At 37.3% G+C, this 71,242-nt stretch overlaps 4 protein-coding genes and 2 long non-coding RNA genes across 12 annotated transcripts in view; 4 read left to right on the top strand and 2 right to left on the bottom strand.

The window, feature by feature from the left end:
- The first annotated feature begins 11,109 nt into the window (after positions 1-11,109).
- On the top strand, positions 11,110-17,073 carry LOC112174139. Of its 2 annotated transcripts, XR_002925858.2 has the most exons (9): positions 11,110-11,404; positions 11,455-11,510; positions 11,761-11,850; positions 12,658-12,724; positions 15,652-15,793; positions 15,977-16,094; positions 16,289-16,361; positions 16,462-16,564; positions 16,974-17,073. It is a non-coding gene; the product is annotated as an uncharacterized LOC112174139 (long non-coding RNA). The 2 variants fall into 2 exon arrangements; XR_005801934.1 differs by lacking the exon at positions 15,977-16,094.
- LOC112174138 lies at positions 17,072-18,547 on the top strand. The gene is made up of 3 exons (XR_002925857.2): positions 17,072-17,135; positions 18,094-18,245; positions 18,337-18,547. It is a non-coding gene; the product is annotated as an uncharacterized LOC112174138 (long non-coding RNA).
- A 9,342-nt stretch (positions 18,548-27,889) lies between these two features.
- Positions 27,890-30,909, top strand: LOC112174623 (pentatricopeptide repeat-containing protein At3g21470). 2 transcript variants are annotated; one of them, XM_040509510.1, is made up of 2 exons: positions 27,890-28,117; positions 29,097-30,909. In XM_040509510.1, exon 2 carries the CDS (start codon positions 29,334-29,336, stop codon positions 30,642-30,644), a length of 1,311 nt encoding a protein of 436 aa, XP_040365444.1. In that variant the 5' UTR covers positions 27,890-28,117; positions 29,097-29,333; the 3' UTR covers positions 30,645-30,909. The 2 variants fall into 2 exon arrangements, with proteins under 2 accessions (XP_040365444.1, XP_024168194.1); XM_024312426.2 differs by lacking the exon at positions 27,890-28,117 and adding an exon at positions 28,789-28,872.
- Positions 30,910-30,932: 23 nt separating this feature from the next.
- On the bottom strand, positions 30,933-32,557 carry LOC112174624 (psbP domain-containing protein 4, chloroplastic). Of its 2 annotated transcripts, none has more exons than XM_024312427.2 (5): positions 32,068-32,557; positions 31,838-31,941; positions 31,556-31,667; positions 31,238-31,465; positions 30,933-31,137 (listed from the first exon to the last, which is right to left on the bottom strand). In XM_024312427.2, exons 1-5 carry the CDS (start codon positions 32,387-32,389, stop codon positions 31,073-31,075), a joined length of 831 nt encoding a protein of 276 aa, XP_024168195.1. In that variant the 5' UTR covers positions 32,390-32,557; the 3' UTR covers positions 30,933-31,072. The 2 variants fall into 2 exon arrangements, with proteins under 2 accessions (XP_024168195.1, XP_024168196.1); XM_024312428.2 differs by having other exon boundaries at positions 31,838-31,945; positions 32,068-32,209.
- Positions 32,558-32,908: 351 nt separating this feature from the next.
- Positions 32,909-37,246, bottom strand: LOC112172715 (probable beta-1,4-xylosyltransferase IRX10L). Of its 3 annotated transcripts, none has more exons than XM_024310175.2 (9): positions 36,891-37,246; positions 36,415-36,776; positions 36,003-36,149; positions 35,811-35,875; positions 35,652-35,721; positions 34,533-34,751; positions 33,773-33,916; positions 33,554-33,689; positions 32,909-33,417 (listed from the first exon to the last, which is right to left on the bottom strand). In XM_024310175.2, exons 2-9 carry the CDS (start codon positions 36,772-36,774, stop codon positions 33,188-33,190), a joined length of 1,371 nt encoding a protein of 456 aa, XP_024165943.1. In that variant the 5' UTR covers positions 36,775-36,776; positions 36,891-37,246; the 3' UTR covers positions 32,909-33,187. The 3 variants fall into 3 exon arrangements, with proteins under 3 accessions (XP_024165943.1, XP_024165944.1, XP_024165945.1); XM_024310176.2 differs by having other exon boundaries at positions 36,923-37,246; XM_024310177.2 differs by lacking the exon at positions 36,891-37,246 and having other exon boundaries at positions 36,415-36,836.
- Positions 37,247-66,071: 28,825 nt separating this feature from the next.
- LOC112174502 (putative transcription elongation factor SPT5 homolog 1) overlaps positions 66,072-71,242 on the top strand; it is an 8,295-nt gene continuing 3,124 nt past the window's right edge. Inside the window, exons 1-15 of one of the 2 annotated variants that reach the window (XR_005801645.1) lie at positions 66,072-66,622; positions 67,619-67,851; positions 67,931-68,074; positions 68,198-68,356; positions 68,423-68,506; positions 68,834-68,904; positions 69,230-69,587; positions 69,692-69,847; positions 69,949-70,046; positions 70,167-70,215; positions 70,286-70,438; positions 70,530-70,673; positions 70,778-70,871; positions 70,974-71,132; positions 71,208-71,242. The exon at positions 71,208-71,242 is cut by the window's right edge and continues 14 nt beyond it. Coding sequence is in view for 1 of the 2 variants with exons in the window: in XM_024312280.2 (XP_024168048.1) it covers positions 66,262-66,622; positions 67,619-67,851; positions 67,931-68,074; positions 68,198-68,356; positions 68,423-68,506; positions 68,834-68,904; positions 69,230-69,587; positions 69,692-69,847; positions 69,949-70,046; positions 70,167-70,215; positions 70,286-70,438; positions 70,530-70,673; positions 70,778-70,871; positions 70,974-71,132; positions 71,208-71,242 (2,298 nt within the window). In the remaining variant the exon portion in view is untranslated. The remainder of the gene's footprint in view (positions 66,623-67,618; positions 67,852-67,930; positions 68,075-68,197; positions 68,357-68,422; positions 68,507-68,833; positions 68,905-69,229; positions 69,588-69,691; positions 69,848-69,948; positions 70,047-70,166; positions 70,216-70,285; positions 70,439-70,529; positions 70,674-70,777; positions 70,872-70,973; positions 71,133-71,207) is intronic. The other variant, XM_024312280.2, reaches the window with a different exon arrangement.

Below are 71,242 nucleotides of genomic sequence, written 5' to 3'. Positions count from 1 at the left end.
CTGCCGGTGACCCAAACTGCAAGGGCCCCTCAACCTACGCCACCACAGAGAAACCCACCCTGATCCAGGACCACACGCCTCACTCAGCCATCGAGCCAGAATCGTAGCGCCTCCCATAAAGGTTCGATCACCTGACCAATTAGCACGACCACCGCTTTTCACCATCCCAGCCAGAACCATCCGACAAGCCCTGAGCAACACCCATTCAATGGCACCCTATGAGCAATAGTTATCCAATACCCGTCCGGCAGCCGACCTCATGACGACGGCGAGGCCCAGAGGCCAGCCCGTGCGTCTGGGAACCGCCGGACGAGGATGATTTCGTAGAGCAGAGGACCGGCCTTTAGGGTTTTCTCAATGAGAGAGATTTAGATACAATAGTCCGTATATTGGAGGGTAAGTCTAGTGACAGCAGACACCAATAGGGCTGTTATTTACATAGAATAGTGTTTAACTGTTATAATCTCAATCCTCAAAATTAAATGTGTAATTTTAAATACACATACATATTTTATCAATACACACCCCTTAATTTTTTTTTGTCAAATTTTTCCCAAATTTCTCCATGTTTACCCTTCCTCTCTCATCCTTCTCCTCCTCTCTCTTCCCACGTCAAATCACTAGAGATGCTACTCTTTCTATAAATTCTTAAGGTCCTGCTATACTTAGAAAATTCTGCCATATTGGACCAAGATTACATAAGCACAACAAATGATGAAAAAAAATGAAAAAATAAAAAATCGATTTTAGCAGCTATAATTGAAACAGAGAAGAGAAGAAGATCATGAAGGAATGCATTACTTACATTAAAAGCAATTCAAGGGAGCAAAGACCGGTGTGTGTTCGAACAAAAAAAACAGAAAGAAAGTGCGTGGAACATATAATTTGGGAATTGAAAGTGCGGTATTTATGCTTTTTCCTTTGTCTCATGTTGATTTTGGGGTTTGAAGCGATATATATATATATATATATATATATATATATTTTTTTTTTTTTTTTTTTTTTTTTTTTTTTTTGAGGGGAAAGGAAGATATATTCCTGTGATCGAAAAGATCATACGACCGTACAAGGTCATTCAAGGGGATCCAAAGATCACCCATTACATTCACTGCTCCACTGACCGTAGTCAGGCACACTTCCCAAAGGAAGATGCAAAAACTAAAATCCTAAAAAAGGAAAATGCGAAACACTAAAATCTAAAAGGAAAATGCAAAAAACAAATAACAACTAAATTTATTCATACACAGCCCTAATTCCCCGCATCTGCCTTGACTGGCTTGGGGCCTAAGACCTCTTGGTGTACCCTTCCACCAGACCCTGCAGTGAATAACTTCAAAATAGGATTGTGTTGAGTCCATCCCCAAACAGGCTCGCCAAGGCCCAACAGCGAAATCAGCCCTCGCGCCGGAACCCTAGCAAGACCGCCAGAGCTATTGCCGCCCCTAGTTCAGTCCGGTGGCCTCCCCAGATCCGGATCTATGGCAGCCATCCCGTCCACCCAAAGCTGGCCTCTGTCGACGCTACAACCGCCTGATGCACTCACGATCCAATCGTCTCCGTAGGTTACCCAAAACAGCCGGCGTCGAACCCCACTGCTCAATCAGCAGAGGATTGGAGATCTTCACCCCCTTGCAACTCGAAGCCCAAATCTACAACCAGTGCCGCAAATCCAGACCCGACTCACCTTGCCTTCAAAACCGACACCGAAAGAACCCCTGCCGCTGTACACACCCGACGCACACCAGACGAGATCGACACCGGATGACTTCCTCTAGCAAGCAGTGAACGAAACCGCCACCGCCGCACTGCTGCACGAAACCCTAGGTTTCGGTATGCAGAGCTCCGAGTTTTCGGGAGCTCTATAGTAATGACTGCTCAATCTACAAACTAGATTGGGGTTTGAAGCAATATTAATCTCTAAGTGAGCCAAGAAAATGAATTGATGCATCTAATCTCCTCATATGGTAGAAGTTGATTCCAACAGTGCTATTTTTAATTTCCAAACCATATCCCTGATAATTATTTATTTTTTGTTCTTCAATCTTCAACTTTTGTTTGAAACAACTAAATTTGTAGTGGTCTTCAATTCTTATTAATTTAAATTTATTTTCTCTTAGTCCAATCCATCTCTCTCTCTTTGCCTTCTCAATCTTCATTACACGCTTGCTGTAGAATAGATCATACTTGGATGTTGGAGATGATGATAGTTGGAAGGGTGAAATAGGGATTAAATATTTTACAACAAATTAGGGTGTGCATTGATATTACTCAAATTAAATTTAATAACGAGTAATACAAAATCTTTGGTGACCTGATAAACGTGTAAACGCTAGCTACTCCATTGTAAACAAAATATGAGACATTGCTTTTACGATTTTGCCTTCTCTATCTCCACAAAATAGCCTTTCCAGAGTTGAAGTACAAGCATTAAAGTAGTACTTCTTACTAGTCTAGAATCTAGACAAAGCACAGTACCAGGCAGAGAGGATATACACAGTACCTTTTATAGATGATCTGATTCCAATCGATTGGTTTCATTTATAGGGAATTTCTGGAATGCGCCCTACGTAGGGTGCGCCCCAAACGGAAGGTAACGGAGGGGCAAAATGGCCATTAAAGATTTCACAAACGACAAGGTAGTTTGAGTGAGTAAAAAATTCTTTACTGTGGCGCCATCCTCTAATCGAAGGGGTGAAATCGTCATTTAAAGGCAATTACCCAGAAACTATGTGGAAAAACGGTCTGATTCTTTGCCTCAATCACCTCCCACTTCCAAGGTCTCATGACTCATCTAATTCCTCCGAACCTTTGTAATTGGCTTCGTGGGTCTTCACCCTTTGCTCTCCTTTTCCAAACATAACGAATTCTGTGTCTTTTCCAAACATAACGAATTCTGTGTTTATGAATTCAACCAAATATCAATATGCAACTCACAGCACAAATCATCAACTCAGCTTGGCCAACGATCTGGGTTTTACCTATCATTCCTTCCGAGTTCAGGGACCAGGATACCTACCGGAGAGGAGTCAGGAGTCCGGAATTTCTGCCGGGAACCGAAATCACAGTAAAAAATCCGAGGCACCCAAAATACAATTTCTCCAAAACTTAATCGAATCGAAGAACTACTTACATAAACGTGTAGAGGACAAGGAGTAGACCAACTTTCGTATACCATGCAAGCTGAACCGCCGCCAGAGTCGCCGAAAATTGCTAAAAAACTAGCCGGAGCTGCAGCGGCTTGTCGACATCGTACCGTCGCCTATTGGATGATTTGAGGTCATGGCTCGCACCACACCGCCGAGAGGGTTCAGTCGCCACTGGTCCATCGACCTGAGGTGGCCGGAATCGAGAGATGAGGTCGGGTTTCAACGTCGCCAGGTCGTGAGATCGAGTTCGATCGAGACGCTTGAAGGTTCTGGCCTCTGGGTTGTACTGGATCGTACGATCCCATCTCTTTAATACCCCTTCCTAAAATGAATTTCAACGGTTAAGATCAAGCGATGAGTAATTTTTATGGCTCAGATTGCACCACAATATTTTCTAGTTTTCTTAAATGATTTTTCACTTCGAAAAATCACTATAAATAGCTTGGGTATCCGAAAAATTTCTCGAAAATTTTCACCAACTCATCGTGTCGTGTATTTTATTATCAAACTTTTAAATCGAGGATTTCACCTTGTTAAAATTTATGAAAATATTCTTGAGTACCTTTTATAATTACCATGATTGTAAACTCAATCTGGAGTAATTGCATTTCCACTTCTTAAATATTTTTCGGGGCTCACAGTATACTATCTGATACAACTAATAAATAAGTTAGACCACATAAGTAGACATATAAGGATCTTGTGGGATCCATTAATCAATTTTTTGTAGAGTGCCTATTAATAGATATTCTACAAAAAATTTATGACGTATAACGTATAACCAAATAATCAAAATTGAAAATTAATAAATTTGACATTAACGTATAACCTATTATTAAGGATTTTGTCGTTACATTACCGTATAACGTATTAATAGGTATCATATAAAAAATTAACTCGTTCCGTCGTCATTCAACATCGAATAAAACGGTCAACCCTTTATACACTTATACTTATCTAAGGGGAGCCAAACCACGAGAAGATAAAATTTTAAAATTTTTTGCATTGGTTGATATAGCTTAGATCCACGAGAGTGTGAGATCTGACACCTCGAAAAGAAGAAGAAAAAGTGTATAAGTAGTCATGAGCATTTTAGTTTTAGATGTCTTTAAGGTTTGTGGTTGACCACGTAAATCGGGATCCAAACTACGACGAAAAAAATTGAAATTTTGATCATAACCAATTCTTTATGTCATGATAATATCTAACAGCCGAATTATATAAATTCTATTTCGTCCACCTTGTTTTTCATGGAAAGTATACTTCTACATGTAACTAATAAGTTAAATTACATTAGTAGGCATGTAAGCATTTTGTGCGATCTAAATAATCAAAATTGAAAATCGATCAGTTTGACATTATCCATCTATTTATAGTGTATTATTAGGTACTGTGTAAAAAAATTAACTCGATCTGTCGTCATTTCAACATTAAATAAAGCGGTCAACCCTTTATATGCTTATACTTCCCTAAGGGGAGCTTAATCACGAAGAGATAAATTTTTCAAATTTTAACATTAGGTTATATAGCTCATACCCACGAGAGTGTAAGAGCTAACAGATCGAAAAAATAAGTTACGAGTGAGCGGTAATAAGCATTTTAGTTTTATGTGTATTTAGGGTCTAAGGTTGACCACGTAGATCGAGACCCAACCTACGACGAAAAAAATTGAAATTTTGACCATAACCATTTCTTCATGTGATGATCATATCTAACGGTTGAATTTGATAAATTATATTTCATCCACCATATTTGTCATGGAAGGTATACTTCTAACTAAGTAAACTACATTAGTAGGCATGTAGGTATTTTGTGCGATCTAAATAATTGAAATTGAAAATCGATCAATTTGACATTATCCATCTATTTATAGGGTATTATTAGGTACTGTGTAAAAAAATGAACCCGATCTGTCGTCATTTCGACATTAAATCAAGCGGTCAACCCTTTATATGCTTCTACTTCCCTAAGGGAAGCTTAATCACGAAGAGATAAATTTTCCAAAATTTTAACATTAGGTTATATAGCTCACACCCACGAGAGTGTAAGAGCTGACTGATCGAAAAAATAAGTTGCGAGTGAGCGGTAATGAGCATTTTAGTTTTATGTGTATTTAGGGTTTAAGGTTGACCACGTAGATAGACACCCAAACTACGACGAAAAAAATTGAAATTTTGACCATAACCATTTCTTCATGTGATGATCATATCTAACGGTCGAATTTGATAAATTATATTTCATCCACCTTGTTTGTCATGGAAGGTATACTTCTACATGTAACAAATTTAGTTAAACTACATTAGTGGGCATGTAAGCATTTTGTGTGATATAAACAATCAAAATTTGAAATTGATCAGTTTGATATTATCCATCTATTTATAGTGTATTATTAGGTACTGTGTATAAAAATTAACCCGATATGTCGTCATTTGGACATTAAACAAAGCAGTCAACCCTTTATATGCTTTAACTTCCCTAAGGGGAGCTTAATCACGAAGAGATAAATTTTTCAAAATTTTATCATTAGGATATGTAGATCATACCCACGAGAGTGTAAGAACTGACAGATCGAAAAAATAAGTTACGACTGAGCGGTAATGAGCATTTTAGTTTTATGTGTATTTAGGGTTTAAGTTGACCACGTAGATCGAGACACAAACTACGACGAAAAAAATTGAAATTTTGACCATAACCATTTCTTTATGTCATGATAATATCTAACGGTCGAATTTAATAAATTATATTTCATCCACCTTATTTTTCATGGAAGGTATACTTCTACATGTAACTAATAAGCAAGTTAAACTACATTAGCAGGCATATAAGTATTTGTACGATCTAAATAATTGAAATTGAAAATCGATCAATTTGACATTATCCATCTATTTATAGTGTATTATTAGGTATTGTGCAAAAAAATTAACCCGATCTGTCGTCATCTGGACATTAAATCAAGCGGTCAACCCTTTATATGCTTCTACTTCCCTAAGGGTAGCTTAATCACGAAGAGGTAAATTTTTCAAAATTTTAACATTAGGTTATATAGCTCACACCCACGAGAGTGTAAGAGCTGACTGATTGAAAAAATAAATTGCGAGTGAGCGGTAATGAGCATTTTAGTTTTATGTGTATTTAGGGTTTAAGGTTGACCACGTAGATCGAGACCCAAACTACGACGAAAAAAATTGAAATTTTGACCATAACCATTTCTTCATGTGATGATCATATCTAACGGTCGAATTTGATAAATTATATTTTATCCACCTTGTTTGTCATGGAAGGTATACTTCTACATGCAACTAATAAATAAGTTAAAATACATTAGTAGGCATGTAAGCATTTTGTGCGATCTAAATAATCGAAATTGAAAATTGATCAATTAGATATTATCCATCCATTTCTAGTGTATTATTAGCTACTGTATAAAAAAATTAACCCGATGTGTCGTCATTTCGACATTAAATAAAGCGGTCAACCCTTTATACCCTTCTACTTCCCAAGGGGAGCTGAATCACTAAGATATAAATTTCCCAAAATTTTATTAGATTATATGTCTCATATCCACGAGAGCGTGAGAGTTGATAGATCGAAAAAATAAGTTGCGAGTGAGCGGTAATGAGCATTTTAGTTTTATGTGTATTTAGGGTTTGCGGTTGACCTCTTAGATCGAGACCCAAACTACAACGAAAAAAATTGAAATTTTGACCATAAACATTTCTTTATGTCATGATCATATCTAACGGTCGAATTTGATAAATTATATTTCATCCACCTTGTTTGTCATGGAAGGTATACTTCTACATGCAACTAATAAGTTAAACTACATTAGTAGGCATGTAAGCATTTTGTGAGATCTAAATAATCGAAATTGAAAATCGATCAGTTTGATATTATCCATCTATTTATAGTGTATTATTAGGTACTGTGTAAAAAAATTAACCCGATCTGTCGTCATTTCGACATTAAATAAAGCGGTCAACCCTTTATATGCTTCTACTTCCCTAAGGGGAGCTTAATCACAAAGAGATAAATTTTCCAAAATTTTAACATTAATACAGCTCATACCCACGAGAGTGTAAGAGCTGACAGATCGAAAAAATAAGTTGCGAGTGAGCGGTAATGAGCATTTTAGTTTTATGTGTATTTAGGGTTTGCAGTTGACCACGTAGATCGAGACCCAAACTACGACGAAAAAAATTGAAATTTTGCCCATAACCATTTCTTTATGCCATGATCATATCTAACGGTCGAATTTGATAAATTATATTTCATCCACCTTGTTTGTCATGGAAGGTATACTTCTACATGTAACTAATAAATAAAGTTAAACTACATTAGTAGGCATGTAAGCATTTTTTGCGATCTAAATAATCGAAATAGAAAATTGATCAGTTTGACATTATCCATCTATTTATAATATTTTATTTGGTACTGTGTAAAAAAATTAACCCAATCTGTCGTCATTTCGACAATAAATAAAGCGGTCAACTCTTTATATGCTTCTACTTCCCTAAGGGGAGCTTAATCACGAAGAGATAAATTTTCCAAACTTTTAACATTAGGTTATATAGCTCATACCCACGAGAGTGTAAGAACTGACAGATCGAAAAAATAAGTTGCGAGTGAGCGGTAATGAGCATTTTAGTTTTTTTGTGTATTTAGGGTTTAAGGTTGACCACGTAGATCGAGACGCAAACTAGTACAAACAAAATTGAAATTTTGACCATAACCATTTATTTATGCCATGATCATATCTAACGGTCAAATTTGATAAATTATATTTCATCCACCTTGTTTGTCATGGAAGGTATACTTCTACATGTAACTAATAAGTTAAACTACATTTGTAGGCATGTAAGCATTTTGTGCGATCTAAATAATCGAAATAGAAAATCGATCAGTTTAGCCATCTATTTATAATATTTTATTAGGTACTGTGTAAAAAAATTAACCCGATCTGTCGTCATTTCGACAATAAATAAAGTGGTCAACCCTTTATATGCTTCCACTTCCCTAAGGGGAGCTTAATCACATTGAGATAAATTTTCCAAAATTTTTCCATTAGGTTATATAGCTCATACCCACGAGAGTGTATGAGCTGACAGATCGAAAAAATAAGTTGCGAGTGAGCGGTATTGAGCATTTTAGTTTTATGTGTATTTAGGGTTTAAGGTTGACCACATAGATCGAGACCCAAATTACGACGAAAAGAATTGAAATTTTGACCATAACCATTTCTTTATGTCGTGATCATATCTAACGGTCGAATTTGATAAATTATATTTCATCCACCTTGTTGCTCATGGAAGGTATACTTTTCATTACAACTAATAAGCTAGTTATACCACATTAGTAGACTTGTAAGAATTTTGTGCAATCCAAAAAATCGAAATTGAAAATCGATAAATTTGATATTACCCAAACGACGACGAAAATAGCTGAAATTTTGACCATAACCATTTCTTCTTGTTATGGTAACATCCTACGGTCGATTTTGATAAAGTCTATTTCGTACACATTGTTGCTCATGGAAGGTATACTTTTCATTACAACTAATAAGCTAGTTATACCACATTAGTAGACATGTAAGAATTTTGTGCAATCCAAAAAATCGAAATTGAAAATCGATAAATTTGATATGGAAGGTATACATTTACAAAGAACTAATAAATTGGACTACATTAGTAGGCATGCAAGCATTTTGTGCGATCTAAATAATCGAAATTGAAAATCGATCAGTTTGACATTACCCATCTATTTATAGTATATTATTAGGTACTGTATAAATAAATTAACCCGATCCGCTATCATTTCAACACTAAATAAAGCGGTCAACTCTTTGTATACTTCTATTTCTCTAAGGAGAGTTGAATCACGAAGAGATAAACTTCTTGAAATTTTTACATTAGGTTATACAACTCATACCCACGAGAGTGTGAGAGTTAACAGATCAAAAAAATAAGTTGCGAATGAGCAGTTATGAGCAAATTAGTTTTATGTGGCATTTTAGGTTTAGAGTTGACATAGTAGATTGAGACCCAAATAACTGCGAAAATAACTGAAATTTTGACCATAACCATTCCTTTATTCCATGATCATATATAACGGTCGAATTTGATAAATTATATTTCATCCACCTTGTTTGTCATGGAATGTATACTCTACATGTAACTAGTAAATAAGTTGACTACATTTGTGGGCATGTAAGCATTTTGTGCGATCTAAATAATCGAAATTGGAAATCGATCAGTTTGACATTATCCATCTATTTATAATACATTATTAGGTACTGTGTAAAAAAATTAACCCGATCTGTCATCATTTCGACATTAAATAAAGCGTTCAACCCTTTATATGCTTCTACTTCCCTAAGGGGAGCTTAATCACGAAGAGATAAATTTTCCAAAATTTTAACATTAGGTTATATAGCTCATATCCACGAGAGTGTAAGAGTTGACAAATCAAAAAAATAAGTTGCGAGTGAGCGGTAATGAGCATTTTAGTTTTATGTGTATTTATGGTTTAAGGGTGACCACATAGATCGAGACCCAAACTACGACGAAAAAAATTGAAATTTTGACCGTAACCATTTCTTTATATAATGATCATATCTAACGGTCAAATTTGATAAATTATATTTCATCCACCTTGTTTGTCATAGAAGGTATACTTCTACATGTAACTAATTTAGTTAAACTACATTAGTAGACATGTAAGCATTTTGTGCGATCTAAATAATCGAAATTGAAAATCAATCAGTTTGACATTATCCATCTATTTATAGTGTATTATTATGTGCTGTGTAAAAAAATTAATCCGATCTGTCGTCATTTCGACATTAAATAAAGCGGTCAACCATTTATATGCTTCTACTTCCCCAAGGGGAGCTTAATCACGAAGAGATAAATTTTCTAAAATTTTAACATTAGGTTATATAGCTCATACCCACAAGAGTGTAAGAGCTGACAGATCGAAAAAATAAATTGCGAGTGAGCGGTAATGAGCATTTACACTAATTTAGGGTTTAAGGTTGACTACGTAGATCGAGACCCAAACTACGACGAAAAAAATTGAAATTTTGACCATAACCATGTCTCTATGTTATGATAATATCTAACGGTTGAATTTTATAAATTCTATTTCCTCCATCTTGTTTTTCTTAGAAGGTATACTTCTACATGTAACTAATAAAATAAGTTAAACTACATTAGTGGGCATGTAAGTATTTTGTGCGATCCAAAATAAGATGCTAGTGAGCGGTTATGAACATTTTAGTATTATGTGTATTTAGGGTTTATGGTTGACCATGTAGATCGAGAATCAAACTATGACGAAAAAAATTAAAACTTTGATCATAACTATTTCTTTATGTCATGATAATATCTAACGATCGAATTTGATAAATTCTATTTCCTCCACCTTGTTCGTTTTGAAAGGTATATTTTTCACTATTATCAATAAACATGCTAGACAACTTGGATAAGCGTATAAGGATTTTGTGCGATTTACAAATTATTAAAAATTGAAACATTTAAAATTAAACAGTAAGTAACTTGGTACTATCAGAAAAAAAAAAACAGTAAGTAACTTATTAAAATTAAAATGCTTATTTTTTTGAATTAAAATAGAAATTTCTTTTATTTAAAAAGTCTATCTCCACTATTTTTTTGTTCGATGAAAGAAAGCCTTTCTCTACTATTAAAATCAAAATGATTACTTATTTTTTCTTAGTATAAAAATTAAACATTGATAAAAGTTAAACAAATTAAATTTCCCTTTACCCAAAAAAAAAAAGAATAAGCTATATTTGCAGCCCACGTGGCTCGAACCTTTGCAGCCAACACATTTGCTAGGTGTCTTCACCTCCATGTCAACCAACCTTGACATCAGTCATTCATCCAACCACATATAAGAAGCAGTAACTGATGCAACTAAACATAATTTACTATATACCAAAGATGAGTAACTGTTCCTAAGCACTGTTCTTAAGGGGCCCGATTTGAAGCGACGCTTTTGCCCCTGGTCTTTTTTGTCAAATACGCTGTGTCATTGGTGTAGTGCGTTGTTATTCGACAGTGGCTATTGTGAGGTTGGCTTTTTGCAATCGAAGGGAGTAGAGCAGAGGAAGGCGATAGAAGGCTAGAAGCTATTAAATTGTTGGGATCATCACGGGAAGAAGGGAAGAGATTGGTTTCTGTTCGGTTTGGATAAGTGGTCGGCTGTTGGTTGCGTGGATTGTGAAAGGTTTAACATCGAAGGTACTAAGGGTGTAGCTGCTTTTGAATTGATATGGGTTTTCATGTTTCAGGGATATTGTTTGTTGTGGAATTTGTGATTTGAGTAATTGGCTGGAAGAGCTTGGAGGTGAGATTTTGATGTTTCGGCGATTTGAAAATTTCTAGATGTTTGAGTTTTCATTGGGGTTTTTGCGGTCGTTGCTTTTGAATTGATATGGGTTTCATGTTTCAGGGATATTGTTTCATGTTTCAGGGATATGAGTTTCATGTTTCATGTCGATTTGAAAAATTTTGGTCTTCAATTAATATGGTTTTGATTTTTTTGGGTGATTTGTTTGTTTTGGGGTGCTGATGATTATTTTGTTTTGATTTTGTAGGTTCTATGCAAAGGAGAGTCTCAATTGTTTTTCTGCCATGGTTCCTGTATCTGTTATTTGCTATTGGTTTCGTGTTCTATTGTTATTCAGGTATGGAGTCAATTGTGTTGTTGTTGTTGTGGTATAACGAACATTGTGATCAATGATTATTAGTGTAGTTATCACAGATGAAAGGATATGTGGTATGAAAGTGAAATTTCTGTGTATAATTCCATTCTTCTTGCTGTTTTATCAATTTTCGTAGGTGAATTGAGTGTAATAGATTCTTCGTATGCATACACATGTGTTATCTATCATGATGCTTAGAAATTACTTCTCATTTCTCAAAATGCTAGAACCTCTTCTGGAAGAAGTTTTACGACTTAGATTAGTCAACAAACTATTTATAACACATTTCTGCTGCATAATAGATAATTATATACCAAACTTTGTATCAATCCAACTTATTTATAAATTTTTTATTAATTTAACTATCAATGGTAAATCAAAAACCAAAGGAATTTAAACATTGTAAAAGTGCATACTATAATTAAAAGAAGGCTACAATAAAATCATAAACTTTATTTCCTTCTCTGTTCTGTTTTCTCATTTATAAGAAATAGACAAATCTAGTTCTGTATAGCTGTAGGTTTTCCTACAATGTTTCAAAATAAATAGGTTCTGGAGTTTAACATTCTTATGTTAGCATCCTAATGTCAGATTCCTTAAAGCAGAAAAAGGTCAATACCAATAACGAAAAAAAAGAAAAAAAAAAAGGTAAATTGAAGAAAGTAAATCAAGCCAGCATTCAGTTACCCCTGTTTCACTTGCCAGGAATAGTGTACCTTCATTCTTACATTTCATATGTTACTGATTAAATTTGATTGTTTGCTGACATTCTCTGTCATCTGCTTTCAGATTGGAGAAGCTTTTCTGGATCCTAAATCACTATCATCATTCTGAACTGGAATGATATACTATATTGGTAAATACATGTATCCCTACTTTACATTATTGATCTTATAAATGTTGCAAATTTTTTGTCTTGGATTTTGTTTGAAACTGATTAGTTTTAGTTGAATTGGGTATGTTCTGTCATTCTCAAATACTTGGTTGTAATAATGGGTTTCTGATTCTTAAGTATCTTTTCAGTTTATTTTGGTAAAGAAAATTAGGAAAAAAAAGGGTTCTATTGGAGAACAAAATTTCCCTACTGCTTTTCCATTGGGGTTTGTCAATCAAGTAAATCAAGATGGTATGTTTCTATTGTTTAGATTCTCGATTTCCATTTAATGTTTAAGTGACCCTAGTGGGAACAATTACAATAGTTGATTTGAGTTCTATACATATATTCATACATGTTAACAAAACATGAGAAAGTATTCTGAATTCAAGTTCCATTATAGTGGCAAACAAAATACTTAGATCAGGTAATTCTTCTAATTCTTGCTCTGTATGCTTTTGAATCTGGGTATTGTTTGTGTTTTCTATCAGTAAGTAATTCACTCCCTGCTTCTTTAATTTCTTCATTTGGCATAAACTGTGCTCCTCTTTTTCAGCTGAAATCTGTTTTATGTATGAAATTTGATGAATTTGACTATGAAGGTTTTTTTTTTGGGTTAATTACATATAAGTGCATCTTTAAATGTTTTTTTTGTCATAAGGCCACCAACTAGTTTTTTCCCTCATAAGGCCACTAGATTTTAAAATGTGTTATATTTTGGATATAAAAATCTAACATATTTACATACATGCCACTAGAATAAAAAAAGTCAACAATCACTCTCTCTCTTCTCTCCGGCGAGGTCTCCGGTTAACTCCGGCGGGACTCCGGCCAACCTCCGACCAACTCCGGCGAGTCTCCGGCCAACTTCCGACCAACTCCGGCGAGTCTCCGGCAAACTCCGGCGACCAAAAAGATCTATCACTAGCAATAAAAGCTACTGTCACTAGCAACAAAAGCTACGCTGGTGAGATTTCCGGCGAGGTCACAAAAACTACTATCACCAACAACAAAAGCTACTGTCATAAACAAAAGCAACGATGGTGAAATTTCCAACGAGATCACAAAAGCTATGTCACCAGCAACAAAAGCTATTGTCACCGACACAAAAAGATACTCTCACCAACAACAAATGGCTACTGTCACCATCACCAGTAACAAAAGCTACTCTTACCATCACCAAAAGCTACTATCAAGCAAAACAGAAACTATACTAGCCAACATCAAAACCTACTCTCACAAAAACCAAAAGTACTACCAAGTAGAAAAAAAACTACTTTCACAGACTAAGAAAGCTATTCTCAAAGTCTAACAAAGCTATGAAAATGAAAAGCTACTTCTATAGTTTTAAAAATCTACTACCATAGTTGTGAAAATATATTACAATGGATGTAGAAAGCTACTGTTACTGTGCTAAAAATCCATTATAATAAAAGCTACTAACATCAGCTTAAAAAGACACTAACAGAGACATAAAAAGCTACTATCACTTCGTTGAAAAACTATTATAACAGTTATAAAAAGGTACTAACGTGAATTTTGATTAAACACGAAATTATTCATATTGACATATCTAGTCAATCCCACCAGCTTAATCACTTACTAATCAAAGAAACAAATATTCCAATATCAATCTTTCTCTTTCAAGGTCAGAACAAGTAGCTTATCTTCAAGGTCAAAACAAGTAACTTTATGTGCATAGAACATGGAGAAATCATTCAACATATGCATAGAACATGGAGAAATCATTCAACATATGCTCAACATATACTCAAATTCACACCAAAAAACGACGTCGTTCGAGAGAGGGGCTTACGAGACGGAGCGGATTCGAACCAGACCTCGCCATAATCTCTCAGATCACCTCGTTGTAATCGTCGTCGAACCAACAGTTCGATCTCATGAAACAAATGCCTCTGAACTCGCTCCTCCACACCTTGGAAAACGCTGTATCTGCCGGAGATCACAGTGCTGGGAACTGAGGGAGAGACCATTGGTCATCACCGTTAAACATCATTTTTCGTCGGTCCAAATCACCGGAGCCTAGCTCCAGATCCACGACCTCAACTCGCATACCAGATCCACGACCCTAGCTCGCATACTAGATCTTGTGGACGACAAGGATGACGATCTGGTCGATGCAGAAGATGGAGGAGACTCTGACCGTGGTCGATGAAGCCATTCCCTCCGGTGATGCACACCACCTCCGGGCAGCCCGACGACCAATTCGAACAGTGGAGAGGCTCGATCACTCTCTCCCCGCTTGTGGAGAACCAGATGCTTCGGGGAACTAGATGCTTCGAGCCAGGTTCTAAATCCACTCGCTGTTTGATGATCGGTGCTTCGCCGGCGAGATCGTGAGGTCCTCAACGTTGTCAGGTCAGTTTGTGAAGGGGAGGGAGGGAGGGGGAGAGAGAGATATGAGAACGCGATCTGTTTAGCTCTATCGTAGAAGAGAGAGAAAGGGGGTTGAGGGCAAAATAGGAACAACACAAAAAGAAGCTGATGGTTTTAGGCTCTAAAGTGGCCTTATGTGTACAAAAAAGTTTAAGTGGCTTTATGACTAATTAAAGTCTTAAAATGACACTTATATGTAATTTGTTATTTTTTTTTTTGGTGGCCGCTTCTATTATTCTGGAATTTAATCTTGATTTCCTCGAATGTTCTTCATCTTTTCAGTTTCTGGGTTTACTTCCTATACAATAATATCTATGTATTGTGTGAACTTCACAATTGAAATTTAGATAGAGTAATAGAGTCAAAGATGTAGATGCAAGTTTCTTTTCAACCTTGATGTTAGACCTCCCCCAACCCCCTTCACAAAAAAAAAAAAACAGAAAGAATGTAACTCATATTTTGCTTCAATAAGGTACAAAACATCACTCAATTGTTTCTTCGTTGTTTTATAGGATGAGTATTTCAAAGCATATTATGCTGCTTTAAGAAAAATATGAGAAGAAGAAGCAGCAAAGAGTCGTTAGGTTGGCATGAAGTCAAAATTTGAAGATGAAGAGCAAGATAATGTTGACTGTGAAGAGGCTCCAGTTGCAGGTTCATGTCATTATTTGACAAATTATGTTCAATTCCACTTGATGTTTGATTCGAATTGTCAACCTCCTTTTGTCGAAGAACAATGAAAAAGGCCAGTTGATATATACTTTCTTATATCAAATTAATGTGCTTGAATATTGCTGTGTTGCACAATGGTCTTATTGGCATCATTTTTTTTTCCAGTATTTTTCCCTACTCATTTGACAAGGTCTCCTTTGTAATACACACCCCAGAAACATTGGTATCTTGCTGGTCATTAGATGATTTGAATTGAGGGAATATTGTTGGGCTGGAAATGGAGGTAATCCTATAAAAGAGCGCAGCTGAACTTCATATCCTGTAACTAAGCATATAAACATGATATAGTATATCCCTAAATTAATTCACAATTAGCTAGATATACATGGATAGTGTATGTATGTATATAAATTTATGTCACACAAAAGTTCACATGGTTAGTTTCAACTAATTCTGTGTCAATATATGCAATCTCAGATGCATGAGAGCTTTCCAACTATTGACAAAAGGACATGCAATTCTCAAAAAGAGGCTCAAGGCTTATTTTCAGGTGATGATTGATGCCACTCAACTTTAGTTTTTTATTTTGGTGTATATATTGAAATTCAATTGTGCTACATGAATAACGTTTATACACGTCTCCCGAACAGAATAAGGACAAGTATGATGTTAGAGATTCGTATGAGAAGAAAGCTAAGGAGAGTTCAAAGTCGATCAGTAACTAGAGGCCGAGCTTGAACTTGAACTTCAGAGGTTAAATGTCACAACTTTTACAATTTCAATTGTTCTCTGCCTGTTTATGCTGCTCATTTTATCAAATTTCTAATTCGTACAGTTCACTATTTATGCAATATACTGAATGAGAATTAAAGTAAATTCCAGTACTTTCTATAGTTTTTTACATTCTGTATATCTGAGTTGCTTATAATTTGCTCGCAAGTTGATTTTTAGAAAATGCTTTAAAATTTATACAACACATATATACTGTTCAAATAATATATCATTGTTCAATTACAACATATATCCTCCTTTAAACATTTTAATCATACTTGAGTAAACAGTTCTTTCTTTCTTTCTTTCATTTTTTTCAATATTGTTTATAAATTTAGTTCAACACAGATTCTACATTTGACTATATTCTAACAAAATATATACATCACAGGAAGAGATTGTCTATTGCAGCACTTCAATCCGTAAATTTCCAACACATAATGGTTGGTGGTATAAAGGATGGGCAAGCTGTTTCCGACAACTAAAATTAAGTAAAGGAAAATAGCGGTGAACTCATTTGTGTACACCATGGCATACAGACACCTCATCCCTGGTCAAATAATTAAACTCTTTTATCTCTATCTCCCACTATTTTTTTTAATTTTGAAGTTCATTGAACTTTGCAGCAATCAACTCAGGAGTTCCTTGCTATGTTTTGTATATAAATTCAAATATAATTAGATTATGTTAATTCACCAGAATTCATTGCTATATTTTCTGATTCCTTCTGTTTTTTCCTCTGTATTTTTTCCTGTATGTAAACATTTCATATCTGAATCAACTAAAACTGTTCCTCAAGAAATTAATACCACAAGAAGGTAGCCAACTTAATTAGTTTTAAATTTTGTTTTTAGTTATGAAATTTAAGGAGTTACACTAATTTCACTAAAAATCTGAACACTGTATCTCTCTGTTGAATTATTGGATGTGATTTGGATTTACATTTTGGCTGTTCATTGGTTTTGCTAAGACTTTGTGATTGTGTTATATTAACCAAAAAATTTTCGCTCTTTTGTGTGAGCTGAGATTGAATAATGAGTTTGTATTCTTTGAAGGCATGAGGTAAACAATACACCTCTGATTTGAAGGGTTTAAGTGATTAAAAATCTGATCATTTTCAGGGATAGGTTTTCAAAATTGAAATGACATGTGACATTCTTGCTGAACTTTTTCAGTTCTGTTCATGCTTATGATATTGATGATACTCTTTATGAGTTTTATTTACAATGATTTCAAGAAACTTTTGTTCTTGGTGAGTTCATTGCTTCTATTAAGCTTTGTGACTTAATTTCTATGCAGTATTCCCTTTTGTGGTTTTCAACTAAATATTTTATACCTTACTGTTATACTATTAGTATTTCTTAATTTTGTAACAAGGAATGATATTAAAAATCTATTATACTATACATTGCAGTTAGTTTTTCTTTTCCACTCTAACTTATTCTCAAAACAATCATAACAAAATAAATAAATAAAAATAATAATAAATAACTTTTCTGCTTTACATGCAGTTACAGAGTCCACATGACCATTGAGGATGCTGATAATCAAGCAACAGTTATGCTGATCGGAAAACAAGCAGAACAATTCTTTGGAAGCAGTGCAGCTGCAACTACAGCAACTATTCTTTTTGTACAAGTGCAATCAACCAATTAGTTGGAGAGTATGTTGTACAGCTCCCAACTGGAGCAATGACTTTTTTTCAACAGACTTCAGTAACAACTTTTGCTAACCAACTCCAACATCTTCCGCAGCTGCAACCCAAACAATCACCTTTTCAACAATTGGAGCACTTACTATATTGAACAACCTCAAGCAGCAGCTTTTGTTAGATTAACTTATAACATTTTTGTATAGCTAGCAAGATTGTACCAGTTCCAATTCAATGCACTTGAACTAAAATGTAAAGTATGTAAAAACTGTTTCACAATTTCAGTAATATATAATAATTTCCTTTTTGTATTTCATCAGTCTAATTTGTTGATAAGAACAAATTCTGCAACAAATTTGCCGCAGCAAAGCGCGGGTAGCTTGTCTAGTGGTGTCTGTTCAATACTTCGATCTCTCTCTTCCCCTATATTCTACCCATCTCTCGACTGGAACTTGCAGCAGCTCCCAAAGCTTGTTGGATAGGAGAATACGCTGTAGGTCTCAAGTGTGGTTGTTGGGGTTATACTGGAGCTCAATGGAGGAGCCGATATAGGCTTCGGTGATTTCTTCTTGGCCTACAACTCCAGTGTAGCGGCAGCGTCCGATAATGGCCTCGAAATTGATCAAGAACTTGGGACATAGCAACTCGTCATCAGGTTTGATAAGGCCCTGAAAAGACGTACGGCATGAATTGTCGCCCAACAATTCAAAGTAGTCTCTGGACAAGGCCATATATGTGTTTATGAACAAGAAATGAAGAAAGATGAAGATGATAACACGAGCCTTAGCCCCTTTTACCTTGTTTCTTATATTACATTAATACCCTCAGCTTTCTACACTAACGGCAGCTACTTTACTGATAACGAAAGTTAGCTTTGCAATTACACTACTGTCCTTGTAATTCAAATCGTGTGGACGTGAGCAAGCCACGCTGGACGGGCCCACGAGGGCGCACCCTACGTAGGGCGTATTCCAGCCGCTCCCTCATTTATAAGGGATGAACTTTCCGCCAATAGCTTTGCCATTAGCCCACCTCTGAAATTCTCAAAGGAATCATCATCCAGTCCATGCTACAAATGCCAACGTGCAGCTTTCAATAAAAAATATCCAATGCAGAAACAATAATCATGAAATATTATTGTGACAATGCACAAGTAAGAAAACAAAACTACTTAAACATAGAAGTAGAACTCGACAAGATCAGATCCAAAATAATTGTCCCACAAACTATAAATGCCTTGCATATCTTGCATTATGGAACCTCAAATTGCAAGACCATAGGATTATCATCTTGGTTAAAAAAAATAATAATAATAATTAGTAGAGCATAAGAATTACAATTCTTATGAAATGTTGATTCAAAAAGATGGCTGTCATCGCTGATGAGGCAGGATGGGTGCATGTCCATATTAGTTGGGAGGCCCAATTCTAATTAGGTGCCCAAACTGACTCAGAAGCCCATATCAATTATGAGGCCCAAACCAATTATGACGGCCAATTGGGTGTCCACAGTTTTTGAGAATGTTGCTTGGATCTGGCCCCTTTCGTGGACCAGAAATGACAAGGTCCGCCCCGGATTCCACCCTGGAATCCGAAGTGGCCCTGCTGGACCCACCTTTAAAGAAGGTTTACCAAAGATTTCGGCATAACCTTCCTTAAAAATGGGTAACCCAAAACCTGTAGAATTTCAATTTCACTTCTAAACAACCCTCCCAAAACTCCTGGAGCCACCCTGCTCCCAAAACCGCACAACTTCACAATTTAGAGTACCAAATTATCCAATTAACTCAAAATTACAACCAAGTCAAAGGTTACAATAATAATACACAGAATCTCAAGGTTATCAGAGCAGTCTAGAACCAAAAGAATAACGATACACATAGTAGGTTAGCAAGTAACCTACGAGGGATAGGTGACAGCGGTGGTGCTAAGCCTCAACTCCTAAAGCCGAACAGCTACACTGCGAACTGGGCATTTGAAACCGAAGGGCCCAGGGAAAAGTATATAAAAACGTTAGCGTGAGTGGACAAAAATAAATAATTGAAAGAAAAAGGGTTTTATACTTTTCCACATTTATCTCAATAAAACTCCTGATGCATGCAATAATTAAGAAAAGACCGACTAGCCCCGCTAGTCAAGAACAACAACAAAAGAACATGGGGAAAATGGGTTCACCATACGGGAATGGAGCCCCTCAGGCTCAACCTACCCTCGACTGCCACTCACACATAGATTGTGCAAGGAGGAGAACTAATAACCTCAACTTCCATTCACACAAAGATTGTGTGAGGAGGAGAATATCACCTCTACTACCACCCACGTGAGGAGGAGAAAGCTACCTCACTGCCACTCACAAACACAAAGTAAGTGAGGAGGAGACCTATTCACATGACCCGCGTATGGTGAGGAAGAAGATCGTAGAAAGCCAATAAATCTGTATAGTTTCCCCACATATCTCACGAAATAAGAATCCAAGTGTATAAAGACGTGACCCCGCACGCCAAGATCATCTCAAATTCAAAGTAAATAGGCAGAAATAATATTATTCGTAAACCGGAACAAAATCCATTTCCAAAATCAACAACAAGGCATTCTCAATGCCAAAACCGAAGTCGATAAAAAAAAGAGGAAATACAACTCCATCGAAATCCCATTTTGAAACTCCTTTAAAAGTCTCAAATCGAAATAAAATATAATTAGAGAATAATTCCGGAAATCACCTCGGAAATAAGATAATTTCACCATTAAGATTATAACTCAAAAGCTCGGAAACGAATCAATAATCAAAGTATTAATATGAGATAATACGAAATCAATTTATAATCTCATACTCGAAATATAAATTGATGAATAAATAGAGCATATTTTTTTTTAAAATAATGCATGCATCAATTACTTAAAAACAAAAGTCCACTCACAGTGTACGGCTAATCCTGCCGTCGATCCGAACCCTCCTCGAGGGAATCCTCCTCACGTCCTCTAAGTGGCCGAATCGAGCCGGTGAAGGAAAGCCCCGGAGCTCCAAGAACCCTTCGATGGGAATATGGCGGCCGGAGGTGGCCGGAATGGCTGGAAATCGGCAAAATCCCAAAACTGCAACCGGGGAGGAATTCCCTTCGATCCGAGCTTTTCCGGCCAAATCGTCCAAAGATACCTCCACAGATGTGACCGGAGGAAGAAACCGAGCTTGAGGGTGGCCGGATTACGTCCTGGGTCGGCCGGAGGAGGAAGAAACCGGAGGGGAAAGAGATCGGGCCGAGAGGGGAGAAAGAGTCGGGGAGAGAGAGAAAGGAGAGTTACCCGGTTGGGTAGATTTCCCAAAATAGAAATCTACCAACAGTAATTTCCATATATATATAACTTACCATGAACAGTAAATTCTACATTTTTAGCCATAACTCTCACATACTAAGTCCAATTTTTACGTACTACATATGCACGCGCTCGGTTTAACGTCCCCTACAACTTTCATGAAGAACATTTTCTCAAATTTTGACCGGAACAAAAAGTCGACTTTTAGGGCCACTAAACGTACTGGAACGATAGTAAAAGTGAAAATAAAAGTCGTTTACCGTCCAAATGACTAGTAAACGGGTAATTGAGATACGGGACGTTACAAGAAATATGGGCTCTAGTTCCTTAGGGTTTCGTATTTGGGACCCCCGTGGCGTCATTCAATAAGCTACGTTTATGTTTAACTTTTTTAGTCAGCAGATTATGATGTTTTCTCTTTACATCTTGCTAATGGAAGCTTCTGGCGCACCGCAATTGAGCGCATTGGCAAAGGAAGTTTTCACACAAAATTATCTCTTTGTAGAATAATGTTGTAGTTTGTTAGGCTCCTTGTTTAAGTGAGCTTCAATGTCTTAAGCAAATAGTGGAAGATTCCCGTTTTCTGAGAAATTTGTAAGTGTCATTATGGCCTACGATTATCAATGAAATCTTCATTTACTAAAAAAAAAAAACAAACGAGAACAATAATTCATCTTTCTAGCAAGCATGAAACGAAAATTGATGAAATTCTTATTAAAAAAAAAGAATATCGAAAAGGGAAATAAATAATTCAATCCTCCATGGAGGAAGCCTGACATTATAGCCAGTAACACCAAAATAACGTAGCTACGAATTATGAAACCATTATAGAGATGGAGAAAGCAAAACGATCTGATCACCAAAATTTCTATTCTACCGAACCAGCATAAGCACCATAGCTGTTTAAACCCGAAATGGGATACTCTTGATGAACTGAATTCATCAGAAGCACCTAAAACTCCTATGGTATATATTGATGAAGCTTTTTTCTCCACATCCCAAAGCTCCTTAAAGGTTCCGTTATTTGCAGATCTTGCTGACTATGTTTGGTGCAAAAGCAGGAATTGCCACAAGAAAGCTACCATTGTTATTACTGCATGTACTAATTATTACCATCATTTGCCAGATCAGTTTGAAGCCATACATCGCTTCCTATGGACGCGTGTTGGTACTTACAGATCAAAGACCAATTATGAAACCATAGGTGATATGTCCATCGAACTAGAGAAGTAGAGTTGTAGATTATTATTTATTTTATGATTTAGGTTTTGAAATTGGGGTTAATAGTTTTTTTTTTTTTTTTGGACAAAACGAATGCAAGTGTTCTTGTTCAGAAGATGGAGTTCTTATTCTTCTGGTACGTCTTGTTAAATTTTGATCGTGTAATATTTGTTCTAATCCAATCTTCTATTTTAGTTCTCTTTCATAATGAAAATTTTATTTTATTTTATTTTAATTTTTTTCTTGGGAAGAAATTTAATGCTATGTTATTAAGGACAAATATTAATCAGAACTATTCAATATTTTTATAACTAAGGGCTCAAAAGAAGTGTAAATTATGGTGTCAAATAGGCCTGGCATTTAAATCCGTAACCCGCAAACCCACATTATACCCGCACAAACCTGCCAGTTTATTAATCCAGGCTAAAAAAAGCCCGGACTCAAAAAACCCGCAAATTAACTGATTTTGCGGGCTAAACCCATTGGAACCCTTTAACTCAAAATCTTTCCCAAAAACCCATTTCCCATTACCCATACAGGTTCCCCATTTTTTTTTTTTTTTTTCAACCAGGGTATTTTTATAATTTTTCTTATTCCCCATGAGGATCCGACAGTTGGATCTTCGTATAATTGTGAAAAGACAATTTAAAAGGATATCCGTGAGGATTCTACCGTTGGATTGTCGTATAATTTTGTTAGGATGATTCTAAAGGCGATCTGGGACGATCCAACCGTTGGATCTTCGTATAATTTTGCAAAGATGATTCAAAAGGCGATCCGTGAGGATCCGACCGTTGGATCGTTATATAATTTTGTAAGGATGATTCTAAGGGCGATCCGGGACGATCCAACCGCTGGATCTTCGTATAATTTGAGAGGATGAAATTAAGGGCGATCCGTGAGGATCTGACCGTTGGATCATCGTATAAATTGGTAAAGATGATCCTCTAGGTGATCCAACCGTTGGATTGTCGTATAATTGTGATTTGTGAATTATTTTTTGTCAAAAAAGGTAAGGAAAAAAAATCTAAAAAGATAGAAAATAAAAAATTTCAAAATAGAAAACCAAAAAAGTTCATATAGAGAAAATGGCAAATGAGGGGTTATATACATAAGTCTTAATTGGTTTTAATTGCTTTGATAAAAAGTTTTTTTTTTTAAAATGTTTATGGGTTTTAACGGGTTCCAACGGAAAACCCGCAAACCCGCCGGGTTTGGCCCGCGAAGCCCGTTAAGCTAACAGGTTCTTACGGGGTCGACCCGTTAAGAACCCGCACCATACCCGCACTATACCCGCATGTTGCCAGGCCTAGTGTCAAATAGTGTGTCCATTAATCCGGACCCTTTTTTTTTTGGTATCTCAACATCACAATTTTACAATTTACCCTAAAAAAAAAAAAAAACTTAAGATACTGAAAAATGAAACATAGAGTGTGTATTGTAAAATAGGGAGTGTGAATTTCACTTCCCTTGCATTATTGGTGAATAACTTCTAAATTCCTAATGACGATTTCCAAATAATTTGTACAATGAATAAGATAGGCACAAGGCATATGGCTATATCACTATATGGCATGAAAAAGTCATTTAACGAAGGTCTATGATTGACTAAGATGGAAATTTATTGAAGAAGCTACAAGAGGAACTGGATTCATTGGAGTTTTTCAACTTATAAATGTATTGTGTGAGGTTGGTGGTAAATTACAAAATGGTACTAAGAGCATCTCCAATGAAGATACCAAAAGTAATATGTCAAATTCAAGTTTAACAATTTATGTGGCGGGTTGCCAATTTGGATACTCTCCACTCCATCCCATGCTCTAATTCATTTTGTTCTCTCATCTTTTATTATTTTTAGGTTAAAACTCTCAAATGATATCCAAACTATCACGAGATGCACTTTTTAGTACCTACAAATTTTTTAGGAGTCTAGTGGTACCTATTTTATCTATGTGTTAGCCCCCTAGTACTTCCATCAATTATTCTGTTAAAAATGCTTATTTTGCGAATCCACTGCTGCTAACATGCGTCTCTTGGACACTGCTTACTCGGATTTGGTTGCTTGATCGAGGAAGCTATTGTTTGGCGGCGTTTATATTTTGACGACTAGCAGTGGTATGACAAGTCGACAGGGTTAGCATTTGAGGATCTGATGTCAGTAATGAAGGAGATGAGTCTAAGGTGCGGGTTTGTGAGCAACAAGAGAGACCCTCGTCTTTTGTTAGGCTTGGGCCCTTTCAATTGGGCTTGATTGCGGGCGTGATTACCATGGGCTTGAGCTTGGGCTTTTCCCAACTCAAGGCTGCTGAGTGCTCCAACTCTAAGGGGAAGAAGTTCGTATTTGTCTAGTTGCTTATTAATTTTCTTCTAGTCTATACCAGTAAGAGCTATTCTATAAGCCTTTATAGAAGATAGAAGTATTTACTAGTCATCGTACTACAATTACATGCTCAGTGTTGGGTAGTAAGTAATCTAGATTGCTTATGAAGCCGAAGTGTCTTTGCTTAGGTATACACTGGCTCTTAGCGCAAAAATGTTTAAAATAAGTACCGTCTCTTGTACTATCTAACCTTCAGCTAGGGTCATATTAATACTTTGATTCCTTCAGTTGAAAACAAAAATGAATGTAATAAGGCAGTGCATACTAAAAATGCGTTTTTATTTGCTATATTCAATATTTTGAGTTGATTGTTCGATGAACTAAAATTTGATGTATTATAAATTTCAATTAATGCATTTTATTTTCTTGAATAAAAATAAAAATTAACTGGGTGCTTCTTTCATATCTCCATTATTAACATTTACCTCACAGCATTTTTGAATTTTTTCTTTCTTCTTTTACCCTCACACCAAACAAAACAAAAAACCACAGTCATCCCCCTCCAAGTTCCAAGTAGCCAACAAATCAACCATCTAAACCTTCCCGGCGTAGGCACCATAAGCTCTTTAATATATGCTAATCAAAATAATTCCTTGTTAATCTGATTAATTAACATTGAGGTCATTGTTTTAGCGTCAAAAACTGTTATGGCTATTAAGCTTTGCGTGTATGATATCACGGGAATCATAAAGCAAGTTTTGCGAAGAGCACAGCGAGAAGTGGAGGTGTGAACAATGCTCCAACAAATACGCAGTGCAATATGATTGGAAGGCTCATATGGAGATCTGCGGCACCAGAAAGTATAATGGGATTGCAAAACCCTGTTCTCTATGTAGACTTTAACAAAACTTGATTGATTCTATCTTTTAAGGTATAAGATGATAATTGCATGCTTGGAGGTATTCTATTATTATACAAGTGTAATTATTTTACATTTGGATGCTTGCAAACGGAGAGTGCAGAAGATAGCGAGAGAAAGAGGTAAAAAAAGAGAGGGTAGAAACACTCAAAATAAAAAAGTGGAGAGAAGGGTGTAATCGTAAAAAGAACAGATAGAATCAAACAAACTTAGGCGACAATTGGGCCTTGTGTCTGTTTTTCTGCTGTTTTCAATTGCTTAGCGGGATTACATAGCTCTTAAAAAAAAAAAAAAAAAAAAAAACTCAGATGTGACTCACTACATGTCTAAAAGAAAACTCACTAGATGTCTAAAAGAAAACTCAGATGTGTTGACTCTCTCTAAAAGAAAACTCACAAAGAAACTCAGATGTGACTCTCTCTAAAAGAAAATTCACAAAGAAACTCAGATCTCTAAAAGAAAACTCACAAAGAAACTCAGATGTGACTCTCTCTAAAAGAAAATTCACAAAGAAACTCAGATCTCTAAAAGAAAACTCACAAAGAAACTCAGATGTGACTCTCTCTAAAAGAAAACTCACAAAGAAACTCAGATGTGACTCTCTCTAGAAGAAAACTCACTAGATGTCCAGAAGAAAACTCAGATGTGTTGACTCTCTCTAAAAGAAAACTCACTCTGAAGGAATCTTCCATGCTAAAATGGCTAAATGTCACATCATGCATCCTCAATTGAATATTTGAGTTAACATTATATTATATAATAGCATGTGAGCACTTTCCGGTTCCCATTTCCACGATCCTGCATGGTTACATGACACCGTAGCACTCTATATATAGTAGACATGCATCATGCCTAGGCCTCCTCCAACCTAGTTCAACGGTGTAATCGAAAGAGAAAGATGGATTGTTTGATAGATTTGAGGTACGCAATTCCACTGCTCATAAACCTCACTCTTCTCTTCCTAACCTCCCAAGACACAGAGTCAGGTGATTATGCCTTAGAACTGGGCATCTTCCCCCAAAATCGTCACCCCTTTATGAAACTGGCATATCTGTTTCTTGCCATTATCTTGCTGCTCTTCCTCTTTACCTCTTTCAAACTTCGTCTCACGGCCCGATCAATCCATTTTCGAGTCGGGGATTTCTCTGGTCCTTTTTGCATCTTGTTGCTGGCCTCAATCATGTTACCAGCATCTATCTTCTGCTTTGTCTTCCCTATACTTATAACTCTGACTCCTTGGTATCCATTGCTTATGAATGTGTTCAAGCACATCATCTGCTGTATTTATCACACCCTTCTAGTCATCCCTACTTTTGTTGTCATTTACACAACCACTCAACATGAAGAAAATGAAGATCAACCAATAGATCCTCAAATTCTTCAAGTTGATGAGTTGATTATTGATATTGAAGAGCAAGCAGTTGATGAAGAGCAAGAGTAAGTAGCTGAACATGCCCCTGCACAGTTTGAAGTCAAGTTTGTTTTAGTGAGGAGGTTGTTACTCTATTAGAAATAAGAGATTAAATCTTATAGTGATCGAGGTTAAATCTTTGATATTTATAGGCACACTTGATCTTGCAAATTCATTGCTTTGTCATTTTTATTTTTTGTTGAGTAAAATATGTTGTTTGATTAATGTTTGACTTGATGTAGAAGGTTTGCATTCAAGATGTTGTGGCTTTCATGTGTGTGTATATTTTGAACAACCAACTTCCCAGGAAAAATCCCTAGTAGAAACATGCTCTGGCCACAGCACAATAACCATGATAAAACCTTTTTTTGTCACACGCCGGCCCCACAGTTTAAAATAATATCCATCCATTTGGCAAGAAAGGCCAAAAAAAAAAAAGAATAATTTTCTTAAGGGATTGCATGTTTGATTCAAGTCCTCCTTGTGATGATCCAGGCGGGGATCTCAGTTTTACTCGTCCTTCAAATTCTCAATTTTATGGTTAAACAATTCAGCACTTTCCACCCCCGCCCCTCCTTCAATCTCTCGTTCTCAACGCTCCATACGACGTTCGCTCCAGATTTCGGAAAAATAAGACGCTTGCTTGCTCAGTTGCTCTAGCCTCTACTCTCTCAAGTCTCTTTTTCGACAAAGTCCTAAGAGGTAAGATTAGGTATTTCTAAAGCAAATTTTTATCTAGACCCAGCAAATCAATTTTGTATGAAAATACATTTATATCCTCATACGAAATGACAATAATAGTCATGATAAATAAACATAATAACAAAAGAAACCATAAAGTGTAAAACTCTTTTTTCTATTTGTACCCAGTAGTTCACTGTGTTTACGTTGTTACGTTGTTATGTTGTTTCACTTTCCTTTATAATTTCTTCAAGGGTTAAAATAGCCCAAGCAAGCGGCGCATGTAAGCAGACAATAGAGAATTCAATCAGGGATAAGCTGCAACCAAGTACGACGTAATCCTTAAAAGATTTTCTAGAAAGTTGAACAGGAAAGAGTGATACAAGGGCATGCAATGCAATCCAAAGATTGCAACTGTTCGATAAAGTTGGCAGGTGAGATTTTCTAGGTATGAGTTTTGCTGGGTTTAATTGAAAATAAGGGCATTGTTGGAAAAGATGGTGGGTGTAATTATAAATTCTATTTTTTATTAGGTGTAAATTGATTTGCTGGGTCTAGATAGAAATTTGCCGGGTACATTTAGGAAGACCCGTAAGATTTCATGTTTCTGATATCTTTCATCTCTCTCTCTCTCTCTCTATATATATATATATATATATATATATATATATATATCTTAATCTTTTCATTTCCTCCTCTCCATCTCTGGGTTTGGGTACTTGGGTCTTTGTGTCTCTCTATTAAGTAACTGGGATTGATCTGTTTTCTGAGTTTGGGTACTTATCCTCTCTCTCTCTCTATTAAGTACTGGGACGGATTAATTTCTGTGCAAAAGAAAACAATAGACCTCTCCACAAAGTCTCCAAAATTTTGGGAACTTAATTAAATGCCTATTTTATTCGTGTACATGAACCATGATACTAGTACTCATGACATGTTTCTAATTTTGAGACACTAGTAAGATATGCTTTGCTCACTGTTTCTAATATCTTTGAATTAGGAAATCCTGGCTCTGCCTGTGCTTATTCGGAATCACCTCTCTCAAGGATCACCTACACAAGCTCTCCTCGTCTACACCCAAATTCGTCGGCAAGGCATCTACAGTTGGGGTGTGCTCCCCTTGATTCTCAAGGCTTGTGCTGCTCTTTCCTCAATAAACCACGGGAAATCGGTGCACGCAGAGTGTGTCAAGGCTGGTGTGCATTGTGATGTATTGGTTGGCACCTCATTGGTTGACATGTATGCGAAATGCGGGGACGTTTCTGAGTCCCGGAAAGTGTTTGATTATATGCCTCAGAGAAATGTGGTAAGTTGGAATGCCATGATTGGTGGGTACTGGAGAAATGGGGATGCAGCATCTGCGTTGGTTTTGTTTGAGGAGATGTCAGTGCGGACGTATGTGACTTGGGCTGAGATGATCACCGGGTTTGCAAGGACTGGAGATACTGTTAGCGCTAGGCGGTTTTTTGATCAGGTTCCACTGGAGTTGAAGAATGTGATTACGTGGACTGTGATGGTTGATGGGTATTGTAGCAACGGGCAGATGGAGATGGCGAGGCAAGTTTTCGAGGCAATGCCCCGGCGCAATCACTTTGTTTGGTCGTCAATGATTTCTGGGTATTGCAAGTTAGGTGATGTTGAGGAGGCTAGGATCGTTTTCGATAGAATCCCAGTCCGGAACTTGGTGAATTGGAATTCGATGATATCTGGATATGCGCAAAATGGGTTTTGCGGGGAAGCTTTGAAAGCGTTTGAGAACATGCAAGCCCAAGGCTTTGAGCCAGATGAATTCACTGTTGTGAGTGTGTTATCTGCATGTGCTCAGTCTGGGCTATTAGATGTTGGCAAGGATATACACAACATGTTGAGTCATAAAAGGATAAAGCTCAATCAGATTGTTCTCAATGCACTTGTAGACATGTATGCAAAATGTGGCGACTTGATCAATGCAAGGTTGGTCTTTGATGAGATGGCTGAGAGGAACAGTGCTTGTTGGAATGCTATGATTTCAAGCATGGCTATTCATGGACAGTGCAAGGAGGCTCTTGAATTGTTTAGCAGAATGGAGGATTCAAATGAAAAGCCTGATGAGATAACCTTTCTTTCTGTTCTGTCAGCTTGTGCGCATGGAGGTTTAGTAGATGAAGGCATGGAACTTTTCTCCAAGATGCAGAAGAAATATGGTTTGGAAGCAGGAATTAAGCATTATGGGTGCTTAGTTGACCTTTTGGGACGGGCTGGAAGGTTAAGAGAAGCTTACGCTTTAGTGAAAAGTATGCCCATGAAACCCAATGACATGGTTTGGGGGGCTGTGCTTGGAGCTTGCCGGATTTATATGGATATGGAAATGACAGAACAGGTAGCCAAGGATATTAGCACCCAAAATTCAGACAATCAGTCGGGCGATAATTCACATTATGTGCTTCTGTCAAATATTTATGCTGCTTCTGATAGATGGGAGAAGGCTGAGAGGACGAGAATGGACTTGGTAAACGTAGGCTTTCAAAAGACACCTGCTCACAGTGCATTTATGCCCTGCGGCGCATAGCATGGATGCCTTCTCAGGGTAAATCATGCTCTGTGTTGAGTAGACTGTAGACCAATTACTAATTCCAATCAGTGAGCTGTGAGCACAACTCTACCATAAAACTGTTGGTGGCATGGTATAGTAGTAAAGCCACTAAGCACTATGATGGCATAAGAGAAAGGCTTCCATCCTGGTTTACACACCATGTAAAAGTACAATTAGATGGGATTTGCTGATGAAAGAGATGGTGTGCTGGGAATTGAATTCCGCAGAATGTCAGGCTCAACAGTTGTTTAATATAAGCAAAAGTGAAGCAGTCAATTTGGGATGTATAGGCATTGAGTATAACTGGAATGGCACTACACAGACTTGCATTCTTTTCCTCGTTGTATAGTACAAGTATGAAAACAAAACAACATTTAAATTTTCCTATCTCGTCTTACAAAAACTCAGACTACCCGAAAGGAGTCTGCTATCTTCTTCAACTCTTTGTAATGCCTCTTCCATTGAAGACCTACAAAATCCAAAGCAAGTTTAGTTACTGTCTCAAGTTATGGGTATCATTTAGTCATTTCTTTTATACTAAAGCATGTCAAAGTAGATAGTACGCTTACCACTTCCAGTTACATTAAACAAGTACAGGCGATTCCCTGCTGCAGTTGCTGTGATCAGAACATGAGGTGGCTCCAACTCATACTGGTAATATGTTCTTCCAGAATCTTGAACAACATTTATGCTCATTACCTTCCCTTCCACATTCTCCCCTATAACTTCTGGTCCAAATGCATTGATCACCGTCTCTGGACGGCCAATTTTTTCAATTGTTGCATCTCCATCAAGATCTGTGCGTAACAACTAAAGTTAAGCTACCAATATCTAGAGATTGGGTTACGTAGTAAAACAGGCATGCATCACATTGTGTCAAAACTCACTATCTGCAAATCTCAGAACAGGAGCAACAATGACCGACAGGCGTCCCTCCTTGGCGCTGCCAAATCTCAGGTCGATCTCTGTACCACCAAGATCAGCTATTGATACTGGAACCTGCTCCATGGTAAATGGTAAAATAGACAGGTATGTAAAATGAGGGCTGCTTACATACTCTAGTTTGAAAAAGATGCGTGACAAGGAAAACTCAGATCTTTTTATGTGGTTTAGCAGCACAAATATCATGTACAAATATATGCTTTTGACACGGTGGATAAGATTATCACCTCTTCCCAATCTTGAGGAACAGAGAAGATATAAGGGATGATAGGGCTCCAACCAACACCGTGCCCTCCGGACTTCTCATCTGGTCTGCGGTATGTCCTCCAACCTGTCTAAGCATACACTTACCCAATGAAGGAGACCATATACGCTATAAAGCAAAAGCAAATGTAATTTGAAGGGTTCCAATTCTTTCAGTAGAGTTTAATACATGAAGGGATTGAACGATACCAACCTTGTTCATCTGGTTCGGACAGACCGGGAATCCTTCCTGCTAGAAGACCCTGTTTAATCACGGCCAAACCCTCTCCTGGAAAACCCAACACTGCAGAGGAAACCAATGAAGCTCCAGACAGCACCACTGATCTTCTCTTCAAAATCCCAGAGACTTTCTCAGCTTCTCCATTAACCAAACCGCTTTCTCTTGAACTCGCTTCGGATTTTGTGCTGCAAGCTCCATGTTCGAGTGAAGATTGAACAAGCAAATTGTGGGAGGGGATTGCTTTTGGCTGATAAGTCCAGGCAAAGCTGCAGCTGGTAAACAAGGCTGCTCTCATCTCCTCTACCACTCTTGCAAGCAGAACAGAAATGAGACTTGCTGTGATATATACAGGATTCAAGAGCAGAAGCTGTTGTGTCAGTTTTTTCTAGTAATTTAGGAACAAGAACTGAAGAAGTGTTTGTGAAAGAATGTTGTAGAAGTTTGAGGTTCTCAAAGCTTCGGCTTCTTGAGCATTTGTGGTGCACAATTTTGCCTTCAATATTTTCATTGCTTCAAAACTGAACACGTGGCATTTCATATCAGTTGTGGATTGTGATAGCTCCGGGGTCAATTTGACTACCATAAGGAAAGAACAAGTCATTTTTCACTGGAGACCATGAAAATCAGCTGACATATTTGTCGTCAAATTTTTTTGCTTCTTTTCAGTAATTACCCTAGGTCCAAATTCGAAAATCGAATGCAAATAACGTTTAATGAAAGAAAAAAGAATAAAATCGAGTTGTGCCTACGGAGCCCCATTAGACATTTAGACGAGCCTGATAGACAAAGTAACAAAAAGATAAAACATTGAAAATTAGGCAGACCTCAAAAAAATTCAGTATAGTTTAAATATATTCTGCAATATCATTTTCTCAGAGATGTTCTACATTTACATCTGCAATATCATTTGCTCAAAGATGTTCTACAATTACAACATGGGAAACCCTGGAAATTATATCACTAAGAATGAAAAGAATATCAATAAACAATATACAACAAAAATTAGGACTGTTGAAAAAGGAAAAGATGAGCGCAAATATGAACTTTGGAAATGGATAAAGAAAGTATAAAAGGGGGCCCTAATGTTGCATACTCAAGGCAAGGGCATTGGAGGCCTCCAATCAGAAAGCTTGACCAAGTCTCTATTTACAATAGATCTGTCGTGCAGCCAGAATGTTTCAGTTGATTGATGAAACAACCTGACTTTTCTCTGAAGTTCCCAAAGAATTGCATGCATTGCAGAACATGAAGCTGATTCTGAAGCATAGGCCCATAAACATCTTACTTGTCTACCACGGCTTATCATTCCCTCTATGATTTCATCTGTGGGAAAGAAAAAGTCAACAACCAAGACACAGAACACAAAAGTTCATATGCTGAAAACTATAACCCATTCTTTGGAAAGATGCTATAGTATACAGTAACCAAACCAAGATGTGAATGGAATTCTGCATTTCACCTGATATTGACTCTAGATACTGCAAAAGCTCGGGACCTATTCGAGTTGACGGCCACTTAATTGATATCTGGGTGTAATCAACAACATTCTGGAAAGGAAGTTCTACTTCATCCGATAATATCACTGGGACGCACTCCTGTAGCAGAACCACAAAAATTATTTCTTCAGTACTGGTATAATATATGAATATATACACATGAGAGAGAGAGAGAGAGAAACCACAAAGAAAGACTCATAAAAACGAAGAGTCCAAGATGACTCCCCACGTGGAGCCAGGCAGAACTTGGCGTTGCGCAGGTGTTCGAAATACTCTATCTTTCCCAATTTATCAGGGCCACTGAACTTCAACTCTGGAGATTCCAACTGTTCAAAACATCAGTACACGAATTAAAGGTATTCCTACTTCATGAACTAACATTGAATGTGTCGAATGAGACAAAACCAAAATGATATAACATGGTATCAGTGATTTAATAAGGAAACGGAATCCTACTTCATAAAATAGTACATATAATTATGAATATCAGCAACAAGAAAAGGACCAGGTCGTTGACAAAATGCAAGTGCTGTAATTAAATCACAGCTTAACATCAATGCCTTTAATCTGAAGTAAAAACCCGAGCACCAACAGGATCGAAGAATGGTTAGAACTTAGATATGAAATCGAAGGTCATATTTCTTGCCCTCAACAGTATCTGATATTCCAGCATAACAGTTTCAAACATTACAAAGAAAATGTTTGTACTTATAAGTTACACCTATTGAGGCGCATCAATCATGCTCCTCTGCTTTGAAAGTTTTCAATAAGAAGCATATTTTATTTGTCCACAGAAAACATCCGGTGTAAGTAAAACATCATAATAATCTTAAGCTTCATGATCAAACTAAACTCCACATTAAAGCTGGAATGTGGATGACAATGATAAATTCCACAGATGAGATAACCTCCTTCAGTCACTTACAAGGAAATAAAGTGTACCTTATCTGGAAATTTCTGAGAAAGCTCTATCAACTTGAGGCGGCCAGCCTTTCCTTGTGCACGACCTAAATAGTTAGCAAGATACTTCCGCTTCGACAGTGGCAAAGGGCGGACCAGGGTGGCACCATTTGTAGTCATCCCATCATCAACATTCCCAGGAATGATGATATCTTTCCACGTATTAAAGGCACTTGTATCTTTCTTATCAGTCCGGTCACCCTGCACTAACATATGAGTTTACTATGTTTATGTCATTATTCCCTCTAAACAATTATCTGTGCCAAACTAAATTCTTACAGCAGAACATGTTAAAATCTACAAATGAAGGCCACTACCAAACTAATTGAAATATGAAAAAAACAAACTGTCCCAAAAACTTTCAAGCCATAAACAAAGAACAAGAAGAAGAAGAAGAAGAAGAGAGAATGAAATGGCAGAAGTCCAAGATTTCATTTCTTTTCAGTGCATAGAATAATTTTCATTCTTTTCATTACATCATTCAGGCACATCCTTCTTCTAATAAAACATACAAAATACATGGGGGAGAGAGGGAGAGAGACTGCTTGTCTTGATAGTCTAATATGTTAATGTCATACTCAATCAGGAATCTGGACCAAAATCATTCAACTCTTGTTTGAATATATGATCTAGAATCACAATCAGGTAATATAACATACAAGACATCTAACTAGAAAACATGACTTATCTAAAAAATAGTAAAGTGTGTGTCTATAAGTGTCAACAACCTCTATTCTATCAATTGTATATTTTCATTGGGAACATAAGCCATGCTGCAGCCCAAATTGTTTGAAATATGCTATTTCTTTCACTTAGCTCTATTTGGTAAGTTATATTGTATTTGAGATGTTATAGTAACCTCTGTACTCACCGGAAGAATACAATTTATTTCCCATTCAAGCAAGTGTTGGAGATGTTAATATCCCTTGACTTGAAGTTATCTAGAATAAACTTTATTTATTTTAAGAACTGTAATACCATCTCACATTATTCTAGTAACTATTATCTACAACTGTACAAAGATGGTATCTACGTAAACCATTGTATTTTCAAATTTGTAAATAACTAAAGCAGAAAATACATGCTGGAATAAGTAAATACCTCGGGGGTAAGAATAATGGAACGATTGATGAATTTTGCCCACGACATAAATAAATGAGCACCAGCTCCACTGCATAGTAAAGCATGAAAGTGAGCATCAATAACAAAAACTTCTGGCAAAGTTAGGAGAAAGCATAATTTATGAAGATCAAAGTTTACCTTGGAAATACAAAAATATGATCACGACCACCAGATCGCCTGAAATACGGCATTTGACTCAACACCTGTAAGTATTGAACGTGTGAGCATGACAAACAACCTATTACTCTATAAGCAAAACACTGGATGCAAAGCAAGAACAACAGACACCCAAGACTTATATTTCAAAAAAAAAAACCGCAATGACTTTACCTTCACATATGTCTGGTTAATCTCTATATCATTAAGACCACCCAACATTCGAACACATCTTGCATACGCCGGCACAAAAAACAGGTCTGCTTCCTCTTTCTTCCTCGTTCGGAATCTCGATTCTTGCAGTAGCCTGTGTATTTTCACCTAAATTCAAACAAAATTTCTCCTCATCATTTCGAGATTTAGTTTTCTTTTTCTCCATTTAACAACATCCTCAGCAAAACCTCAGACCTCGAAACCAATTTAAATCTTGCTATGAAATGTAACAGTTCCAAGCAAAGAGCACTAATTAATCCTCAAATGAACTAAACAGTAAAAACAAACAACATGCAATTCCTCCATAGTTGCAGGAAGTAACTGATTACCGCAGTTGATCGAACTAGCAAGACAACAAATGCTTTTTTTTTACCTGAGTGCCCCACTGGCCTCTCAAGCAAGAGGTGGAGTCAATGGCGCCATCCCTGCCGGACATCAAGGCCTTGAGGCCGTCGATCTCGCGCTCGTCGTAGACGTAAATCTTGAGGTCGACGACGGGGCCGTACCCGCGGTGGGGCCACAAGAGGTCTCCGGCATTGGTGACGTGGACGGCGCTGCGTGAAGCGGTGACGGGGGTGAAGAAGGAGCAGGGGAGTGAGGAGCGTTCGAGGAGCTTGGTGAAGAAGACGGTGGTGGCTACCAAGAGGAGGAGGAGGGCTCCGATCTGGTGCTCGCGGGTGCACAGAGGCTGTCCGCTATATGGTCGGGCTTTGCTGTTTACGCTTCCCAGCATGACTGCCGGTGAGGAAGACGGAATCAGATGTAGAAAAAAATATATATATTTTACATATTAAAAGGGAACAAAACTATGTCAATTGATTATAACGGGGTGTCAATTGATTTACACACGTTAAGCCTGCGAGGATATTGATCCGACGTACATTGATATCAGTCATGAATATTTTGGCAGAGACCTCTTGTGGCCCAACCGCGGAGGATGTCAGTTGTCAATGTTGATCTGACCTACATTGATATCAGTTATGAATATTGATCTAACAGTTGATTACTTGATTTGGAGAACGTCTTCCATGCTCCCAGATTTGCATGTATTTGAATCAAAGTTTGAATTAAACCCAGATTCTGAAGCAAATGTCCGTCTGAGTATCTCAGTTTCAGGCAAAACCGATATTCTCTATTACCTTGTACAAAAAAAAAGTGAAGCAAATTAGATGTCCATAACTGTCGGTCAAAATATGAAATGGAAAGGAAGAGATATTTGTGAGTGATGAATTTTCTCGTATTGATTCAATAGTGTAAATGGGGTTATATATACAAGTCATACACTACTACATTACACATCTTGATCTCCAAGTAAACTTGTTCTCCGAGTGTACTTGTTGATAAAGTAATCTGGGGTTCACATGGTAAAGCCCATGGTGGCCTGACCTTCGATCCTTCATCAAGTTCTCCGCTGCAACTTCAATTCTTCAAAGATTCTCCGCTGCAACTCCGATCAAAACCCTAAGTTTCTCCTCTTCTTTCTTTGTTCTTCGTTTTCCTTGTTCAATTACTAGTAGAAAACCGATATTGTTCAAGAAATCAAGCAAAACCAACAAGAAACTACCCTTTAGAATCATCAAATTACCAGTCAAAAAGAAATCTCTCTACTTGCAGATCTACTCTGCTTTGTTCTTGATTTGTGAAAATCTGTTCGTGAATCAAGATTTGGGGCTATTCGATCTATAGTTGTTTGTGTTGCTCGTACTGTTGAGCGTTTGGGGCTGCCTTGTGTAGCCGTCTGTACTACTCAAATTCATCAAGTTCCATTCTTTCAGTACAAGATTTGAAGAAAAATGGCGTTCTCCACTCAAACCTACAACACCATCTCTGTTCATTTGGACGAAACAAATTACCCAACCTGGGCCTATCAGATGAAACATCACCTCAGAGGTCATGGTCTCTTGAAGTTTGTTGATGGTTCTCATCTTTGTCCACCCCAATTTCTTGTTGGTGATGATGGCTCTCTCACCAACAATTCTGCTGCTCGAGAAAGATGGATGGAACAAGATAGTTTACTTATCTCCATGCTTACAACCACGCTTTCTGCAGATGCTTTAACTCTGGTAATCGGTTGTCAAACATCTATGGAGGTATGGCTTACTCTCAAGCAAAGATATGCTATTGTTTCTGAACCGCATATTATGAAATTAAAGGTTGCATTACAGAACATTCAAAAAGGATTTGATTCAATAGACAAGTACTTGTTGCGTTTTAAATATATGAGAGACAAATTAGCTGCAGCAGGAGTTGCAATGAATGATCAAGATGTTAAGTATTTGATTCTTGCTGGACTCCCTATTGAATATGGTCCTACTAGACAAATTATCAGAGGAAAACATGATATAACCAAGGATGAAGTCAGGTCTTTATTGCTCTCTGCTGAATTTGAGATTGAGTTACAGAACAAGGCATTGTCTTTATCCTCTTTAACTACTATGGTTGCCCAAAATAGTATGACATTACCTCACGGCTATACTTGTTCACCTACCGTGTCTAATGTTGGATATCACAGTGCTTACTCTAATGCCTTCTTGAGTAATGGTTGTGTTCTACAAATTGGCAATGGATGGAGTGACCCAAATCCTTATAAACTCATAGGCAAGGTCCCATTTTTCCCATGTGGGATCTATAATCTCAACACGCCCCCGCACGTGTGGCGAATTTTCAAGCCATACACATGGACAACTTATATTGGGTGACGTGGAGCCCGTGTGGCTGTTAAGCATTCACACATGGGATAACCCGCTCTGATACCATGATAAAGTAATCTGGGGTTCACATCCAAAACCAATTGGCAATGGATGGAGTGGCCCAAATCCTTATAAACCCATAGGCAAGGTCCCATTTTTCCCATGTGGGATGTATATATTCTCAATACTTGTCATCCAAGTTTCCTTCTTCTACAAGATTATATGCAAGCAAACTTGTTTTACACAACATGACTCACAAGTCAACACTCCCCCTCAAGTTGGGGCATAAATGTCACGAAGACCCAACTTGCCTAGTGAGTCATGGAACAATTTGCTAGATACAGTTTTGGTAAGTATATCCGCTAATTAATTGCTCCTCGGTTGGAACAAAAGGAAAGGAGATTAACTTTGCATTCATCTTTTCCTTAATGAAGTGTCGATCAACTTCCACATGTTTTGTTCGGTCATGTTGTACAGGATTATGTGATATGTCAATAGCTGATTTGTTATCACAATACAATTGCATTGCTGACTTAGGCTTAAAACCCAAATCTCGAAGTAAATTCAGTAGCCACATAAGTTCACACACTCCATGTGCCATACCTCTATATTCAGCTTCAGCACTTGACCTTGCAACAACCTTTTGCTTCTTACTTCTCCAAGTAACAAGGTTTCCACCCACAAAGGTGAAGTACCCAGATGTAGACTTCCTATCTGTGATAGAACCGGACCAATCTGCATCTGTATATCCACTAACATCAAGGTTCTGACATTTAGAAAACATTAAACATTTTCCTGGTGCTGACTTTAAGTACCTCAAGATTCTCACCACTGCCTCCATATGCCGTTCACTTGGATTATGCATAAACTGACTCACAACACTAACTGCATAAGCAACAACAGGTCTAGTGTGTGACAAATATATCAGGCCTCCTACTAACCTTTGGTATCTTGGTTTATCAGTTGGAACCTGATCAGGATATTCTGCTAGTTTGTGATTTTGCTCGATTGGAGTGTCAATTGGAGAACAATCCAACATACCTGTCTCTACCAAGAGATCCAACACATACTTTCGCTGACATAAGAAGATGCCATGACAGGACCCGACCCAGGAATCACCCCAATTACCTGGATACGAGCCTGCAAGGCCCACGTTAAGCGAAATCCTACCGAAAATTCGGCAGAACCACCCCTAAATATGGGCTACTCAAAAATTCACAAACCTGGACATGATTAAAACTTTAACTTCTACTCAACCTACAATTCCATATACATTCGGAATGTACAAATCCCAACATAACCTCCGTAAGCAACAACAATCCGAACAACAACATCCATCAAATTTAAAAAGGGTTATCAGAGCAACATTAATAACTAAGCCGATATCATACAAGGTAGGTTAAGTAATAACCTACAGACAAAAACGGAAGCGCTGATTTCCAAAGTCTCTAGAGCCTGGACGCGATCTCGGCAAATCTGAAATCTGAGGATTTGAAAACGAAGGGCCCAGGGGAAAACATATAAAAGCCATTAGAGTGAGTGGACGAAACCGAAACAAAATCTGAAACAATTAATGGAATGCTTCCCCATTTCTCTTTTTAACAAAACCATCATGCAGCGAGACTCCATGAAATTCCAACTCAATCTTTTTTCCAAGAAAATCATTTGATGACTAGGAAGGACTGCTTCCTAGGCATCTCATGCCATCTGGGAGGGACTGCCATCAGATGACGCATCGAAAGGGACTGCCAACCGGAATAGGAGGCGGTGGTTAGTTGGGACTGCCAACTAGCCACAGGTAGTAGACGGGACTGCCGACTAACTACCTCATATCATCTGGAAGGGACTGCCAACCAGATGACGTATCGGATGGGACTGCCAATCGAGCTGTCGTCTGGAAGGGACTGCCAACCAGACTATTACCTAGAAGGGACTGCCAACTAGGTAAGATACGCATGCGCCAAAACTGGCCTCCTTGTCAACTGCTTTCTTTTTAAATCCTTTACTTTCCACAAAATCATATTTTCTCAAAATAATAAACCAACTGAAAACTTATTTCCATGCTGCATGCATTGTTTAAATAAAATAAAAGTCCACTCACTAGTAGTCCCGCAGCTAAACCTGCTGCCTACCCGTGTCCTCCTTGCTCGAGGGCTCAGTACGTCCTGTAATAAATGGACATAATCATTAACCTTAAAGCGGAAACAATCTCAAGATCAAAACTCCTTCCTTTGAGAAAATTAGTATTCATTCTATAAAACAAAACTCACTCTTCAACTTGAAATTTACATTCTTGAATACGGAACTTCCCTTATAATTTAACGTCCACGCTTAATCTTTAACCTTCACCTTCACAAGGATCGTTCGATAATCTAATCAATTTAAACTCGATTCCTTGACCATAATTGATCACCAAATTAAACATAATATCCTTTCCAAAATTTCCAAATTCTTTCTTAACTTTCCCTATTTCTATTCACAAATCCAACTCTAAATCTCAAATCCTCTCTAAATTTTCTTTTCCAAACCACAATCTCAACACCAAATTCCTCAACAAAATAGACCAATTCCACAATAACATTGATAATAAATTATCAAGAGATTAAGCCAAAAGATTCATAAACTAAAACATTCAAAACATCCAAAATTCCAAATTTCTCTTTGACATTCAAAACCCAATATACTTCTCCAACCTCTCAACACTCTCAACTCAACACTAAAAACATGACAACAAGTTCTCAACCCAAGATAATAATCTTAACCACCTTAGAACCACAACCAACATCAAAACTCCAAGGAAACTCATTAACCAACAACCTTAAATCTAACACAAAAATTCATAGATTACAACTAACAGTTCCTATACCTGCAACAACAACCAAATTCAAGTAGAAATATCCAGAAAAATCAAACAAGAACCCAAGAATTCGAGAGTTACTGTTCCCGATACTGTTCACAGTCTCAAACACCTTCAAATCTTCCTCCACCGATCAAAACGAGCTGCAACAAGGTTAGGAACACATTCAGCACTTCCCCAACAACCAAAACCCCCAATGAATCCGGCTGAAAATCGCCGGAAACGGGACATCAAATCAAAATCCAATTTTTCCCATTTCTGCAATTCTCTTCGAAACTCAACAATCATGATACCCAAGGTGAAAAACTTACATATCTAGGTAGAGAAGGGGGAGAGGATCACGCCATGCCAAGCGGTTCATCCTGGGGTGGCCGGATGTCGACGAAATGGCCGGAAAACCATAAATGACTCAAAGGAGAAGAAAGGAGGAAGGGGAGGTCGGGTCTGTCCTTCCTTGGGCTGCTTTGACTTCTCTCTCCTCTATTCCAAAATAAAAACTCATTTAAAAACCTTTACCCAAAATAGTAGTTTCCAATTTGGTGATAACTTTTCCGTAGAAAATTCGATTTAAACAAATTACGTGTCCACGAACTCGATTTTTTGAATTTTACGACATTCTCAAGGAAAATTCCAACTTAACAGACAAAATAGAAAGTCAACTCCTCGGTCAAAACAGATAAAAATGTACTTCATAAAAATATTAAGGTACGGGGCCTTACATGCCATCTCTCCCCCTGGCTACCTCAATCCCCAAGAAGTACTTCAAATCTCCCAAATTCTTCATCTCAAACTTAGAAGCCAATTTCTGCTGAAGACTTTCAATTTTTACCAAGGCATCCCCTGTTATTATCATATCATCCACATATATAATAAGCACAGTTACTTTCCCCTTTTGGTGCTTTAAGAATAAGGTGTGGTCTGAATTGCTTTGCTTGTATCCAAAGCATCTCATGGACTGAGTGAATATGCCAAACCATGCCCGGGGTGACTGTTTAAGTCCTTAAAGGAATTTATTCAATCTGCAAATAACATCATCATGTGTATCTAATGCATATCCAGGAGAAAGACCCATGTATACTTCTTCAATTAACTCCCCATGAAGGAAAGCATTTTTTACATCAAATTGATGAAGTGGCCAATTCAGATTAGCTGCAAGTGACAACAATACCAGAACAGTATTCATCTTGGCTACCGGAGCAAAAGTCTCATCATAGTCAATCCCATATGTTTGAGTGAACCCCTTAGACACCAACCTCGCCTTATACCTACTTACTGTGCCATCTGCATTATGTTTGACAGTGAAAATCCATCTACACCCAACAATTTTTTTACCACGAGGAAGTGGTACAAGTTCCCAGTTGTGATTCTTTTCTAATGCCTCCATTTCTTCCTCCATTGCCTTAACCAACTTTGGGTCTCCCAAAGCCTCCTGCACTTTGTTAGGAACAGATACAGAGGATATTTGATTCACAAAGGATGCATAAGGTTTAGATAACCTATAGTGTGACACAAAGTTAGCTACTGGATATTTGGCTTTAGCGGTTATGGAAGGTTCATACTTTTTGCTGGTTGACCACAGGTAGTCCTACTAGGTAACACATATGTAGAAAATACAGATTCTAGATCAACCTTAAAAAAGTAGTAAAAACATAACTGAAGTCCCTATAATAAATTAACCTTGAAACACTTCCATCTATGATTTGTGCAGTTAGCAAGTAACAGATCAGGTACCCTCAACAAACTACCTTGCAATATTAAAACACCTCGTAGTATAAAATGGAAATATCTACTAATAGTCTTTCCGGATCGAAAAAAACCTACCTCTAATAGCATGATTCTTGATGTGCAAGTATATATAAAAACATACATACTTGCTCCTCCACAGACATCAACCCATCACTCTTTACCTTTCCATATGTCCAAAGCAGTTCACACAATAGACCAAAAGTCCTTATATCCATTCTTAAATTGTTTACACTCTGTGTCACTATTGCCCATAAAACTATCTAGATAACTTAAGGACAAAATACTGTTTACTCCCTATACTTATAGAGTCTCAACGTTTCAGTCCCTAACGTTTCAATTTCACCTAAAAAGTCCCTAAACTTTCCAATTTCACCTAAAAAGTCCCTAAACTTTCCAATTTCATCTAAAAAGTCCCTGCCGTCAATTTTCCGTTAAAAAATCTGTTATCTTGCTGACGTGGCACTATTTCAATAGTAAAATGACTATTTTACCCTTATTGACCCCCAAAAAAAATTTACTCTTTTTTTTTATTCCTACTTTTTTTAACTCTTTTTCTCTATTTTTTGAACTTATTCCTTTTCATTCCTACCTTTTTTTTAACTCTTTTTTCTCTATTTTTAAATTTGTTCTCTTTTTTTGTTTTCCGACTTTTTTTTTTTTACTCTTTTTTTTTAACTCTCTTTTCTCTTTTTTATTTATTTATTTGTTCTCTCTTTTTTTTTAACCCTCTTTCCTCTTTTTTTTTTCCTACTCTTTTTCTTTAACTCTTTTTTCTCTTTAAAAAAAAAAACTTTTTTCCTCTTTTTTTTATTTGTTCTCTCTCTTTTGTTTTTTTATTTTATTTTTTATTTCTTTCTCTTTTCTGTTTACCTCTTCTTCCTCTTCCTCCTCTCTGCTCTTCGGCCTTCTTTTCCTCCTCCCTGATCGCAGCTCCAGTTTTCGGCGAGCATCACCACCTCTCCTAATCACCGTTGGCGTGCCCGCCGCTCCAAGCAAGTGCTGACCATTCCACCATCCATCCACCATCCCCGTCATGCCAGCAAGCATCACCACCTCTCCTAATCACCCCTCTCCATACAGCGGTTCCAAACCAAATCGGAGCACACCCAAATCAAATCAATTCACGTTCCACCTCCCTTTCTTCGGTGCCAAAATAGTTCAAACATTTCTCTCTAAAGTTACGATCAGAAACAGCCAAATAGACCAAAACATGGAAACTCGCAGGAAAACTCAAATATCTTATCCTCTTCGAATCTCTATTGGCTCATCATCTCAGCAAACCAACACCAAAGAAACGTTATTGACGTCGAGAGAAAGTTTCTGATATAGCTCCGACACCACGAAGGGGCCGGAATCTGAAGGGAAGAGAACCCAACCATTCCGGCTTCCAAGCGTGGCCGAAAACTGGAGCTGCGATCAGGAAGGAGGAAAATAAGGCCGAAGAGCAGAGAGGAGGAAGAGGAAGAAGAGGTAAATAGAAAAGAGAAAGAAATATATATATATATATATATATATATAAGAGAGAACAAATTAAAAAGAGAAAAGAGAAAAGAGTGTTAAAAAAAAAAAAGAACAAATAAAAAAAAGAGAAAAGAGAGTTAAAAAAAGAGAGAAAAAAGAGTAGGAAAAAAAAAGAGAACAAATTAAAAAAATAGAGAAAAAAGAGTTTAAAAAAAAAAAAGTAGGAATAAAAAAGAACAAATTAAAAAAATAGAGAAAAAAGAGTTAAAAAAAAGTAGGAATAAAAAAGAACAAATTTAAAAATAGAGAAAAAAGAGTTAATAAAGAGAAAAGAGAGTAAAATTTTTTTTTGTCAGTAAGGGTAAAATAGTCATTTTACTGTTGAAATAGTGCCACGTCAGCAAGATAACAGACTTTTTAACCGAAAATTGACGGCAGAGACTTTTTAGGTTAAATTGGAAAGTTCAGGGACTTTTTAGGTGAAATTGAAACGTCAGGGACTGAAACATCGAGACCCTATAAGTATAGGGAGTAAACAGTATTTTGTCCATAACTTAAATGAGTTTTACGTCTAACGAATGAACGATATTTAGAGCATGTGTTTCAGTACATCTTCGTCTCAAATTAAACATAAGTAGCATAAGCTTAGTGCAATGACACATTGTCTCTAGGTGCCACAATTCCACCAATAAGAGCAACATAATTTGCCTTCGATCCATATCTAGTATTTCACAGAAACGTCCAAGTCACTGAACAAGCAAAAAGAAGTAAAAGTACAAATGTTTTTGGAAGAAAAAAAACCCACCCATGAATTTGATCAATTCTTAGCAGATCAAGCTACCCAGACCGCCCACATTTTTTTTTACATATATACAATTTTATATGTGTAATAGTAAAAAATCAATTATAATCTCTTTCATACCCTATAGTGGACCCCCCCCCTCTCTTCTCCACTCCCAGGTAATAAGTAAAAAAAGTAAAAACTTAATCAGGCAAAACTTCTATCTTTACTTAATTAAGATAGATTATACTCTATCTCATTGCTATTTGATAAAGGTATAATAACATCTTAGCCGATTCCTTTCGACTTTTTTCTCTCAATTAATAATTAAAACAAGCCAATAAAAGGTATGATTTCTAATATATAATTTCATTGCAATTTTACTGTTACAAATATAACTTTTAATTTATTTTTCTTATTTGTACCTTTGTTTTTTTAAACAATGATCAATTTCTTTCTTGTATGTACTTTTGTTCCTTTGATCACTAATCATTTGAATTTATTAGTTGTTTAGTGCAAACTGAAGGTTTAGGGTTTATAAACTTAATCTCTTTCTTATATCTAGTAAACTGAGCCCCTTCTCCTGGCTTATCATCATAGCAATTCTTGCCAGACTTAGCAACTTACCATTCACATTTATCAAATACAATGTGACTGAGCAACTCGATGGTAGTTGAGAGGTTACTAAGTGAGGTTGAATCCTTACTTGAGCTTGGTGAGTGAGCCTTGAGCTTTGCTAGCCAAGTAATTACTATAGGATTTGAGTCACCATCAGTTAATAAATAGGGAGTTAGGTGCAGTCAAGCAGTAGCACTTGTTTTAAACATTCCAACAATAGTGGCATCATGGAATAAGAAGTCACTAATATTATCTGAATAAGTAGAGAAATCAATGACCTGAAAAATGACATTGAGAAGCAAAGGTTGTTCATTTGCTTCTGATACCGAGTCTGCATTTTTCATTGGAATGATTGCAAGTGCAGCACATTTATCATTGGTCTCTTGCACAAGTCTTTTTATATCTCCATTACCATAATTACTTGATGGTGTACATGCATTAGCTTGATTGAGCTGAGAGAAAAATTCAACGACCTTGTCATGTAGCATGTGACCTTGAATGGTAGCTCCCGAAGCAACCATATCCTTAGGATCCACTACTTAGTTCAATTCTTTCAGAGTTGCAGCTTGCAAAAAGTAATCAACTCCCATGATAGCATTTGCTGCAATTTGGAGTTTGTGCCAATCCCATCTGTGCACATCCTCCTTTCTTAAGAAAAACTGTGCAGACCTTAAGACCAATGTTCGCAGCTCTATTAATTTGGACAATCTATGTGACTCTAACCAGAAGAAATGCACTAGCTTTGTTAAGTATCAGCGAGCCAAGTGTATATGCTTCATCACTCAAGCTGCAAAAATTATGTACTTTCCCATGTCCAAGTCTGCACGTTTTTTCACCAAATCCAGCAAGTTGCATACAAAATATATCATTTATAAATTCTTCTCCCATTGAACGGTTTTGTTTTTGCCTATGATTTTGTAACTGAACTGCTTGACACTTGTGCAATAAGTTCCTAACCAAATAGCAGATATAAGAGAGAGTGTTACCATAGGAGTAATCGGAGATGATAGAGGACACGACACCAGAGATTAACGGTAGTATTAATAACTAAAGGTCTCCACCAATCGTGTCAGAGATGCCTCCTTACCTCAACTTGTCCTTAACAGCAGCCAAACACTATAACTGTAGTGGTTTAAAAGATAGTAACAACACCAACTTTAAAGCTATGAGACAATCTATTTCAAGAGCTTTAATATAATTGGAAAATTGCGGATTAACAGAGAACTTAGCATTCTTTCCCAATTTATATTTCTAACCCTATCCAAATCCTCCAAATCTCTTTCTAATTTACTCAAAGATGATAAAAGCTAGTATAAATTTTGATAATAGAATTTGAATCCCAACTTTTGCACTGTGTAAAGTGCATCCAAGGTAGACATAACATATCGCAAACACTTCGTAAATAGCTCCATATGGTTTTCAAGAAAATTTGCATGCAAATCTTCAGTATCATTCTTATTTACAGCAATTACTAAATACTTCCATCTCTCCTAATTGTCAACAAACATCATTTTCACAATTTTGTCCATTTTCTCCAACTTATTAGCAAGAAGCAAATTCATTTTCTCCAATTTCTTCTCAAGAGGTGAAAACAGAAAATTACCATTAAACCATGCATTTAGAGTAGCCAAAGTGCCAAATTCTGAAATTGCACACAAGAACCAATTGAATATTGCTACCATTTCTTTGAGTTTTCCCTTGCCAACTAGTGTAAGAACTTTCTTTCTTCAATCACAGGGTAATATACAACAAATGAGCCATCGACTTATAGGTAAATGATTTTCTCATCAGCTTCCATTACAAACACCATGAGAGGTAATATTTCCATCAATGACAATGAAGTAATAATCTGTTTCTTATTTAACCGCCTGTTAAACATTTCAAAAGTACCAAGTGGTTCCATATCGATTGAATTCATATCATATGCCAATCCAGTAGCAACTAAGAAACTATCAAGCTCAATTTCTCTAGTTGACCTTTTGCCAAACAAATTACTAACATCCCCAGGGGCGGATCCACATAGAGCCCAGTTTGGGCACTTGCCTAGACTGGATTTTTGATTTTACATTGATTTGGTGTAGGCAAGGGATGTGAAAGTGGCAAAAATAGGGCAAAATAAGGTGAATTGGGGAAGAAAATGGCAGAAATTAGACAAAATCAAGGCAAAACTAAGGCAAAATCTTCATAATTGCCTCCAAAATCTGCAGTTTCTCTATAATTTTCCTCCCTTCCTCTCCTGCCATTGACTTGCCTTACCTGAAAAAAAAATTCTGGATCCGCCCCTGAACATCCCCATTCATTTTCTCAATCCTATCATTAAGGAACCAATTTTCTTCTCCAAATTTATAGTTCAAGGAACTATGATTATAGAGCTTAATCACATCACACAATATCTCATCAAAAGCCAAATGAAAATCTTGACTAGACATAGATGTTTCTATTAGAGTATCATATGTTTTCATGTCCAACTTGAGCCCCAAGTTACTAATATCCATAACTAGTTGAGTGGCTTCAGCAGTTCTATGCTATTTGCAATAAGCCTTCAATATTGGCACATGCACACCAAGCCCCAAAGTACCTCCTTGAGCATTTATTTCATCAAGAACAATGTGTGCCTTATTTGATAATCCAATACCAACGCAAGCATTAACAATACCATAACCAACTGATCTATCAACCACAATTATAGAAGACTCTAGCTTCTGAGCTTCAATAATCAAAGTTGCCAACTCTTTCATATTTCGGTTATCAAGAAATTCTTTAACAACTTGACAATACGTTTCACCATCCAAATCCAAACATTCCCCATCACCTTCTCTTAAACTCTACAAAATAGTTGCTGAAACAAAATCTAATTTGCTTGACTTAACAAAATCTGATACCAAGCCACATCCACTTATGGGAACTACAGCTTTATGAAGCCCCTTATTACCGACTTGCTCCTCGTTTGGTGGCCCAATCAATTTCACTGTAACAATAGCCCCTTCAATACTTTGAATCGCAGACTCCCTACTTCCCATACTAAAACCCATGCTATTACTCACAACATTCAATTTGTCATTCAGACTAATAGCAGCATTATCCTCACTACTATTTTCAGATACCACAACAGCATGAATATCATTATTCAAATCCAATATTACTTCATGATGTGACAGATTACAATTTGGTCTTTCTAAGATTTGAATACTACCTCCAGCTATAGCCATAGCTGAGGATGATGTCTTCCCCGACGCCGTAGGAGACATACCAACCGTAGTAGCTGGTAGTGACCCAAGCTTCAACAAATTCGAATTTGCTTTAGTCACCTGGTTTTTGGGTCCCAAACTCATTTGACGCAGCTCTTTTAAAATCTCAGTCCTGAATGATGATTGTTGTACACAGATGGCTTCAAAAGAATCATGCATCTCTGAAATCTTGTCGCTCCTTTCATCTTTATGTACCCGGTTAGGTTCCACTGAAATTGGGCAAAGTTGAAGGTCAGGTTCAACCTGCTTAAGAGCTGAAATTGGACATTATTGCTCATAAGCAGAAGGTGGAGGAGCAGAATGGTAAATAGGTTGTGTAGTCATGATTTTTGTAGGGACAAACTGAGAATGAACACTGGTAATTAATGGTTCATATGAATGACTTTGTGAAATCGGAGGATAGATCTAGGGATATGGGTTGGGATGAGGTGGGTGGTATGTAGGGATTAATGGGCTTTGAGGAGTGTTGGTGAGTAATTGTGGATAAACACATGGAAATTGATGAGGGAATAAGTGGTTTTTGATGATGGTTATGAAAGGGTTGTGTTGCAGTAATGGATAAGGGTTTGGCTGTGTGAAGTTGGTCATCGTCTGAGGTGGGTAAGTTGAGACACCTGGAAGTAGGGGTCATCATGGACCGGGCTAGGGCCGGCCCTACTCTAAATTTTAGGGTTTAGGGTTTGGCCGGGCCTAGTCAAAGTCAACAAAATTTAGGGCCGAGTAGGGTCGGGCCGGGGCTTAAATATGTTAACACTTACCCACCCGAAATGCCCGATTCGCTAGGGCCAACCTTCCTAATATGGCCAAAATGGGCCGAAAAGGGCCTTATTTTGTATAACCAAAACAATAAAAATATTTTTTTTTCCTCAAAATGTGGCTCAATGATTATATAGGTAATACAAGGCTCATTGTTTTTTGTTGATCATATTTAATACAGACACACACACACACACATATATATAAATTAACTTCTAACATTTATTAATTTAGTTAAGGTGGTTATATTCAATTAACTATCTCTCTAAATCTATCAATATTAATTGTTGTGTAACAAGGAAAATAATAGTTAAAGAAAACAAAGCCTATGTAATAGAAAATAATAAAAATAATATATAAATTTTAGGGTTGGGCCGGGTAGGGCTTTTAGGGCCGGGCCGGGCCGGGCTTGGCCCTTACGGGCTCAATTGGGCCGGGCTTCATTTGCATGACCCTTACCCTACCCTATTTGATAAAGGGTAGGGCCGGTCCGCCCTAATGTAAGGGCCGAGTCGGGCTTTGGCCCTACCGGCCAGGCCGGTTTAGGGTCAAAGGGCTAAATGATGAGGCCTACCTTGAAGTTGAAAAGAGACTTCCATTGAAGACGTACTATAACACCCATCGGAGATACCACTGCCATACTCCCCTCCCTGCAGTCCCTTACATCATCATCCAAGAATTTGAGTCTACAAACATCAAAAGTTTCAAAACATGGGGTCATCCGTGTGTGTGCTTACAGTACTAGTACTAGTTGTGTTATCGTTTCATTTCACCGGACTCACCGGAAACAAGCCCATTTGGGGGCTTTGATACCAATTGTTCCTATCCCCCGAATTGTAGTCGTGAAAAGACATTGAAGAGTAAAGGTAATGAGAGAAAACTAAAGAAATTGAGAAAACTAAACTTTCAATATTCTTCATTGATCGTTCTACAATACATCTCAGTACCTATTTAATACTCATAAAGTCTAATAAGCCCACAACACAATAATGGCCCATAAAATATGTAAGAGTCTAGCCCATAAGACAAACGGATCCTAATAGCCATTGAAAATGCTACTGAAATCCCTACTGATATAATGGAGGAGCAGAGCAACAATGAAGATGATATAAGCCTTGAGAATGATACAAGCCCTATGTCAATAAGCAAAGATAGCAGACAATCTGGAAAAAAGAACGCAATTAGTGACTAATAGCAGCAGAAAAAGAGAAAAAGAAATGATGAAGATAGAATCATGCTTGCATTGGATAAATTATTTGAAGAATCTAGAAAAAAAAAAAAGCAATTGGTGGATGATGCCATAGTGAAAGGTAATGACGATCGATATGATATTGCTAAGGAACTTAAGAACATCGGATGTTCGAGACCAAATTGAGGCATTGAAAATCATTTTGGATAAGCCCAAAAATCTCTCTATGTTCATGTCCTTATATGATGAAGTGAGAAAAGTGTAAAGTGTACATTGAAAACTTGCTTACGGGAGATGCTAGAGGATCTACTTGGCTATTGACTAAAGGAATTTTTTTTTTTTTTTTTGGAAAAATCACAAGTTGTTGCCTTAACACATGTTGGACAAGCCACTATTTGCTAAATTAAAACTCATTTTGTAATTGCTAGATTAGCACTCATGTCTATATACTTTATTAGCATGTGGAATGTCAAACGAGAGTTAAACTCTCGTTGTGTTGTATTAATCGGTGGACTTGTCAATGTGAAAAAATTAACTACTCTTATTTTTATTGTGGTGCCTTACTAATTTATGAAATTGTGGATGGTAAAATTTTATTCTTTAGACTACATGTTGATATGTTGATGGTTATTGCTAGAAATTTAGATGAAAATATCATGGATTCATGGTTTGAGATGCTGTAAGCAAATATTTTTTTCATTTGAAATTTATACATAAGCCCTTATAATTTTAATATAAAATATTTTATTAAAAGTGTAAAACTACATTAGAAATATTATCTCCTATTAACAAATAATATTTTACTCAAAAACAAAAATATTGTAGTATTCAAAATTAATTTCACTACAAAAAACAATCACAATGGCTTCACCAATTAGAGTCGGCATCATTTTGCAGTCACCAAAAATTGGCTTTTCTCTTCGGCAAAATTACGTCATCACAAAATTTGCGACTGAATTACTACACCGTAGCAATAGGGGTGGCGAAACTTAATATTTTACTTTGGAGAAACTTAATATTTTACTTTGGCGAATGTTAGTAGTAGCAAATTTTCAGTACTTTGCGACTCCATCCACACTGCCGTCGCACGAGAAAACAAGTATGCAGCCTGATTCTCTTATTAAATATATTTTCTAATCAAAAAGCCCTAGCCCTCTTTCTCTCAATCTATGTTCTCTACCGCAACCCTCTTTCTCTTTCTTTCCATTCTCGATCTAACCCAGCAAATTGAGCCTCACAAAACTTGGTGGCCACGGGATTGATCTAGATCCATGGCTTATTCTTTCTGGGTATTTTAATTTGGCTTTCTTTTCAGTCATTCCTCTTACTCTCGTTGAACTCGATTCATCTCAAATGCTTCTAATTCAGTGGCTAGGTCACTCATGTGAGATTTGCTCTGTCTGAGCGTCCTTTATTCGTGCGGAAGAAGAGGTTCATGAAAGCAGTAATAGAATTCATTTTGTACGAGATGTTGGATTCATCAGTGTTAAATATCAGTCAAGCAATTTTATCAAGTTTAGGTTAGTAAGTACCAAGTAGCATTATAAATACTGATGTTAGTGTTACATTGTTTAATTGCAATTTCATTCTATGGGTAAGATTGCAGGTTACAAGTCTTCCCTAACTTGAAGGGAAAGTTGACCAAGCATTGGAAACTAATACAAGGACTGATCATAATCGTAGATATTGGACTAGTGTCTGGGTTTTTGGTGTCGATCCTAATAAGAAGATAGAAAGGTATTCTCAAGTAGCGGCCTTGGATGTACGCATATATGCTTCTTTTGATATTCAAGTTTGTATAAGAAACAAGTGAGGGTAGGAGTGTAGTGTATGATTCTCTGATTGAAAATTTACATTTTCTGAAGCTTTGCTAAAAATTTGACCATTGAGTGAAGTTTATCTACTTATTCAATTCCCTAACATGATTTTCCCTGAATAAATATAATATTTCTAAGAAGTACTTACTTTCAAGTTCTTAAAAGCAAGGAGATTCAATGCTGAAAAAGCAAAGCATATGTGCGCTGATATGCTTTGGAGAAAGGAGTTCGGTTCCAACATTATTATGGAGGTAGAAACTGCTGAACTGTTTTTTTTATTATTATTATTCATTGCCTGTTTACTGTGTTTCCACTTTTCGTTTACCATGTTAATTCTTCTTTCAGGATTTTGAGTTCAGAAAATTGGATAAAGTTCTTAACTATTACCCTCATGCGCATCATGGTGTGGGTACGGAGGGAAGACCAGTTTATATTGAAAGGTTAGGGAAAGTACATCCCAAAAAACTAATGCAAGTCAACACTAATGGTCTATATGTGAAATACCATGTACATGATTTTGAGAAAAGCTTTGTAATAAAGTTTCTGACTTGTACTATTGCAAGCTGCAAAGAGGCACATAGATTCAAGCACTAAAATCTTAGATGTTCAAGACATGATATGTAACCTGTAATCAACCATTACTATGATTGCTGTGCTTATTTACTGCAACGATCAACATCTAATTATTTTGTTTGTTTTAATTCTTTTAAGGGCTTTAAGAACTTTACGAAGTATGCACAAGAACTAATTATGTTGTTGCAGAAGGTTGATGGTGTTAACTATCTGAATGTATAGAATCTTAATTAGTTTTCTTTGGACATCATGTCATGGCTTCTTGGATGGATTAAAAAATATATACTTTTTATATGGATTAGAAAGTAAATGTTACTTGAACCTTTTATCTGTTGGTGTATAATGTTCTTAACATTTTTGTGCATATACAAAAAGTTTATGAATTCTCTGATGGTGAATATGCTTACTATTTAGCGAACTATACTTGGCTTAAAGTTTATAACTGATAGGAGCATAAATGCGACAAATATAATGTGCAATCCTTTACACTTTTCTTAGCTATTTCCTTTAAAAAGTCAGTTTTAACTTTGTTTTCTTTTTAAGTAGTTCGTGGAGTAATTCAAGAGAAATAGGAGCTGAAAGGGAGAAATGGAGCCATGGATCATGAATTACTGATGCAGAGGACTAATTTTGATCAACCTTTTAGCCAGAAATTACAAGGGAAGTCCACGAAAATCATTGTGCAAAACAGTTGCTGCAAAGCAGAAAACTGCAGTTTCAGAATCAGCTTTCTGGGAACGGTTTTGAGGAGCAATTCTTGCATCATTCCAGCTGCAACTTTGCAAAAAGGGCCAGCAATAACTGAAGAAATGATGTTATACTTTAACTATAGCCAAAGAACTGGTCAGAAGCACAGCGAGGCAGCAGGAAATCAAATTCAAAGTAAGGTTCCTGATAAGGCAGAAACTGTCAGCTTTTCACGAAGCTTTTTGGGAGATCTTTTCCGGCGATTTAATTGGAGTTTTTCCATAACTTTGTTGATCAATCTAGAATATATGATGTCATATAACACGTGGGAGTCAAGAACCATCCAGAAACTTGCAAGACGAAGTCGTTTCTTGTCCAAGAAGGAAGCTTCAGAGTCAGAAATCGAATCCTAGTCGAAACAGGACTGTTTGGCAGAAATCTTTTGTGGACGATTTTTGGGTGCATTTTTGGAAGGTTATTGCTGCTGCAAATATGAAGGAGAGTCCTATAAGGATTCCTCAATATTTTTAGAAGATTATTAAGGCTTGGAAATCATTTAATTGTGCACCAATCAGAGTAATTCTCAAGCAACTAGGGGGGGCTTTCAAAGCAGAATTGGAGAAGGACACTTGGGCTGGCTCCTCATACACATAGGGCTTCTGCAAACGTGAAAATAACAACCCTACAGCGCCATCTTCTGCCATAAACCCTAGCACACAAAGTCTTGAAATTCCCAAGTCCTCCAAGAGCAAAAACCATGCACACCATCATCCATCTTCATCAAGCCTTGCCGTGTACCATCTTGAGGGGGTTCTTGCGTTCAAGGCTGCCTAAAAGTGAATTTGTGGCTCTCATCTTCTGCCCTTTACGGTTTTTATTTTCTTGTAATTCGAACTTATATGTTTCTAGTTGTGAATTTTGAGACAATGTGTGGCTAATCTACTTTTGTTAGGGGCGAGGTTTGAAGCCCCTAAGATGTGTTTTTGACAATATTTTGATTCCTAGTTTCGTGATTGCTTTGTGGTGAAATTGTTTATTTGGTTTTGATTTACAAATAACTCTTGCATGTTTATGTTTTATGAATGCGCACATAAAATATTATGATCATGTGAGTAGGGCTAGAAATAGGTATTTTAATCTCCTAAACGGTTAATAATGCTTGTTTCAATGGTAGTAAAACCTATAGGACAATAGGTGAAACCAAATAAAAAGGATTGCATGCTAGGTAGGCGTTCCACACTAGTTTTGCATACTTGTTCAATCAAACTTCCATATGTGATTAATGCTTAGAATAAATTGTTGATAGGATAGCGTTCTATACCTTGATTGTTTATTCTAAAGGCTTAGTAATGGTGCGTTCATCTTGCTTAAGTAATCTAGGGAAGTAATAAGAACTTACGCATGCTTCATGGTTTGTTCTTGATTGAAACCTTTTTCACGACTTAGTAATTGAAACTAGAATGATAAATTTGTCTCAAGCATATTTTGGTGGTGGATTTCCGAGTTCCTAACATCTTCATCCATATCTTTCAAACCTTAAACTCAAAATCGCTTTTCTTTTCTTTATTTTCTGTTTATTTTTGTGAAAACCCAAAAAAAACCCCAAATCAGTTTTGTTATTAGGATTGCAACGCCCTCTTCTATCCCCTCTCTGACCCTCCATCTTTCTTTCTTCTTTTCTAGTGTGTGACGTTTTCTTTAGTGTTAGTTTTGTTTTGTTTTCTTTGTGTGAATTATAAAGTTACCCTCAATCCCCGGCTTGAACGATCCCTGCTTACTCTATATTGCTAACGACTACATTTTGCAGGGTTAAGTTGAGCGTCTATTTTGGGCGTATCAATAACAATACTTAGCTTAAAGCTTGTTTCTGGGTATGAAACAGGATTGTTGACAGGGCCCGCCCCGAATTCCACCCTGAAATCCGAAGTGGCCCTGCGGGACCCACTTTTAAAGAAGGTTTACCAAAAATTTCAGTATAACCTCCCTTAAAAATGGACAACCCAAAAACCTGTGGAAAACAAATTTCACTTCTAATAATCCAACCACATACTCCTGGAGCCACCCTGCTCCCATAAATACCCCAACTCAAACTCAGAAATAATAATAGTGTATCAAATATTTCAAGTCTAAGAAACTCCAAGATTAAAGATACTACAATTCACCAAAGTTAGGTCGTGGACCTCAAATATAATTCCTTACAAGTCTGGGTCACAAATCCCATAGTAATCAGAGCAATTCTAGGAACGTAAATTAACATAGAGTACAGTAGGCTAAACAGGTAACCTACAAAATGTGATGACGGAAGCGGATGCGGTCACTATGGCTCACTCCTGAACGCCGAGCAGCAACACTGTAAACTGGGCATTTGAAACCGAAGGGCCCAGGGGAAAAGTATTGAAAACACATTAGCATGAGTGGACAAAAATAAACAATTTTAAACAAAAGGAATTTTATACTTTCCCCATTTATTTCTCTATAAACTCCCGATGCATGCAATGTTTTAAGGAAAACAAAACAAGAGAAGTTCTGTACCAGAAAAACCGACTAGCCCCGCTAGTCACAAACTAAATGAAAAGATTGAAACTCCTGTACTCAAGAAAATAAGACCAGCCCCGCTGGTTAAACGGAAATCGAACTAGCCCCGCTAGTCAAAATAGTAAAGTGAGTAGGGGAAGACGATAGCCATATGAGTGAGTCTCCCAGGCTCGGGTGATAGCCTCCCAGGCTAAAGTACTCCCATTACTCCCGTAATATACCCTTACGCCACTAAGTGTAGCGATAGGATACTAGGCTTCAGAATTACTGTCACAGAGACAGTAACCAGCGCCACAAAGGCGGAGGGCTTCGGTGATCCCATCACCTCGCCACAAAGGCGGAAGATCAAAGCTAGCAATGATAAGTCACCCAAGGTATGGCAAAAGAAAATCCGAAAACCATAGTAAAATCATAAATACATAAGGCTTCCCCAACTCTCGGAAAAGAATTCCCATGACGTGTCCCACACGCCAAGATAAACTCAAATTAAAAAAAATAGAAAATAAGCATAATTCAATGACGTGACCCCGCACGCCATAAAATCTTTAAATAATCAAATATCCAAAACCATTTCCGAAAATAACCATATGCTCGAGAAAGTAATACGATAAACAAATTATCATCTCGGAAACAAATAAATAAATGCATGCATCATTCTTTGAAAATAAAAGTCCACTCACAGTATATGGTCAATCCTGACGTCGCTCGGTATTTTCATCGTACGAAGACTCCTCTCGTCCTGTACGAATAGCACTCGTAAAAATATATTTATAGGACGGAAATTAACTTTACGATAATTAGTATTGAAATTCATAACGTCCCCCTTCAAAATCCAACTCCTTAATTCACATCGAATCCATCTGTAATTCTCCAATAATATTCATTCATCGCTATATAAATTCTAAAGTGAATTCAAAAGAAATTCGGGGATCGAATTCACGTAAATCAACAATTAACAATTTATGTTCAATTCGTAATTCCTCCAATTTCCACCAAACTTCATGTATAAAATTCTACAATCAATAAAGGATTTATGGAGCCAAAACAGTAAATAAAACGCAACTCTACGCGCCACCACGCGCCACCCACAGTGGCCGCGCATGGGGCCCACACGCCACCGACAACCACTACCAATGGCCACCAAATTTTGGCAGCACCACCTACTCAATAGACCCAACCTCTTTCTCAACTACAACAAGTTCCAATTTTACCTGGAAGAGCTCCAATTTAACCGGTGAAAAATTTCCAGAAAAATTCAAGAACCCTAGGATCGGGTTTGATCGATTCGACCTCCACACTGCAAATTGGAATGCAAGACCTTAGGGGAAATGATCTCCAGCAAAAACCCAACCTTCGACGCCGGTTTGGTGACCGGAGATGGCCGGAATCGTGGGAGATCGGCAAAAACCACAAGTTGCTACAGTAACCTTCCCAGCTCAAAATCGAGCTCTCCGGCCAAATTTTTGCAAAACACCACCACATATACAACAAGGGGAAGGAGACGAGCTTGGGGATAGCCGGATTTCGTCGTGGGTCGGCCGGAGGGGGAAGAATTCGAAGGAGAACGAAATCGGGCCGAAGAGGAAGGAGTCGGGGGAGAGGAGAAAGAGAGTTACCGTGGGTTTCCGAAAATGGAAACGTACAGTGGTAACTTTCCATATATATATTTTTATTACCATGAACAGTAACTTCCACATTTTAAGCTATAACTTTCACATACGAACTCCAATTTTTACGTACCACATATGCACGCACTCGGTTTAACGTCCTCTACAACTTTCATGAAGGAAATTTTCTCAAATTGTTAACCCATAAAAAGTCAACTTCTAGCACCCCCTAAATGATAAAAACTGAAACCAAGGACGGTAAAACATAAAGAAATTCACTTCGACACAGATAAAGGATAAATCGAAGACGGGGCGTAACAGTTGTCATGAGAGAGCTTCTACCTCCGAGATCCGATACCTGTCAACCATGAACAGAGGTCAGGGGGAAGACCGGGCTAGCCGGCCTTCGACCCTCCGATGCCTAAAATGTAAGAATGTAGACTAGGTAAGAGTAAATGGAGAGTGGTGGCTTACTTTGAATGAGTGGAGAGACATGTATTTATAGTGTAGGGATGTCACCCCTTTGTTTCCAATGTGGGACTAGCTGTGGTCCACCCAATACCACAAGTGAATACCATAAGTGTATGGTATCGGCATCATGTCTGGGTTTTATTGGCGTCAATTCAAGTGGCTAATGAGCCTTGTGCTTCCGATACTTGTGCCTGAGAGGTATCTATACCAACAAGTCCCCCAAGTCCCCGGCATGAGTTCTCTTGGGTGGGGAGTTTGTCCTTAGTAGAAGTATCGGAAGTACAAGACGAGTATCTTTGCCACGCGGCTTCTGTATAACCATTACCCCTAGTCCCCCACGTCCCTAGCTAAGAGGAGTCTTGACTGGGGTGGTGATTTCATTTTCCAAGTAAAAAAGGCACAAGCATTCATTGGACATTTGGTGAGAGTGTCTTCCTTGGGGTAACTAGTACCCCGAGCCCTAGGTAAGAGGGTCTGGACTAGGGTTTGCTATCATATGGCATCAGGTGTGATCGATACAAGGTGTATTTGTGGAGAGAACGCGTGACGATATCGTGTCGTGTAATGAAAAGATGAGACATGGTGATATTGTATAATGGAGAGAACATATGGCGATATCGTGTCGTGTAATGGAGAGATGAGACATGATGAAATCATGTAATAGAGATAAAACATGGTAGTGTATAATAGAGAGATAAAACATGGCGATACCGTATTTTGGAGAGAGATAACCCATGCCGATATCATGTAATGGAGAGAACACATGGTGATATTGTATAATGGAGAGAAGATTTGGCGATATCGTATTGTATAATAGAGTTAAAACATGGCGATATCGTGCAATGAAGATAGAACATGGCTATGTCGTATAATAGAGATAAAACATGGTGATACCGTGTATTGGAGAAAGATAACCCGTGCCGATATCATATACTGGAGAGAACATATGGCAATATCAAATAAAGGAGAGCGTGCCATAATCATGCCTGTAGCGATATTGTGTGTTTTTTAGGATAGTGCTAGGCTATGTTACCACAACCATGCTTGTAGCTATTTCATCTTGATCATGTGTTTAGCCATTTCAGCTTGATTGCGCTTCATTTAGCCATTTCATTTTGATCACATTGAGCATTTCACCTTGATCGGATTTCATCTAGCCACTTTGTTTTGATCGCATTGAGACATTTCACCTTGATCGTATTTAGCCATTTCATTTTGAGCACATTTAGCCATTAATTTGATTGCATTTAGCTATTTCATTTAGGCATTCGCCTTGATTGCCTTTCATTTGAGCACTTCATCTTGATCGCCTTTCATTTAGGCAATTAATTTTGATCGCATTGGCAATACGAGGGTTTGCGAGTGATAGCACTTATAATGCTATATCAGCACAATCATACCTTTAGCGATATTGAATTGTATAGCCATTTCAACTTATTCACGTTAGGCAATAGTTTAGGATTGTTATACAGCTTGCCCATGCCTTTAGCGATATTTTGGTTGAGAAATAAATCATGGCGATATCATTGAAGCATTGGGAGTACGTCATTACAACGTGGCGAGTGTATCGTCGAAGCATTTAGAATACGTCATTACAGCATGGCGAGTGTATTGTTGAAGCATTTGGAATTTGTCATTACAACGTTGGAAAACATCATGAATATGTCATTGAAGCATTGGGAGTATTCATTGAAGCATTGCAAGACATTGGGAGTATGTCATTATAACATGGTGAGTACATTGTTGAAGCATAAAGAATATAACGTGGAGGCATAGATGAGATACGGCTGAAGCATAGATCATATGCGCTGATGTGTAGATAATATACTGCTGGAGCATAAATGAGATACTATTGAAGCATGGGGAAGATATCGCTGAGGCCTGGATAATATGTTGCGGAAGCATAAATAAGATATTGCTGAAGCATATAATATATTGCTGAAGTGCAGCGAGTATAGGTCGTTGAAGCTTAGATAACACGTTGCAACATAGATAAGATACTGCTAGAGCATGGCGAGTGTACACCACTGGAGCATGGTGAGTAGGGTGTGCAAGTCCCCCAGTATCAAGAATATTTATCATGGCGAGTGTACATCATTCATGCATGGCGAGTGTATGCCATTCAGATATAGCGAGTTTTGTGTAGAAGTCACCCCCCCCCCCCAGGTATCGAGAACATTTATTACGGCGACGAGGACTATTCTCACTAGTGGGATTTTATGTAGATATGAGCAATAGAGGTGCTAAGCATATAGCAGTATGTGGAGCAAGTATCGCATGTATGTATGTAGCAATGTAATCAAGATAAAATCATGGCGTGTGTTTAGCATGTATTTGTTGTGAAGATGCAAATAATACTTTGCATTTTGTACGCAAGCTTAATAACCATGGAGACATTTAAAACATTGCATTAATAGTCAGGTGTAGTAAATATGCTACTAAAATTATTGCATTTTATGGGCATGCTTAGATTGTAGTAACCAATGAAGCATGTGAAGTATAGCGTTAACTCAAATTAAAATGGTGTAGTTGAGAACTTATCTGGATCTGTTCGTAAGTGATGAAGATATTGTAGAGAGATTGGAGTTGTCCATATATAAGACTCCATGTGATCGATAAATGGTCGTCGACAGCTTGCTTGAGCTTGCTCATATAAGAAGATGCCCGATTGAGTGAGTATACCCCTTCAAGAATAGGTCAACGATTAGCAGCTTATATATGCATGATAATTGAAATTTGATTTGTCTACATATTTTGGCATGCCAAGAGCATGGCAGTGCTTGGACAATGGCATGAATAAGTATTTAAAGCTCTAGAAGAGGGACAAGTGTATTGTGGTTCCCCCATTATGAAAATTCGTTCATTCTTGTTGGAAGGCTAAGATATATGTTTGATTGCTACTGCCATGTCCATGGCAATACAATATGGTTATGACAATTGGAGGGGCGATGGTATAAGTAGCTAAGTGCATTTGTCATGCACGTGTCGTTTTGCATGTAGTGGTTGTGTGCCATGTAGGTTCGAACCCTCCTAGCACCAAATGTTTCTGGGTATGAAACGGGGTTGTCATGAGAGCTTCCACATCCGAGATCCGATACCTGTCAACCATGAACAGAGGTCAGAGGGAAGACCAGGCTAGCCGGCCTTCGACCCTCCGATGCCTAAGTCAGATACATGTAAGAATGTAGACTAGGTAGGAGTAAATGGAGAGTGGTGGCTTACCTTGAATGAGTGGAGAGACATGTATTTATAGTGTGGGGATGAGCTTGTCACCCCTTTGTTTCCAATGTGGGACTAGCTGTGGTCCACCCGATACCACAAGTGTATGGTATCGGCATCATGTCTGGGCTTTATTGGGGTTAATTCAAGTAGCTAATGAGCCTTGTGCTTCTGATACTTGTGCCTGAGAGGTAGATATACCAACAAAGCTTACTGAAACTAGCTTCTTCAAAATCTCCAGCAAGTTGCTATACTTGTGCTAATTAGGGAGGTTGCCTTCGCTTTGATAAGAGGCCCTAGATCAACTTGACATCTTGAAGGTATATCAATTTTTAAATTGAATTTAGGAGTTCAAATTATAGCTTAAACTCAAGTATTAGTCAATTTTGTACAACTTCCTATTAGCTTTTTTCTCCCTTTTGGTTTGGATAAGTTCCTATTAGCTAATGTTTGTCTTATCAGGTTTGTGTTTAGTCAAATTATGAGCCCAAGATTTTCTTTGCTACTGCTCCTAAGGCTACACCATTCTGATATGTAATGACCTTCTTCAAACCTTTCTATTTTTTAATTATCTACATTTTTTTCTTTCTTTGGTTTCTAAAGCAAAAGAGAAACAAAAAAGAAGTTTGAATTTCTTAAGTTGACACATCTCTGTTTACTTTGGCAATTGAAGCTACACTTTGAATATCTTTAGTTGAAATTCCGTTAAGGTTCGTTACTGAAGTGCAAATTATATGTCTGCAATAGAACTCCAAATCATTAACTTGTATGTCATTTTCTGTTTGATTTTCTAGCTTTCGGTTTTCTCAATGAATACTTGAAGATTTATGTTATAGGAGGCTTGCAACAACACTAAAGTACTTGCCATGTGAAATAGATCGAGGAAGATCCCTACAAAGTTTATCTTGAAGTAGAGGAAGAAAATTACCTTGTAAAGCTTATCTTGTAAATTTTTGTATAAGAGCTTCATTCCTTTTGTAACGTTCATGAGAAAAATTAAAATGTAACATTACCTTTTGTATATGTTCAATTCGTTTTCTCACAGCTATTATCCACCAAAAAAATATATATATATCTGCCATGCACATAAATAAAATTTTGTGATGACATTCTTGCCATCGCAAATGACTTTTGGCGACGACAAAAAGCTTTGGTAGTGGTTGGTGGTGTCGCCATTGGTATTTGCGACTACATTTTTTCGTCGTAAAGTTAGTGCGATTGCAATCCATTTGCCTTGGCTAATTTGCTGTCGCAAATACCTTTGGTGAAGACATGCACCAACAGCTACCGAAACTTTGTTGTTGCCTAGTCGTCGCTAAAGGTCATTTCCAATGGCAAATTGGCTTTTAGCAACGGTTTTGCGCCGTGGCCATCATAATTTTTTTTTTGTAGTGTTTAGTCCAGTACACCATCAAACATGGGATATCATTATTGAGATTATTCTGCTCTTTAGTCCTATGCAGTACCAAACATGGGTCATATATTAGTATAGCATAAGTCAGGTTAGAGGAGTCCTGGACTATTATGGGGCATAAGGTGGGGCATAATAATCCTCAGAAACAAACATGCCCTTAGGTTTCTCCAAACTAATTGACTCTGATAAGCATGGTAGACTGATCCAAAACAAATGTTCCATGGTTACATGAGCATATGACAATACAATTCTTCTCATTATTATTTCAAATGAATAGCAGTAAGTGACCAAACAAAAGCTCATATATAAAAGTAGAAGAGAACACATTGATCACCAACCATAATCAAATTCCATAGATCTATTAGTCTTCAGCCTCTTCAGTTCCATGGTTACATAGGCATATGATAGTACAATTGTTCTCATTATTATTTCAAATGAATGTAAGTAAGTGACCAAACAAAAGCTTATAAAAGTAGAAGACAACACATTGATTATCAACCACAATCAAATTCCATAGACCTATCAGTCTTCAGCCTCTTCAGGCTGATTTTGGCACAAAATTACACAACTAGGCATGACCAAACCTGATTGCCAAGCCCTTCACCAGAATTTAGTGAGAATGAAAATATATGTTAAAATCTCATCAAACCAGAAGAGCAATGTATTTGAAGCAAAAAGTACCATATCTCATGATATTGAACTTAAAACTATAAATCCAAACTCAATCAAACTCTAGTAGTATAAAAATTAGAGAACAAAAGGCTAGTAGAATACATTTTTGAATATAAAATCACAATATTTGCCTATTTGATCCAACCTTCTAATGCACATTTAGTAATCTATCTAAACCGATGTAGCAACTTCCTTTCGTATATAAATCGAGTCTCAAGTATCTTCCTAAATCACAACATTAGTGAATAAAAACAAATAAGAAAACTCATAAAGAATACGCATATATAAAAAAAATGAGCAATCCAAAACAAAAACCCAGAATTAGACAAAAACACTTAAGACGATAGAACACGGCGGACACAAACCCTCTAGACTAATGGTTTCCTTGAGAACTCACAACCCTTTTGCGTTGAGCAAAAAAGGAAACAAAAACTCAAAGAATGGATGAGGGAGGGGAAAAGGGAAAAATGGTCATAGACAAAACAAGAATATAGATGGGAGAGGAACATTATAATGAGTACTTCATGGGGATTTTTTTAATCAATATTTATGAGACCCACTTTACCATCATATTTTAGTAAATTACCTACTAGATGTTTAGATATTCATGAGTAGATCACTTTTGAAAATTTTCAACTAAATTAAAGATCGTGAAGATACCGAACTAGATCAAATCAATGAACGAACCAAATCTATAAAACATGAACCATTCATGTTCACAACTATAAATCATGATTATGAATGTCTTAACGATTTTTCAATTTAGTTGAAAATTTGCAGAAATGATATACTCGCGATATCTAAACATTTAACGATTGATTTATCGAAATGTGATCGACAAGTGGTCTCACAACCGTTGATTAGAAAGTCCTTATTTTAAATGTCCTCATTAGAGCCTCTCACCCTCATTATAATGGTTCTCATTAAAGCCTCACCCTTGTACACCTAAGCCATCATAATATGCATTATTGAAGAAAAGAAATATAAAAAATAAATTTCACAATTACTAAATTCATGTTGGTTCGCCAATGCTTCATACACTCCAACTTGTACGGGTGCTCACTAGTGCTTGAAACATTCTATGATGATCTAACTAGACCCTTCTATGTGCTATTTTCCAATTTGATCTCATATATCTATACTATTATTAAAAGAAGAGAGTTTGTTAGCCAAAACAATTTTTTTTTACTAAAATAGCCCTCAAATATTAAAAAAGTTTAAGAAAGTTTAAATGTGTAAGGATAAAGTTGTAAATTATAAAATAAAAAACATTAAAAAAATATAAAAATAAGCATTATCCATATGCACTCCTAAACTATCATCCACTAACTTCAACTGTTCCTCACATTTAACTGCTAAAAATTGGTTTCATTATTTTAAAATATATATATATATATATATATATATTTTTTTTTTTAACCACGCAAGTGGCCTAGTGGTTCTTGTCTAGTTGGGTGTGCTCCCCAACCTAGGTTCGAATCCCAAAGCTGTCAAAGTGGTCAGGCACTGTGCTGCAATGCACATGCGCTGAAGGGGGTTTATCTTGGGTCTAAGAAACTTTTGGATTTCCCTTGACAAAGTAAAAAAAAAAATTAAATGCACACCACAGTGTGTGTTTTCTTTCTAGTATTATAATATCGAGACACGATGAGAAAAAACAGAGACAACACGTCGGACGACCAAAAACCCGAGTCCAGGCGACCCATGACCGCATCTAAAAAGCCCAATGACTTAAAAACAAGCGTTTCTTCCACCCAAGCGTCGCAGACTCGAACAAAGAGAGATCCCCTCTCCCCTCTGGGTGTAGAATTTCACAATCTCCATCTGCACAAGCACCACTCTACTCTCTTCGCAAAACCCTAGAACCCCAAATTGAACCATGCCCCGTCACAGAGACGAAGACGACGACGAGATGGAGCCGGACGAGGACGAGTACGACCCGGACCAAGGTCTAGACGACGTCGACGACGAAGAGGAGGAGGAGGAGGAGGAGGACCGAGGAGGCCGGAGGTCCAGTCAGAAGCGGAGGAGATCGAGCTTCATTGACGATGTGGCCGAGGAGGACGACGAGGAGGAAGAGGAGGACTACGAGGACGAGGATTACGGCGCCTACCGTGGCGGTGGCGGTGGCGGTGGGAGTCGTAAGAAGAGCAAAAAGAAGCCCTCCGGTGCGGATTTTCTTGATCTCGAAGCGGTAGTGGATTCGGATGAGGAGGAAGAGGAGGATGAGGGCGAGGACGGTACGCTTTTGCCCTAGTGTTTCTACTAATCTCGTTTCATTTGGAATTGTGTTTTTGTTCGTTTACATTTTGGGATACCTATTGGAATTGGTTAGGGATAATGTTCACAGTCGAATTGGTCATAATTTGTAGGTAGTGAAAATTGAAATCGATTCGTGGATGGTAGTGTATCCTGTATTGTTGGTTTCGTTTCATTATGAATTTATTGGGGGTTCTGAAGAAGGGTCGATTCTGGCACCTAAGGCTCGTTTGAAAGTGTTCTGTTCTGGATACTAGATTAGGCATTTCCTCGATGTATGGGAATAAATGACTTTATTGGGAGACTATAGAGTTCGTAGTAAAATCTCCTGGCCATCTTCCACTGGGAGCTGAAGTAGGCATCAATAGCTCTGGATATGTTTAGGAACTCCTGTTCTTGATCAAATTATGCAATCATGCCCAAAGAGCAGCCATCACAGATTTTGCAGCTTAAAACATGTCCAATTTTGTTCCTTCCCTTTTTCTTTAGTTTTAACGAGTAAGGTAATCTATGTGAAAGGATAATTGTCCTGTACTGGGAAAGATGGGAAATAAACAATGAGGTTGCTGCTGACTTTCACTTATGTACTGGTTTGGTGATGTGTCTCACATGGCGAGAATTCATAGTCTTGTTCCCGTTATAATTAAGGATAAATTTGCAAAGTGCTGTTTAAGTTGACTATTTCTTTTCTTCAGTTTCTAATAGTATGAGTGAGTTCAATCACCACCATGCATTGCGTGCAATTTCTATAAACAGTTATTTTAAAATATTTGTCTAATTTTCTAGTGTTAGAGTTCAATTGATTGTTTAGGTCTTGTACTGAATCAAGGAATAGTCCTTGTTTTTAGGGTCTGTAGAAACGTTGGCTTGGGGATTGTATTACGATTTTCATACCCTAGAGTTTGATGGGAATCATTATTTCAATAAAACTTCATGTGGCAATCTCCTTTTATTGATTTTGAAAAGTCTTTATGCAGACTTTATTGATTCCGGAGCTGATATACCTGAGGAGGGCGATGGTAGAAGGATGCATCATCGCCCATTGATGGATGACCAAGAGCAAGAAGATGTCGAGGCTCTGGAAAGAAGAATTCAGGCAAGATATGCAAAGCAACATCATACAGAAGATACTGAGGAGACCACTGATGTGGATCAGCAAGCCCTTTTACCTTCTGTTTTGGACCCAAAGCTGTGGATGGTGAAATGTGCGGTATGATTTTCTCCTACCCTGATATTGATAAACATGGTTGTGCTAGAATGCTAATGATTTTTGTGTCGATGTCTGTCAGATTGGTAAAGAACGAGAGGTAGCTGCTTGCTTAATGCAAAAGTATATTGATAAACCTGAATTGAACATCAGGTCTGTTATTGCTCTTGACCACCTGAAGAACTATATATACGTTGAAGCGGAAAAAGAAGCCCACGTGAGGGAGGTATGCATGTGTGTTTATATTCAAAAGTTGTGATGATTTACATATTTGACCATATTTGCAGTTTAGTAATTCTTATCTTATCTGACAGTTATTTGTTTTGCTGGTGCTTTGATATGTTCTCAGGCTTGCAAAGGATTGCGCAATATATTTACCCAGAAAATAGCACTTGTTCCTATTAGAGAAATGACTGATGTTCTTTCCGTTGAAAGCAAGGCAATTGATATTTCTAGGGATACTTGGGTCAGAATGAAGATTGGGATATATAAAGGGGACCTTGCCAAGGTATTTAATGGATTTTTGCTTAAAACTATCAGGTTTCTCTATCTAACTTCAAGCTTCTTTTCTCAGGTTGTTGATGTGGATAATGTACGACAGAGAGTTACAGTAAAATTAATTCCAAGAATTGATTTACAAGCTCTTGCAAATAAACTGGTACTGTTTGTTACCTACTTTTGACATGTAATCGAGTTAACAATCATTTTTATTCGACTTAAGTGGTCCCTTTAGAATGATTCCTAGGATGTCGGATTTGTGTTACTCATCACCCCTCCCTATAAATCTGTTTTAGTCATTTGCATATCGTTGTACTTTTGATATGTAATAGAGTCTACAACAATTTTTATTCAGTTGAGGTGGTGGTGGTCTAGGATTGTCGGATTCGTGGTTATTCCCACATCCCCTCCCTATAAACCCATTAGTCATTTGAGTATCATTATCAATTTATCTGGTAATCTTGAGGTGATTTTTTTAATCATACAGGAGGGCAGAGAAGTTGTGAAAAAGAAAGCGTTTGTGCCTCCGCCACGTTTTATGAATATTGATGAAGCTAGGTAATTTTTATATCTCCCTTTTACAATAAGATGTTGTCATTAATACTCCCCAAATTGTTATTAACAAACCCCTTTTGCATTAATTTTGTTTTTACCTTTCATTATTTGGAAAGATTGCATTTGAAAATGCAGAAGTTTGTTAATGGCAATTTGGGGTGTATGAATAACAGTTCCCTTACAAAATTGTTTCCACCCAATGCATGTGAGCATTAACCTTTCTGGGTTTTTTATTTTTTATTTTTTATATATATGTTTTCTATAATTATAAATCTTTACATTAACCTCTGCCTCTGTTAGTCTCATATGTTCTTTGTACTCTGCTCAGAGAACTGCATATTCGTGTGGAGCGTAAACGAGATCCAATGACGGGTGACTACTTTGAAAACATTGAGAAAATGATGTTTAAAGATGGTTTCTTGTATAAAATAGTATCAATGAAATCAATTAGTACTCAAAACATACATCCCACTTTTGATGAACTGGAAAAGTTTCGGAAACCTGGGGAGAATGGGGAAGGAGATGTTGCCAGTCTGTCAACTTTATTTTCAAACAGAAAGAAAGGACACTTTGTGAAGGGTGATGCAGTCATTGTCATCAAGGGAGACCTAAAAAACTTGAAAGGGCGGGTTGAGAAAGTTGAGGAAGGGACTGTGCATATCAGACCCGACATGAAAGACCTCCCAGTAAGAATGCATTATCTTTTTTTTTGGTGGTTTAATAATTTGGGTAAGTCGCTTGTTAGAAGATTCCGTTGTGACCACTTGTTACTGTAAATTTTGTTTTGCAGAAAACTCTTGCCATAAATGAAAAAGAACTTTGCAAGTACTTTGAACCTGGGAATCATGTGAAGGTTGTATCTGGTACTCAAGAAGGTGCAACTGGTATGGTTGTCAAGGTCGATCAGCATGTGCTCATCATTTTATCTGATACAACTAAGGAACATGTAAGTGCTTTATTTCCCTTATCTAGGACCTCTTGGATTGCAGGAATAGTTTTCTACTGAAGTAGTAATGTGCAAATGACATGATTGTTGCTTGGTTCCAGCTCCGTGTGTTTGCTGATGATGTTGTGGAGAGTTCTGAGGTGACATCTGGTATTACCAAAATTGGGGACTATGAGCTTCATGATCTTGTGCTACTGGAGTAAGTTGTTTGGCTGTTTTCACATGTCATCTGTTTTATCATCCATTTTTGTCCATATTACTATCAAGTTTACGATATAAATTTAATAGGTTTTTGTTTAATTTGTCTGATTTGGTGCAGTAATAATAGCTTTGGTGTAATTATACGTGTTGAAACTGAAGCATGTCAGGTATGTGATTGTAATTGACAATTGTCTGATGCTCCCGTGCTGTGTTTTCACATTTTCAACTCTCCTCCAGGTCCTTAAGGGAGTTCCTGAGAGACCTGAGGTTGCCCTTGTCAAATTAAGAGAGATCAAATGCAAGATTGAGAAAAAGCTTAGTGTGCAAGATTGTTTTAAGAACACAATATCTGTGAAAGATGTTGTGAGGGTCGTTGAAGGTCCTTCCAAGGTGAGATGACGTCCTTATTTGTCCATTCGTTTACCTTGCACCAACATTTTGTAGATCTCAGACTATATTGTCACTGCTGTTGCCATGATAGGGTAAACAAGGTCCCGTGGAACACATATATAGAGGAGTCTTATTCATTTATGATCGCCATCACATAGAGCATGCGGGCTTTATCTGTGTTAAGTCACATTCTTGTCGTGTTGTAGGAGGATCACGTGCCAATGGTGATAGAAATGTAAACCCTTTGTGCTCTTTATTTACTTCTGAACTCTCTCTTCCAGTTTCTCTGTTAGTTTTGATTGTTGATGCTGTTATTCTAATCCTATATCAAACTTGTAGGGTGACTCCTACTCTAGATTTGATCATCTTCGAGCTCCTCCTCTTATTCCCCAGTCCCCCAGGAGGTTTCCTAGAGGAGGCCCTCCTAATAACTGTATGTTCCAGAGATTCAATGAAAACTGTCCTTATATCTTTTATTCTTTTGGCCAACTTTATTGAACAAGTTTGTAATAATCTTACTTTTATCATGGTCCAGTTGGGGGAAGAAATAGAGGTGGAAGAGGGCATGATGGATTGGTTGGGACTACAGTAAAGATTCGCCAGGGTGCCTATAAGGGTTACCGTGGGCGCGTTGTTGAGGTTAAGGGAACTAGTGTACGGGTGGAACTTGAGTCCCAAATGAAAGTTGTGACAGGCAAGTCTGGGATTTATGGGCTGCTTCATTCTTTATGTATCTTTTTGTGCCATAACTCTTTTGTCATGCTTGCAGTTGACCGGACTTGTATTTCTGATAACGTGGCTATT

The sequence above is a fragment of the Rosa chinensis genome, chromosome 6 (genome assembly GCF_002994745.2).
Source record: "Rosa chinensis cultivar Old Blush chromosome 6, RchiOBHm-V2, whole genome shotgun sequence".
Lineage (NCBI taxonomy): Eukaryota > Viridiplantae > Streptophyta > Magnoliopsida > Rosales > Rosaceae > Rosa > Rosa chinensis.
The sequence above is the reverse complement of the archived record's forward strand: the minus strand, read 5'-3'. Positions and strand labels throughout refer to the sequence as shown.

What these genes read in the sequence shown, in the direction of transcription:
- LOC112174623 (XM_040509510.1), top strand. Translation starts at nt 29,334, where the DNA reads ATGTATGCGAAATGCGGGGACGTTTCTGAGTCCCGGAAAGTGTTTGAT.
- LOC112174624 (XM_024312427.2), bottom strand. Translation starts at nt 32,389, where the DNA reads ATGAGAGCAGCCTTGTTTACCAGCTGCAGCTTTGCCTGGACTTATCAG. An exon ending in TTCCTCAAGATTGGGAAGAG is followed by an intron (nt 31,668 to 31,837) that starts GTGATAATCTTA and finishes ACCATGGAGCAG; the next exon opens with GTTCCAGTATCAATAGCTGA. An exon ending in GTTTAATGTAACTGGAAGTG is followed by an intron (nt 31,138 to 31,237) that starts GTAAGCGTACTA and finishes TGGATTTTGTAG; the next exon opens with GTCTTCAATGGAAGAGGCAT.
- LOC112172715 (XM_024310175.2), bottom strand. Translation starts at nt 36,774, where the DNA reads ATGCTGGGAAGCGTAAACAGCAAAGCCCGACCATATAGCGGACAGCCT. An exon ending in CCATTATTCTTACCCCCGAG is followed by an intron (nt 34,752 to 35,651) that starts GTATTTACTTAT and finishes ATGTTAGTGCAG; the next exon opens with GGTGACCGGACTGATAAGAA. An exon ending in TTTATGAGTCTTTCTTTGTG is followed by an intron (nt 33,690 to 33,772) that starts GTTTCTCTCTCT and finishes GTTCTGCTACAG; the next exon opens with GAGTGCGTCCCAGTGATATT.